Source organism: Pistacia vera, unplaced genomic scaffold (genome assembly GCF_008641045.1).
Source record: "Pistacia vera cultivar Batoury unplaced genomic scaffold, PisVer_v2 Contig227, whole genome shotgun sequence".
NCBI classification, from domain to species: domain Eukaryota; kingdom Viridiplantae; phylum Streptophyta; class Magnoliopsida; order Sapindales; family Anacardiaceae; genus Pistacia; species Pistacia vera.
The window spans coordinates 867288-939376 of record NW_022196032.1 but is presented as its reverse complement, the minus strand read 5'-3'; the positions used below and the strand labels follow the sequence as shown (position 1 = coordinate 939376).

Here is a 72089-nt window from a genome sequence, read left to right as displayed (position 1 = left end):
CGAGGAAAAGATCATTTTCAATATATAAGAGATAGTTTTAAAATTTTAAATATAAATAATTATTTTTAGAATAATTTTAAATAAAGTTATATATAAAGTCAATTATATATCACCTTAAGTTTGACCTAAAAAGAGGGAAATTATGCAAAGTAATGCTGAGACAAAAGAAAAAGACAAACAATTTATTAATTCTTATTCCTAAATCAATGTAGTGGTTTATTTGTGCCGATTAAATGACATATTTCCACTCAAGGTTTAATGAAATCTAAAGTTGATACTCCTAGTTTCATTTATTCCAAATATCCACCCTTAAAATAATACCATTAGTGACTGTTGGGTTCTGACACTGATGCAGATGGTGCTATTACCAAATAGTCCTTCACCCCATTCCAAACGACCATCAAAACTGGCCAAACCACCACCACCGCACATTCCAAACCACTCCATCCCAAACCAAATCCAAGAGCCACCACTAAATCGCACCATTTCAATTAAAAATAAAAAATAAAAAATAAAAAAATAAAAACCCTAGGGAAAGGGCTTCAATTGGCATTGAAAGGTGAGAAATCCGGGATAGAAAGCATGGGGTTATTGGAGAGAGCTCTTTGATGAGTCAAATAGTGGGCTCAATGAAGATTTTTAGTGATGTGGTTGGTTTGAAAGAAGCTGGTCGAGTGTGACACTTAAGTTAAAAGGTGACGGCAAAAAAAGGGGTCAAGGTGGTCGGTGGGTGTAGTGGGTCGGGATGGTGATGCATTGGGGAGTCCAAAAATAGGGTAGGGGGTAATTTCCATCGCCGAAAAGTGCTCGAAAACAGCTAGGGATGACTTGCAAATTGTGAATTGATGCGGCCAGGGGGTGATGGGGTTTTATTTGGGAGCGGGGGGGTCGTGGGGATGGATGAAGCTAGCAGTAGTAGAGGGAAAAAGATGAAGATAGGAGGAGGAGGTTTAGAGGGAAGGAGAAGAACATGGGAGGAAGAGGTAGAGATGAGGAAGAAATGGGAAGGGAAGAGAGAAAAAATGACTAGGAGGAGGTGTAGAGGGAAGGAGAAGAACATGGGAGGAAGAGATAGAGACGAGGAAGAAATGGGAAGGGAAGAGAGAAAAAAATTACTATTTTAACCCTTAACTGTTAGAATAAAAGAAATGACATTACGTTAAGGGTGGATATTTAGAATAAATAAAACCAAGGGTATCAACTTGAGGTTTCGCTAAGCCTCGGATGGGGATATGTCGTTTACTCATTTGTGCTTGAATGAAAAGACAAAACCCAAAACAATAAAACAAGAATATTCCTTTATTGCTTTGTGAACTCATTTCCCCTTTTCTATTTTTTTATCTCCCGCAAAATGTGCAATTAGCGTTGTTGTTTATGTGAATTTTTTTGTTTTTATTTTCACAAAAAGAGAATCTAAGAAAAATTCAATTTTCCTTCTTTTTTTCTTTATCTTCTCTCCCCTCTTTCATAAAACAAAAATAATTTGAAAATCAAGATTTTTATGACAAAATTTCAAGCAAAAATTGATCATTGATATATTTGAGGCAATCTCTATGAAACAAACAAAATAGATGGTGATCTGAAAGAGTTTTATGGTTGTATAGGCAATAAATTATTAAATTTTAAATTTTATATTTCTTTCTTTATATTTTTAAACAACTATATCCCACTTATTTTCTTTTTTGCAATTATAAACTATCATTTTTTAATAAAATGCCAAATGTATATACGTTTATAACGTTTTTCAATTATTTTCAGTATTAAAAATAAAAAAATCTATAAAAAAATACAACCTAAATTTCTTTCACAATTTCTATGCCGCCCTTCTTTCTCTCCCTCCCACCTTCTTCATCAATATTAATAAATGATATATCCATTCATGTGCCATCGTGAGATCTTCAAAAATTGTGAAAGATGAGAATTCCAACCTTCTCATTATTTTTATTTAGTTTTGTTGGTTCACATGCGGGGGGAGCACTCACCAAATAAAATAATTAGAACAAAAAGAAAGAGAAAGTATAGCACAAATGGAGGAAAAGAGGTTATTGCCTCAGTCAGTGGAGATGCGAAGACAAAAAGTGTTAGATTGCGGTTCTCTAATTCAAATAATTAAAAAAACTAATTATTTGAACCATTGCACGTATCAGCAAGATATAATTGGGTTAATTATGAAACGACAAACAAGAAGCATATTTACATATGTGGAATTCTCCTAGACCAGTGGCTACATAATTCCATATACAAAGTAAAATATTATCAAAATGAATGTATACAATTTTGTCTGTCATGTTTGTCTGAAAATATCGTGACTTCTATGCTGACATATTTGTCCCATCTTATCCATGTATTTACTCTGCTCTAAAGATCAAATAACACAGCGAAAAAAACCTATTAAATGGACAATGACGGTGCAGACAGCAGAACAACACCGAAGCAAGGCCATCCTAAAAATCTAAGTCTCCAAGAAAAAAAAAAAAAATTCAACTAGTTTAAGGGATTAGAAAAAGAGGAGACAAAAGAAGAATGAATCCAAATTAAAATCGGGAACCATATTAAGGGTCAAGTACTATAATGTATGAGAAAGCATTACCCAAAACCAAAAACCTCCTTCAACACAGCTTTCAACCTTTCCTCAAAATCTCCACGAAACTTGGCACCTGCAACCAATGAGCCCATATCCAAGGAGATCAACGCATTTGGACACTAGAGCATTAACCCAAAAGAAGCGAAGAAAATAAAAATGCAGTTAAGAAAGATAAAGGCAAACCTTGGCAGCACTGAGAACTGGTTCTGTATCAAGATTTCACATTAACAGTTGAAGGGTTTGACGGTTTGTATTAGTGAGAATGTGAAGAGATTTTACGTTAACAGTTGAAAGGTTTGACAGTTTGTATTAGCGAGAATGTGAAGAGATTTCATCCACCAGCCAATCACATGCTGCCATATATTCATTAGTAATTTATCAAATTAAAAGAGGAATGTGAAAAATCTCAAATTAAAAGAGGAATGTGAAAGATATATATTGAATACTGTAACGATTTGAGACTAAATTAAACACCAATCTACCAATCAATCACACAAGGAATCAAGAAACAACCAAACACACACTTAAGATTTTATTGTGATTCATTTGCTCTAGATTTGAGCAAACTACGTCCACGTTGAGCTCCGAAACACCGAGGCTCGCTGCACTAAGAAGATTAATGTCATTTACAGAGTACACTTTCAGAATCTCAAACACAACCCAACTCACTTTGCTAATCTAACACAACTTTTTTACCATAACCTTCAAACCCAAGAGAAAGACTTCCTAAGCTTCCCTACCCATGAAGGAAACACCACCTTCACTAATCAATCTAAATGATTGCACAAAGATTATAAGAATTGGAATAAACTGAAAAAGCCCTAGCAAAGTAAAATACAGAGTCGAAGAAGAAGAGAGCTTGTTGTGTTGTTATGTACTGTAGTGTTAAAATGAAGAGCTGCTCCTTTTATACCTTGACTTTTAAGTGAAATAATAGCCCTTAGATGTGTCTCCAATCAGCGGTCAAGATTGCAAGATGACTTGAATCTGCAGCAGTTCACTTACGCTGATACGCTACGTTTTTGGCTTCAAATGTTAATATTAAAACTGCAGCATTTCGCTTAACCTGATACACTGCGTTTTAGCTTCACAGTTTAACAAATATATTAATTGAATGTATGTGAATAATTTCTATTATAGCAATCTCTTAATATTCATAGAAATCAATAACACACAAGTGAATCATTAATAATTTATCAAATTAAAAGAGGAATGTGAAAGATCTTAAATTAAAAGAGGAATGTGAAAGATTTGTATTGAATACATTAATTGAATACATGTGAATAATCCCTATTATAGCAAGCTCAGTAAACAGTAAACACGTGGATCAATTAACGACATCCTACATGATGATCATATATTAATCTTACGTGGCGTCAGAAGAAGTAGTCTGCTTTAACATTATATAGATATATAGATAGATTTTTAGGCTTCATTGTGTAGTATTTCTAGACTCTTAATTGCATCCAATTGAAAATATTATGAACCATCTAAAATGATGAATTAAGATAACACGTTAAAAAATATTTAATAGGAAAAAGACGAAGGACTTCATACCAAACTCTTAACTACATCCAATTGAAAATATTATGAACCATCTCAGGATGTTGTTGAAAGAGATCCTCCTCCAATATTAACTTAATCTGAAACTATGCATTATAGAAGATTAGGCTCGTATTATATTAGTACATTTTAGAAACAAACAGAATTGCTTCCAAAAGTTTTGACAATTACACAGAGTTTAATAATACTTAAAACACATTTGATTATAGTAACTTAAAAAGATTAAGAAGTTCGTTATTGGATGACTCTATGAATGAGTTTTAGCCTGGAACGTTGATGAAGAAACATCTTAATTAATGCCCCAATACTACAAAGTGGTCTTCTGGATTTGAAAAGTCAGGATCTTTGGTTGGTGGAGGAGCTTGGCCTTGTGAAGGTTCCGGCGCCGGAGATTCCGAATCTTTCTTGCACTGGCTGCCATCTCCTTGATCACACTTATCACCTGTGTGATCTGCACTGGTATCTTTGATCAACAATGAGCTAACAATGATTGTCACAAGGAAAAAATGATTATTCTTCTAGTTAAAGCCATTGTTCTTTCTATATAATGCTGGACAGAGGTTTTGTGTTGAAGAAAGATTTGATATATAGGCTCAATGGGATTTGTTGACTGAGTTAAAAGACACAACTATTTACTATTTTAAGAAGTTAATTTGTTCCAGTTGAGCTGGTCTTCAGGCTGTTAAAACTGAGGGAAGATTACAGGCACATAGCGTTCAAATTGAATCATGGCCTTTCAAGATGTAAGATCAAAACAAGGTAAGCCGACTAGGTTGTGCTGGAGCCAATTGAAATTTATATGATTTTTATCAAATTTAGTGCTTTCATATACATTTCTTAGTAATAGAAAATCTCAAAATAGTAGGAATAGATGAGTTGATAAAAACTGCCCCATTAAATAAAACAAAGTTTGACCGGTTTAGCATTTATGTTGATTGATTCATTAAAATCTTTAAGTTGGGTTAGAGCACTTAAGCATTCTCTAAGAAATATTAATAATTCAATGATGAAAATAAGGTCACGAATCTAGTTGACTAAATTTGCAGCTGTTTGATATCAATATATTGACATGGCATATTTGGACTCAAATCCACTAAAAAATTAAAAAAAAAAAAAACTCCAGGATATGGACCTGAACTGTGAAAAATGCAAATCTACATAATTTCCAACTAGGGAACAAATGTCAGCTGAGTGCAATGATTAGTTGCCATAATGTGTTTGACACATTAGTCTTCATTATTTTACATAGCTAGAATGGCCAATGCTGCTAACATACTTGGCGTGTAATTGGGAAACGTCAAACCAAGATCCTGCCGTTCCAGTTGGTTATGGTTCTTCTGGAGGATACAGAAGTCTGATAACTTTATCAGCAGCTACAATCTGTTCTCCTGAAGGGCCTCATCGGTGTATCAACTCCCTGCAATGATTCATAACTTTCAAGTCAGGTGTGCCAATTCAGAAACTATTCTGTTATACTCCATTGACAAGTACTGCAAATATCAAATTGAAGACATCACAAAAACTTAAACATATGCTAAAATATCACTTCTGTCTTTAGTAATTCACACATACCCTAAGCCTTGCATCTTTAGGTACCAGCTATTCAATCAAATTCTTGGAAATTAAAATGATAAATCATGGTTGTCTTGTAAAAAGATCATAATGAGCAATGAAGCCAGCTTACAGGGGTGCAAGCTTAAGGGGAGCTTCTGGAATTATAGGTGAATCCAAGAGAATATTGGGAAGCGAGATGTAGGGTATCTTTGCTTTATCTGATAACCACTCACAGTCAGAAAGTGAGCTCGATAAGCAACAACACAAGGTAATCGCGCAAGCTGCAGACTCCACAGCACAGTTCCTGAAGTACATAAAGCAACCCTGCTTGCCTGCACAACATCAATTCGCAAGTTAACAATAATATGTTATACCATTAAATATGCATTGCACATTATTTGGTGTTTGAACTTTGTTCATGTTGATTTCTGTGAATCCAGATCACACAAAACCTATGGTTGAATAACATCGACTGGATTAGAACAACAAGGTCTTTCCCTGGCAAACCACGGAATCAGAACTTAACCCATACTCCGCCTCAGTTTTCTATTTCTGAAAAGTGACATTATCAATAATTGGAACAAAGATAATGGGGAGACCTTACACTAAATGCGTCATATTTCAGTTGTGAGGATCCTCCTGGAATCAATATAGCAGGCACAGGCCACTTATGTACAACTTTTTGATGTAGTCCTCCATGCTGATGAGGTGCCACATGGATGACTGTCACCAACTCAGGAAATGAGTGCTTTAATTGTTCCATAGTGTTTGCAAAGATCGGAAGCATTCGGGTGACCTCTTGTAATCTGCTTCCAGGTAGCAAGGTCATGACTGTGGCACTTTCAAAGATAAAATTTATTAGGTACAAGACAAGAGAGTACAACACCAATTCATATTCACAATATGAAGTGTTTTTTAGAATATTACACTATTCACATAAAATCAAAGCTATTGGGCCTCCAATTCGATTACTCTGAAGGTACTGCATATTTATTTCGGAAGTCTTTCCAATTTCCTTCTATCTTCATTCACAAGGCATTTTTTCCTTTCCCTAAACATAAAATGCTTCCTGTGTAGTGCTAAACTAACAACACCAGATGTCAATTGAAAAGCATGAATATCAAAATCAAATTAAAGGTTGTCAACCATTTTCAAAGCAATGTGAATAGAAAAAATGGAACACAGATTTTCTTTCGGTATGAACACGAAAATAGCAGTTTCTAAACCAATTCCAGACTCCAAAACCATTTGAACGCATATTGTTTAGCCACACACCGACAACGTCAATGACATGATAGTTTCAAATAAACACATTCAGTAAAGATTAAAACTGAAATAGGAACTTCTAAGATCTCACTAATGAATTATATGAACACTATTAAGAAATTACTAAAAACAAGAAAAAGAGAAAAAAAGAAAATACTCCAAATCAGATCGTAGATACACACGAATTCAATTCTAAACAATCTTCCACAATAGGGTGGCCCAAAGGTTGCAGCCAGTCCATTTGATCTACAAACTACTTCCTCGTTGGGAAGTAACACAAGACATGATCGACAAAGGTAGCTAGGTTTTTAAGTCTTGCTTCACCCCCTTTCCATGCCCAGAATGACGGTGCTACATAATGGATGTGTACCACATCATTCGATTTTAGCTGACTGTATCTAGCTGCAAAAAGCATTTCCCGTTTGTCCTACAGCATACTTAACATAACAGTAAGAAAATATTTATCCCAGTTCCAAGATGGCAGCTCATATTACCGCGTAATTCCTTTAGCAGAGGAAAGAGAACCCCTTGGAATCCACAGTCACGACAACATGAGGCCTAAACGAAACAGCAGCCTGTATAGTTTCCTTCAACTTCACCTGATATTTCAAAGTTCTAAACAAATTGAGATATGCATTGGAGTTTCTTCTCATGAACTGAATACAATACAAAACTTCACATTAACAACAAGTCATTCAAGTCAATAAGGTACTCACTCTGAACCTATAAAGAGGAGGCAATACTCCAAGATTCCCATTACTGCAATATCCTCCATAGGGAACAAGGATTTCAATCCTTGCTTGGACATCATGGACCTTACACAAAAAAGAAACATTATATTGAAGAAAAAATACAACTTTTTTTATTGAATTAAAGTTATCTATCAAGAACAAATTAATACGCAAAAGTCCTATGAATCATAGTATCTTGCATCATCCATTATACCTTAATAATTCTTTCTTTTCATTCCCAAAAAGAAAAATTTTCCATAGAACTTCCAAGAGAGATTAAATTATAAACCGCATTCATAGCTACCCCCAACACCGGAGAAACAGACAGGAACAGGAGCCAGATTCTCAGAGCAGACATGAGACAGAGCAAGGGTGTCCCCAGAGACCTCTCCTGCTACTATGAAACTCTTAGTTCCCCATCTTTAATGGCCATGTCAGCTACACTTTTGCTTGAAGTTGACATCCATTTTCCTCTGTAATTTCCACAAAGCCGTGGTAGTTTTTACTGCTCCTACTAATTCCTGTTCAATATCATCTCCAATATTCCCCGATCCAGAGGAACACGTACCTTTTACTTGCTTTAACACAGTGCAGGTTCCCATTTCTTCTCGTCGAAATTGTGCAGTTCAAGTCTCCGAATTTCTCTAATTGAGTTTGGGCTGGGCTGATTGTTCATTATTATTGGGGTGAATACGGCCCATGTTCTATACAGACGTTTGGCCGGGTATCCATGGGCATTATTGAGTGTCGTTTTTTAAGCCATTTTCGAATCGAAAGCCTTTACGTAAATATATTATATCTATTATTAAAAGTATTTTTAACAATATCTTCTTCTATTATATAAATCTGAAAAGGCACCCCAGAAGCATATAGTGTTTTTATTTTTTATTTTTGTTAGGATGAAAGAGGGTGCCCGGGCCAACTTACGGGCACCTTAACTAATCTCCCAACCCCTTGAAACTATCGGCTGGGTAACAGCTCTAATAGTTACCCTTATTAACAATCGTAAGAGACTCAAACTCAGGATCTCTTGAGTAATACATCCAAAGGTTTAATCTTAAAAACAATATTGTATCTATCTCATCCAACTCTACAAAGTATGTAGCCTTAAGTTTATCCTACAGTCAAGATTAATCATAGCTTATGAAATTCCTACTTCACTAGAAGACATTCATTAAGTTTACAATATGCTACGGACACTGGATTTTGCAACCGAAATATTGTACGCCTATGTGTAAGACATCTCTAATTTTTTAATAATTTTTTTTCTAGTGAACGGTCGTCCATCAATTTGGACGGCCGTTCACTCACACAGGGACGCCCGTCCATATAATATGGACGGCGTCCCTCATAAATAAAATACATAAAAATTTTTTTATAATTTTTTTTTTAAAAGTATGGACGGCGTCCATTACAAATGGACAATGGACGCCCGTCCAAAAGTAATGGACGACCATCCATAAACATATGGACGGTCGTCCATTACTTTTGGACGGGCGTCCATTGTCCATTTGTAATGGACGCCGTCCATACTTAACAAAAAAAAAAAAAAAAAAAAAAAAAAAAAAAAATTCTAAACATGGATACTGCGTCTTCTTCTTCCTTTCGGAAATGTTTACCTTCTTCGCTCTTCTTCTTCTTCAGCCAAGCCAAACTGATCGCCTCTCTAGCCACTATTATTTACTTTTTCCAGATAACCATGATCCCTCTTTACACGCTACAAACTAAACCATAAACCAATGCCAATAACTCAACTAAAGCAAACATGACACTGAGAAGTCTACAGATTCACAAAAAACAATTAAAAAGATATCCAGATAAACATGGATTTCAACAAAAACTAACTATCAAAACAATTTACTTTTCCATAAGGGACTTCTGTGGCGAGGAGCTTTTGACCTGGGCACTGGAACCCAAATCTAGCATTAACCTCCCATCCTCTACCTGGACGATGAAGGCTATGAGAGAGGTTCAGGCTTTTGCTCTGTCGCTGAAGAGTTAAAATTTGCAGCCACTCAATTAAGGCGCCTTCACAGTAGACAGGTTCAGCACACCTTCAGGTTCTACTCATAACAGTGGAGGACATGGGCTGCATGCTTCATCCAAGCTGCATGCTTCATCCAAGCTGCATGGCACCGTTATTCCAAGAGAAAGAAAATGGAACATTTCCGAAAGGAAGAAGAAGAAGCAGTATCCATGTTCCGAATTTTTTTTTTAAATATGGACGTAATGGACGCCCGTCCAAAAGTAATGGACGGCCGTCCATAAAAGATGGATGGTCGTCCCAAATATTTATAAAAACTTTTTATTGTATTTTATTTATGGACGGGCATCCTTTAAATGGGGACACCCGTCCATATAATATGGACGGGCGTCCACGTGAGTGAACGGTCGTCCAAATTTGATGGACGGCCGTTCACTAGAAAAAAATTGTTAAAAAAATTAGAGATGTCTTACACGTAGGCTGGTACAATATTTCGGTGTAAAAATCCCGGTGTCCGTAGCATTATTGTTAAGTTTAACCTACGGAAAAAGATTAACTTCATTATTGTATGGGCCAAAAATCGTATTGGACCTGACGAGATCCAATAACATCATAAGTTTATAACGACCCAGGGTCCTACCCAATTCGATTGAGCCCACACTTAGAATACCTTGTGAACTGTCTGCTCTATGTGTTGGGTCATCCCACGAGTTAAGCTGAATTGGGTTCACAGCAATCAATAACAAAGGATCATAATCCTAGTCAAATTCCTCTTTTGACAAGATCCCCGATCTCACCCAAAGAGGAAAAGCTTGAACCGATAAAGGCAAGAAATCTAATCTCCTTCCAAAAAGAGAACTCTCACATCAAGTAGGATTCACAGTCCTACTAGGATTCAGACCCCTTGGATTCACTATAAAAACAGAGGGAAATCCTCTCATTTTCATTCAGAAATCACCCCAAAGTTCTAGTACCTATATTCTCAAGCTCACCACAGACTCCAATGTCCCAACGTTGCTAAAGCTCCCCCTTGGTCGTAAGGGCACCCTCCGCAGGTCCATCAAGATTGTTAGTGACTCGCCCCATAAGATTCTATCTTCTCAAATTCAATTGTAAATTTTATTTATTACAATTTGGCGCCCATCGTGGGGCCTTGTCAATCATTCGATCCAAAACGACATGTTGTTCAGCTCTCTCCCTTCCATTTAGCCGCCATGGCTAATCATACGGAAAGTTCAACACTAGATGTTGCGGCTCAAATCGAAGCCCTCACCGCATTGGTGCATGAAAGCAACAATAAGTACCAAGCCTTAAAATGCTACCATTTGCGCCAAAAATAGAGTTCTCCAGGATAAGGTAAGCCAATTCTACTCTTTAGATTGGTCATTCAACCAGCATCATGCATCCACCTCTCTACCCCCCATCCAACCTAGGCAACTGTTCCTCATCCCAGATAGTGACACCTTTACTGGCACCTACACCCATATAGATCCAACCACTACCTCGACCATGCTCGAGCCAACCCGAGAAGAGGATGTACACCTTTCCATTCATCCAACCACCGAGACACATACCCAAATCGCCCATTCCCAACACTTAAACGCTCTTTTTACACTTTAACTAACACACCTTATGCAGTTGCTAACCAACACCACTCCCCAAACCATACCGCTCGACATGGCCATTCACATCAACCCAAAGAGTACTCTTCCAATTCCTCCAGAAACTCAATGCCCCTACACCAACCACCCTTGAACAAACACTAACCAAACGACTAGCCGAAATGGAAGTCATGATCCAACGAATCCCAGGAGTGTCAGCAACCCAAAAAAAGAGTCAACCCTAAAGTTATGCCGAGTCACCATTCGTAGATGCCATTGCCTTTTCAGATATGCCCAGCAAATCCATCTTCCCCAATATGAAGCTGTATGACGGAACCACTGACCTAGATGACCATATAGCCTCCTACAAGCAAAGAATGTTCACTACCGCCATACCAAGAGATCTCCATGAGGTGTGCATGTGCAAAAGCTTTGGTTCCAACCTAATAGGACTGAAACTCCAGTGGTACACCAACCTCCCCAATCACTCCATTGTTTCATTCGCTCAACTCACGGACACCTTTGTGAAGTAATTTGCTAGTAGTGAAAAACTAGAGAAATTATCTAGCGACCTTTACTGGATCCAACAACACCATAATGAGCCCCTTCAAGATTATATGGGATGCTTCAACCTTGAGAAAGTCTCGATCCCGTACTACAATCAAGAGACTGCAGTTGACGCCTTCAGGAAAGGCCTACTCCCAGACAGAGGGCTATACAAGGAACTTACCAAGTTTAACTGTAACACCATGGAGGATGTATTGGCCCATGCTTGGATTGAGATAAGGTGGGAGGAAGATGAAGTTCATAGAGCCAAGCAAAACGCATACGATAACTGCTGCTCTCGGCGTCCTAACAAACATCATGACATAAGACCAGTAGAGCCTTATGCAGTAAGAAGAGTTTTTGTACTAAACAACAGACGCCAACTAGATCGCCCTTTTGCTTGGCACAATGAGCCAATGCCCAACACACCACCCAAGTACAAGTTGTCCGATTACAACCTTAACATAGAACCGGTGGAAGTAGTAGTCGTGATGAAAGAAATGGAAAACGTGGTTAAATGGCCGGCCAAATTAAAACACCCTAGAGCAAAGCAGAATACCACCAAATGGTGTGAATTTCATGGAGACCACAACCATAATACCGCTGATTATATTGCACTTCACCTCGAGGTAGTCAAGCTACTGAAAAGGAGACATCTTCGTGAATTTTTGTCAGACAAGAGAGCACAATGACGAACAAAGATCGCCAAATCACTTTTCCACCAAAAGTCCCTTCAATGGATGAAATGTATGGTGTTATCTTAGGCGGATCAGAAGTCAGCGGGGTAAGCTACTCATCAGTAAAGCACCATGCACAGGCCGCAACTAACCAGGTTCCAACATTCAAGACCAATACTATAAAAAGCCACCAACCTGACTATAAAGTTTATGAATAATGAGGCAACAACACTTCTTAATCTCCACCATGATGCACTTCATGATTACCCTCAAGATTGCCAACATCATTGTCAAAAGAATCTTAATAAACCCTGGCTCCTTAGCAAACATTATGTTCCTTAAAGAATTCAAGGTGATGGGATTGGATAAGGTTAACATCAACCGTCGCCCGACTCTCCTTGTAGGATTCAGCTCGAAGCAAAAGTACACTATCGGAGAAATTACCCTAGCGGTCTATGTCGAAAGGGATCAAGCATCAAACCACCTTCATGATATTAGATGCCCCCTCCCCCTACAATGCGATCCTTGGTTAGTTGTGAATTCATGGCATGCGGGCTATTCTCTCAACTTTCTACTAGACTGTCAAGTTCCCAACTGAGTGGGGCATCAAAAAGATAAAAGGAGATCAGAAGGCTTCTAGAGATTATTATCAAAATACTTTCAAGACAAATCGTGGCACCATGTAACAACTACAAACTGCTATAGTTAGAAGAGTAGAGTCGGACCGACCAGCTATGAAGAAGTTGGATGAGGTCCAAATTCACCCAGATTTTTTGAACCAAAAGACACAAGTAGGAGCCCAACTTTCACCTGATGTCCGAAGAAAGCTCATCGATTTTTTGAAGGAGAACCAAGATTGTTTCGCTTGATCTCACTCTGACATAACAGGGATCAACTTTGAAGCTATTATACACTGATTGAATGCTGACTTGGACTACCCTTCTATGAGATAAAAAAGAAGAAGATTCGCCCCAAAGAGAAACAAGGTGATTAATGAGGAGGTAGAGAAACTACTTAGCAACGGCTTAATTCGGGAAGTCTATTATCTAGACTAGTTGGCGAATGTAATGGTAATGAAGAAGAAGAACGAGAAAAGAAAAGTCTGCATTGACTTTACTGACATGATCAAGGCTTGTCCCAAGGACTTTTTCCCACTCCCCCACATAGACATGCTAGTGAATGCCACCGCCAGAAATGAACTACTAAGCTTCATAGATGCCTTCTCTGATTACAACCAGATATTGATGCATCCGAACGATCAAGAGAAGACTGTCTTCATCACTGAACAAGACATCTACTACTACAAAGTAATGTTGTTCGGCCTAAAGAATGTTGGAACATAATTTTGACCTCTTACCTATTGAAAAAGATACTCCACAAGCCAGATCTCTCGGGTCAGCTCATCTAATGGGCGGTGGAACTGAGTGAATTTGATGTCTCATTCCAACCCTGCACTGCAATCAAATCTTAAATGCTAGCTGAATTCCATTGCCGACTTCGCACTTAGCACTTCTGTTCAAGAGAAGAGGAAACTCTTATGTTTGACTGATCATGCACCCTTCAAGTGGATCTTATAGTGGATGGCTTAAGCAATGTCAATGACAGTGGATTGGGACTAGTGCTCATCTCCAGAGAATGAGATACTCTGCAACAAGCTATTTAGTGTGGCTTTAAGACAACTAACAATGAGGCTGAATATGAAGAACTGATCGTTGGGCTCTCACACACCAAAGGAATGGGGATAAAAAAGATAGAGGTGAAATTCGACTCACAGCAGGTTGTGAATCAACTCCAAGGGTCTTATCAGGCACGAGACACCAAGATGACTTCGTATCTAAACTTAGCCAAAGAGTTGTAATCATCATTTGAAGGATTCACAATCACCCAGGTCCCAAGGACCGAAAACTCACATGCAGACACCTTTGCAAATCTTGACTCGGCCTTGAAGACTCAACATCCAACAACGATTCTCTTAGTACACCTACAAGCATTAGCAATTGCTTCTGGTTCAACAGAAGTGGCTCCAATTAGCCTAAACAAGTCATGGATGACACCAATCCTCCATTATTTAAAAAACGATAAACTCCCCACAAAAAAAAATAATAATAAGGCACGATGACTCAAAGCTAAAGCAGCACGGTTCATCATATATGAAGGCTGACTTCTTAGGAGATCGTTCTTAGGACCTTGTATCACCCCTGAAGAAGTAAAGTGCGTACTCGTAGAACTCCACGAAGACGAGTGCGATAATCACATTGAGGGACAGAGCCTCGCCAATAGAGCATTGACAGTTGGCAACTATTGGCCCACCATGCACTTGAACTCGGCTAAGTATGCTAAGAAGTGTGACAACTGCCAATGTTTTGTCGAAGTATCACACCTACCTCTAGAACGACTCAACTTTATCCTCATACCTTGGCCATTCATAAAGTGAGGGATGAACACTGTAGGAAAGCTACCAACCGCACTAGGCCAAAGGGTGTACATGCTCGCGGTCACCGATTACTTCACCAAATAGATAGAAGCAGAAACCTTCGCTCAAGTCAGAGATTGTGAAGTAAAAAGCTTTGTGTGGAAGAATGTGATCTATCAGTTTGGCTTGTTAAAGGAAATAGTAATCGACAATGGCTCCTAATTTATCATTCAGGCTTCCAAGACTTCTGCAAAATATGGGGGATTAAGTTAAGCTTCTCCATGCCGCGCTACCCCAAGAGAATGGACAAACCGAGTCCTCAAACAAAACCATTTTCCAAACATTGAAAAAGAGATTGCAAAAGGCAAAGGGTGCTTAGGTAGATGAGCTTTTTGGGGTGCTATGATCCTATTGCACCATGATACGGTCATCTACAAAAGAAACCCTCTTTTCCTTGGCCTATGGTTCGGAAGCTGTCATTCTAGCAGAAATGACAATTTCATTTGTTCGACTCCAATGGATGAATGGAGACACCAACAAGCAACAACTTTGCCACAATCTTGACACTACTTATGAATTAAGGGATTAAGCGTTATCTGCAACATCATATACCAGCAAAAAATGGCTCGGCACTACAACATAAATGTCTGAGCCAGAGTCTTCAAAGTCTGCGATTGAGTCTAACGTAAAGTGTTCCTGGACACAAGAGTACTAGGAGCTGGCAAGCTCAACCCTACATGGGAAGGCCCTTACAAAATCATCAAGGTCATCAAGAAAGGAGCGTATCAATTGCAAACATCAGAGGGCAAGAACATCACCAACAATGGAACGCAACCCATTTAAAAGCCGATAATTTCTTAAACCAATAAGCTCGACTCTATGTAACGCCCACATCGCGGTACGTAGTTTTACGTATTCCCTAATACCCTTAGTTGAATTTTGTTAAAGGTATTTTGAACAAGTGTGAAGAAAATACCTTAAATTTTCATTAGGGGTAAAATAGAAATATTACGAAAATATACATGTAGATGAGATAAAATAATGGGCCCAATTTTTCTTTATATATACAAAACTATACATAGTGTAAATAAATTTCTCAAGAAGCTCGACAGTGTTGCCCGACCCTTCCGCATCTTGACATCCCAAGCGATCGAATCTCATCTACTACCTGCAAAAACATTGAAAACAACAGGGTGAGTACTAATTGCTTAGTAAGTAAACCCTACCCTTCTATCTCCGTTGCTCATATTCTGAATTCTTTCCTTACATCACACTTCTCTCTTCTTCTCTGTTCTTTCTCTATTCCTTTTCTGTTCTATCTCTCTATTCTTGTTTCTCACTTACTAACACGTAAGCACAATTGGAGAAACTAATTCTAAATAATATGAATGCCATGATGTATGTGCATAAGTGAGTTTTACTATTTATTTTACGAGTATACTAGCTAGAGAGAGAGTCATTACACTTTACCACTAGTTGCACCTAGTAATTATTTACAATGGGGGACAAGGTGGGCCTATCTATTTCCCTTAGCTTTGTGAGACTATTTTACTCCAGTTGAGTTTTCTCATTCATCCTTCAATTAATAAAAGTATTATTCAGTCATGAAAGATATTAAGTGTATTTGATATAAACGCCCTAAAGGCTGTAAGGGACATTCTCTTCACACAATCATTTAAACAGTATTTGGGTTGGAGCCCAAGCCTATTCCATATGGGAATAGGGCAATTAAAATATCACTATAAAAGAAAAGTTTTAATTGAAAAAGTGAGTAGATATTATTCATTCATTCTTTTCATTGAAAAGAAAAACCCACGGCCCTAAAACACTCTCTCCCACACCAATTTTAGTTTTGATTGAAAAATCAAATACTCTTCATTTTCTTCTTTGTTTCTTAAGACTAAAGAGGATCTAGCAAATCCCTCTTTAGTTCCTTGCGGTTATCTTTGTGTGGACTACATCGGTTCGATCTTACACTTAGGTCGGTAGCAAAATACGTTTAAAGACAAAGTTGGAGGAGCCTCTAAACGTGCGTATGATTTCTTAAACTCTAAACTAATTTTCTGCAGATTCTTGTTTTGATATAAACTGTAAAATTTGTGCCCTAATCTTGGTTCTATGGAACGATCTGTGTTGTTATTATTATTTTTTTCCGCTGCCTCAATGGGTCGTTTTCTAACATAAAGTGGTACCTACCTCTCTCCTTATCGTGCTCCTTCAAATAACATGAGTAGAGTAGAGTAGATCCACAGCCCTGAATTCTATACGGAGCTGTGCACATACACATTCGATGGACATGAGCAGTCGCCACACGTTCGGCATCAATTGGCTCGGGGCAATACCGTAGTGGCTCAACAACTCACGCACCAACCGAGGAATGGGAAAACGCATCCCCTCTGGTAAGGTCTGCTCATAGATACTGATCCAACCCAGCACGAATCAATCCACCCTCTCATGCCTAGTCAACACCTTCATTTCAATGGAAGCAGGTATCTTGTATAAATACCTAACCTTCGTAAGCTCCACTGGCTCAATCCAAGACTACAGGTTGTCCACCAGCATCCCAACTCCAGGATGGCTCTTCTCGTCCCCGTTACCACCACTGGTTAAGGGAACTTCACCACCACCAACCCGATCCGCATCAACAACATCTTCCCAATCAGATTCACTTCTAGAATCTTCATTATGAGTCATCATTGCTCGGCTCTGTAGCACTGTCGCTCAGCTCTGCAGCACGGCTGCTCAACATATTCCTCACATGAAAGGCAATGTTCACCCCCTGGATGGAGCCGTCTTATCACCTTCTAAGATCACCACCATAGTTGGCACATCCTCATACTCGTTCCCTCCAAACATCACAATTGACTCTGATATCTTCAACCCCCAATTGACTCGATGCTANCTGAATCCGAATCTATCGGGTGGCCATGATGCCTTGCTCGGGGCCAATCTTGGTCTATGTGTAGTGAGACAATTAATTGGTGTTAATCGCTATACTACACATTACCGGTATGATGAGGAACCTATGGGTCACACACATAGAAGATAATTTAAGAGCCAGGAAGTAAGAAGGGCGCTTTCGTCTTTTTAGGCGAAAAGGTATTTTAGTAATTTCATAGTGCAATTAAATTTGCTGAGGTCGTAGCCTTTATTTAATTTGTTAGAAAAATTAAATAAGTGAAATTACGTTTAAATATGTGTTCGCATATATTTAAATATATTATCATTATTGTTAAATGTTAATATATATATTAATTGATTTTAATGGAGATAATGATGAACTAAAATAAATATCTAATTGGGAGTGTTTGGAAACAAGGGGTGTTTGGGTTGGAGCCCAAGCCTATTCCATATGGGAATAGGGCAATTAAAATATCACTATAAAAGAAAAGTTTTAATTGAAAAAGTGAGTAGATATTATTCATTCATTCTTTTCATTGAAAAGAAAAACCCAAAGCCCCAAAACACTCTCTCCCACACTAGTTTTAGTTTTGATTGAAAAATCAAATACTCTTCATTTTCTTCTTTGTTTCTTAAGACTAAAGAAGATCTAGCAAATCCCTCTTTAGTTCCTTGCGAATATCTTCGTGTGGACTACATCAGTTCGATCCTACACTTGGGTCGGTAGCAAAATATGTTTAGAGACAAAGTTGGAGGAGCCTCCAAATGTGCGTATGATTTCTTAAACTCTAAACTAATTTTCTACAGATTCTTGTTTTGATATAAATTGTAAAATTTGTGCCCTGATCTTGGTTCTATGGAACGATCCGTGTTGTTATTATTTTTGTTTTCCCCTGCCTCAATGGGTCGTTTTCTAACATAAAGTGGTACCTACCTCTCTCCTTATCGTGCTTCTTCAAATAATATGAGTAGAGTAGATCCATAGCCCTGAATTCTATACGGAGCCGTGCACATACACATTCGATGGACATGAGCAATCACCACACATTTGGCATCAATTGGCTCGGGGCAATACCGTAGTGGCTCAACACCTCACGCACCAACCGAGGAATGGGAAAACGCATCCCTTCTGCTAAGGTCTGCTCGTAGATATCACTATAAAAGAAAAGTTTTAATTGAAAAAGTGAGTAGATATTATTCATTCATTCTTTTCATTGAAAAGAAAAACCCATAGCCCCAAAACACTTTCTCCCACACTAGTTTTAGTTTTGATTGAAAAATCAAATACTCTTCATTTTCTTCTTTGTTTCTTAAGACTAAAGAGGATCTAGCAAATCCCTCTTTAATTTCTTGTGAATATCTTCGTGTGGACTACATCAGTTCGATCCTACACTTGGGTCGGTAGCAAAATATGTTTAGAGACAAAGTTGGAGGAGCCTCCAAACGTGCGTATGATTTCTTAAACTCTAAACTAATTTTCTGCAGATTCTTGTTTTGATATAAATTGTAAAATTTGTGCCCTGATCTTGGTTCTATGGAACGATCCGTGTTGTTATTATTTTTGTTTTCCCCTGCCTCAATGGGTCATTTTCTAACATAAAGTGGTACCTACCTCTCTCCTTATCGTGCTTCTTCAAATAATATGAGTAGAGTAGATCCATAGCCCTGAATTCTATATGGAGCTGTGTATATACACATTCGATGGACATGAGCAATCACCACACGTTTGGCATCAATTGGCTCGGGCCAATACCGTAGTGGCTCAACACCTCACGCACCAACCGAGGAATGGGAAAACGCATCCCTTCTGCTAAGGTCTGCTCGTAGATATTGATCCAACTCGGCACGAACCAGTCCACCCTCTCATGCCTAGTCGGCACCTTCATTTCAATGGAAGCAGGTATTTTGTATAAATACCTAACCTTCGTAAGCTCCATTGGCTCAATCCAAGACTACAAGTTGTCCACCAGCATCCCAACTCCAGGACAGCTCTGCTCGTCCCCGATACCACCACTGGTTAAGGGAACTTCACCACCACCAACCCAATCCGCATCAACAACATCTTCCCAATCAGATTCAGTGCTAGAATCTTCATTGTGAGTCATCATCACTCGGCTCTACAGCACGACTGCTCAACATATTCCTCACATGAAAGGTAATGTTCACCCCCTGGATGGAGCCGTCTTATCACCTTCTAAGATCACCACCATAGTTGGCACATCCTCATACTCGTTCCCTCCAGACATCACAACCTGACTCTGATATCTTCAACCCGTAGTTGACTCGGTGCTACCCAGTTACGCAGAGCTAAGCCTCGCTAGTTGTTCAGCTCGGACCAATCTAACTCAGCTTCGTCTTCCCCAAAACAAAAAAACAAAAAAAAAAAAAAAAAAATCCTTTGCCTTCGTCCTTTCCTCCATTGTGAACCCAGAAATCGCTTCACCTCCAGAAACCAGCCTAAAAACTCCACAAAATCACTTTTCTTCAAAAACACAAAACCCAAACTCCAAACAAACCAAAATTCCCCCAAATGAGCCTTCAAACACTTCACTTCTCACTCTTTTGATGCAAAAACAACAAAGAACCAAGAAAAGAAACAAAAAAGCAAGGATTTATCTTGATGAATGGCCGAAAACGAAAAATTCCAAAGTAAAAAATGATGTTGTGCTTTCTCACTCCTAAAACGAATCCTAATGCAAAAATGGGTTTGAAAAAACGAAGTGACACTGGCTTTAAGGGACTCCATCCTACCAAGGAACGGGTGGCAAAATTCTATTGGTAGCCAGAAGGCGGAAACTTTTCGTTTCTCACCTCTCCAATCTCGCACATTATCCACACGAAGTAAGACACGTGAGCATCCTTACCGCGCCATCCTAGGATCCTTCAATCTTACCAAATCAACACGGCTTGAATGTTCCCAACAAGATGCCCCAATAGAAGGTCAAAGACCCATACCTTCACACCCTCACCTCTTCAAGAACTCAGCAATCACTTCGATCGGCTTTGCTCAAACTGGAAACCTTTATCTAGCTAGCCAACAACATCCAAAACAGAACGGGCTTGTTAGAGTTGGTGCCCTAGAGCCAATCAATTATTGTAAAATTGACTCTTTGTAATAATGTTTATTAATCAATAAAAGGCAATTTTCTTCTATATCATGTAAATCATAATTGCATGCATTGATATATATCTTTAGGGTGGTAGAACTGTGACGAGGGTATCAAGTGTTTCAAATCTTGATAGTGAGAACCCTATGATCACATATGGTGGCCATTCTGGAAATATTCATAGCCCCAGTATTATTTTGACCAAGGACACATATAATACAGTAAGGCTATCATACTGTTGAACGACCCTGTTGAAAGACAGTGACTGATATCACTTGTCAAGGTTGTTTGCCGACAACCTGGTGCAACACATGGGTGCTTGTTGTAGGCAAGTTCACTGGACATACCCACCAGAGGATTCTATATAGATGGTAACCCCAATGTCTATGGAATAAATCCTCTAACGAATGGTGGTGCATATGATTCTTAGACTTGAGATCACCGGAGCACCTTGTGCACCGATTGGTGTAGTTTGACACTAGCCTAACGTAATTCTATTCAGAGCTATCAATACGGTAGTGATTAGCTGCATTGAGGAGTGTATCAAGACTATGGTGGATCAACAAAGGATTCATCACTCCCGGGTACAGGAGAAGTTATCTTATGGCGCAATTCGGTGAATGGCAATGACACTAAAGTTGTGGCCACAGTAGGATTGAGTTGTTGCTCAACCCAATTTATTATTCCGGTCATTGGTCCATAACTGAATACAAAGATATCGAGCATTATTGGGGTTGGCACTATTTCAGTACCTCAGCCTCGATGAGATAACGGATGATGAAAGGATTTGATTGTAGAGTAACCAGATCGTTGATAGGTAGCTATTTCGTTGAATCTGAATCTATCATTGATAGTGAGATGATTAATTGGTGTTAATCGCGACGCTACTCACTGCTGATATGATAAGGAGCCTACGGGTCACACACTTAGAAGATAATTTAAGAATAGTTTTTATGAAAGCGGTATTTTCGTCTTTTAGGACGAACGGGTATTTTGGTAATCTCATAGTGTAATTAAATTTGTTAAGGTTGTTGTCTGTATTTAATTTTAATATTAAAACTAAAATTAGTGAGATTATATTTAAATATATGTGCTCATGTATTTAAATGGATTATTATTAATAATTAAATGTTAATATATTATTATATATTAATTGATTTTAATTACATTAATAATTAATTAAAATTAAAAATACCATAAAGGGTGTGTTTGGTTGCAAGGATGGATTAACTTGAGAGTTCATGGCTATTCCTATTGGTATTAGGGTTTTAATTGAGTGACACTATATAAGTGAAACTTAATTAAAACATAATAGAACAATTTTTCATTCATTGAATAAAAGAAAAACCCTAGCCACCCTTCTCCCTCTCTCACGTTTTTTCAAAGTGTAAGTGAATCAAATAATTTTTTTTTTATTAACTTGATTCTTGAAGCCTTCTATTTGTTCTAGCAAAACAATAGTAGGTTTTACGGATTATCTTCTGTGGACGACGTTCGTGTGATTCTCTTCTTAATCGACAAGCGAAACTAAAGTATTGAAGGAGCCTCCAAACGTTGATAAGTTATTCTGAATCCTTGTATGGATTTATTATTGTTTTTAATGCAGAATTTATAAACATGTAAACATTATAATCTATACCCAGATTTGGGATTAAACATTTGATCAGATTTTTATTTGTTTTTGAATTTGTGTTTTTCGCTGCGTGTACCTGATCACTTGCTAACAAGGCTAAGCCAGTATCAGATGATCGCGCTTAAAGGATCTAGACTAGATGCATCTTGCTCGGTTCGGATGAAGTACTCCTCGCCAAACACCGCGAAACCCTGCCAAACCGGGCAAGTACTAATATGCCTTTATTAGAAACTTCACACGAAATGCCTGCGATATCTTTTTCATTCGGCTTAACCATTGATATCGAGCCGATCTAGATGTGTCCCTAAGACACCTACAACGGTCAAACTCTCCGCCCAGCAGCAATGGCCTATTCATATCCAAAATGCGAGTAATTGAATCTACTCTCTAAGCTAAATACCTTTTAACTTAAAGAGTGAGGGAATGCCTGCGATTTTTTTTTTTTCATTCAGCTCAGCCATTGATATCAAGCTGATCTAGACGTGTCCTTAGGACACCTACAACGGTTAAACTCTCCACCCAGGAGCAATGACCTATTCGTATCCAGAATGCGAGTAATTGAATCTACTGTCTAAGCTAAATACCCTTTAACTTAAAGAGTGATGGACAAACTGTATGGGCCAAAAATCATATTAGACCTCGCGAGGTCCAATAGCATCATAAATATATAACAACCCAGGGTCTTAGCCCAATCCGATTGAGCCCACACTTAAAATACCTTGTGAACTGTCTACTCTATCCCACAAGTTAAGCTAAATTAGGTTCAGCCCATTCGCCCATAGCAGTCCATAACACGGATCAGAATCCTAGTCAAATTCCTCTTTTAACAAGATCCCAGATCTCACCCAAAAAGGAAAGCCTGAACTAATAAAGGTAGAAAATCTAATCTCTTTCCGAAAAGAGAACTCACCTACTAAGTAGGACTTAAAGTCCTATTAGGATTCAGACCCCTTGGGTTCACTATATAAACAAGAGCTGACCCTCTTATTAGGCATTTAGAAATCACCCCTAATATCCAGTATTCGTATTCTCCAGTTCTTCACAAACTCTGACTTCCTTACATTACTAAAGCTCTCCCACAGGTATATCAAGATTGTTAGTGGCTCGCTCCACAAGATTCTATCTTCTTAAATTCAATTGTAAATTTTATCTTTTACAATATGTTATATAGATTACTAAGTTGCCCTCCTTTTTAAATATTAATATAATAATATTTTTATTATTATTTTTTGAATCATTTTTTTTGACCCCCTATATTTGAAATTTTACTAAAAAACCCCAACCATATAAAAATTTCATTTGTAGCAAAATCACCCCCACCCACCCCAAGCTGCTGTCGGCAACCAGCCACCACCGCTGACCGTTGCCGATAATCGATGGAATGGCTTACGATTGGCCGTATATATCCGGCCGTGCGCCAGCAAATCTATTTTCGGCCATGGATCACAAATCCATGGCAGTTTCACGACTAGATCTATGATCGTTTCACGGCCACACATCTAGCGGTGAAACGGCTAGATCTTTGGCTATGAAAAGCCATAAAAATGTTCAAATCTGGTCGTTTCTAGCCAGATCTCTCCGGTCGTGCACCATTACAGCAACTATGCTGACAGTGGTAACGACCAGTAGTGGTCTTGGGTGGCTGGGGGTATTTTGTTAACTTTTAAACTTTTTTGTAGTTGGGGTGTTTTAGCTAATTTCTCAAATGTAGGGGGGTTGGGTAATTGTTATTTGGTAGACATTTTAGGGCAATTGTGTCTGAAATAGTTTTTAATTAAGGGCAAAATGGGTATAAAAATTAGATTACCCCAGCAATGTTTTAATCCTAGGGTTGGGGGAGGGTATCGGATTACCCCCCACATTACCAACAGTAAACACTATTTGCAATAAAAGTTTTCCGTAATATTTTATTACTTGCAAACCAAACATCAGAATCTTGCAAAATAAATGAAGATTACCCCTGTTATCTTATATGCCCCTGATCCAAACGCACCCTTTAAGTTAATGAATATTACTAAATTGCCTCCTGTCGTTTATCTTAACATCCAAAACTTAATAATAGAGGAATTTCCATTGTTTTTGAAACCTCAGAAGAAAATTTTGTTATTTTATCTTACCTTAAAGGGAATTAATGTTTTAGGATCCCACATCAGGATCTCACACTCATCAAGTGTGGTACTTAAGCCTAAGGCTATCCCACCTATCAGGCTGGTCTTTTGGGTTGGGTAGTTGGCATTTGATAGGAATTGAGCTGGACATTGGTCCTTTTGTGGGCTTAGGTAGAACTCTCTTTGGAAAACCGGCATGCCAAGGGAGGGTGCCCAACTCCTTATAAACCACTTGCCCACCCTTTTTCCTTCCCAAGTCAGTTTTCTAAGGAGTTTTCTAAGGAGAATTCTACCCTAAGCCCACAAAGGGACCAATGTCCAACTCAATTCCGATCAAAGGCCCACTACCCAACCCAAAAAACCAGTCTGACAGGTGTGAGAACCTCTAGGCTTAAGTACCACACTTGGTATGTGTAAGATCCCATTGTGGGATCCTAAAATAATGTCATTAACTATTTATTGAAATTGGGAATCTGTCAAATAAAATTATGCAGCATGGAATAAAAATTACAGTTAAAACTAGTACAAGTAAAGGTGTATTAATTTATTAAGTATGCCATATTACAAAAAGCATATACGTAAACGATTTCTCTTGAAGCATATTATATGGAGTACTTTTTATTTTCTTTCATAAAAGTTACAGAGAAAAACTTATAGACAACAGAAACCATAATATATCTTCATCATGGATCCAACTCAGATATGTATGAATATCCTTCCTGCAATCTCGAATTCCATTAATATCATAGTCCCGTCCTGTGAATCGATCTCTGTAGATTTTGTATCAGTGACTTTGAAGAGACAATTGTTCCGAAAACCCCAAGAAAAGAACAAAATGCAATGAGGGTAACGTTAAGTATTATAAAGGGTTTAGAAATTTGAGCCCAACAGATCTTGGTGTAAAAGGCACAAGGTAAAATGACACAAATACAAAAACTAACAAGAGAGCCAGTAAGGCTAAGGACGTGTTCAAAATATGGCAGTGAAAGAGCGAGGGTTAATATGACTAGAAGTAAAAAAGAACCAACAGTTCCTCTTATGATCATTTTGGTTTTGGAAGAGAATGAAACAGGGAGATGCTGTTCAAGTTGAATAGCAAATGGTGCAAATTCAAGAGCATATTTGGTCATTGGTGTCAACACAGTTGCCCATAAAGCTATTTTAGTGACGATGAGATGGGGTGGCATGCTGAGAGTGATTTGCGAACTCACTCCAGGGCCAAACAATTTCGCACCCATGAAGGCTAGAGCTGTATAAAGACATGTGACTAATGCAAAACTCACGATAGAAACCTGAAAAATTGAAAAAAAAAGAAAAAAGAGTTAATTATTAGTAATTAAATGAACATTATTTGTGCACAAATTTATAGCTATACTAATTAATATTTATTTACTATTTATAGAAGTCAGGATTATATTAGATAGTGATTATGTAAATATTGTTATCTATACTAAACCATATAATATATAACTATCTTTTAACTTTACTCCTACAATCGTTGCATCAATAAAAATGAACAGTTTATAAGGAATATCAAATATTAAAAAAAAAATTGGATATATATATCAAATGTTAGGATGGTAAAACAGAAAATAAATTGGATAGAGGAAAAGCCAGCTGGAGTCAACATACGTCTCATGTTTGGGATGTTAAAAAAATTGGACTCAACTATTGCATCAAGTTTTAGAGTATCTAATACGTGTGGGATACTAGTTTACTATGTTTGAGGACAAAACCTATGTAACCAAATAATGAAATTTGGTTAAATGTTTAGGTCACATATATATAAATAAATAAATAGAAGAACATTTATGAATCAAAATATCCTGACACATATTTCGTGAGACACGTAAATTCCAATTCTTGTGTGAAGTCATGTGAAAGAAAAATATGAATGAAAAATAAAGTATGATTGCCGAACCTTGGTAAATTTCGACGGATCCTTCATGGCTTTGTATAAGTCGGGGAAAACAATATGGCCAGCATAACTAAAAATGTAAAGGCCAGAAATGGAAGGAATTTTATCAAGTTGTAGCACTGGAATTTTATGGTTTGCTTTAACACCTCCAAAAATGGCGGTGCATGCCACGGATATAAAAATAAGAAGTGACATGAGAATACCACCGGATGATAGGAAAGATATAGAAGACAAATCTCTGAGCCACAAACTAGGCAGTGCTACCAAAACTGCCATCACGGTAAGTATCTGAGATGTCGATAATTTAGCCCATGACAAGTTTAAGTTTCTCCCAAAAAAGACTTTGATGAAGTTGTCATGAAGAGAAATGGTGTATGACACAAGGGCCATGAAAATTTCTAGGTAGATGAAAGTTGCTGCAATAACTCTTCCTTTTTTTCCGAATGCATTTTGTCCAATATCAACATAGCTTCTTGACTTTGGATTTTTGTCAAGACATTTGCCGAGAAGATGAGAACTATAAGCACATATAACACCAAGTCCAATCAACAAGAATACAGACGCCCACCCACCATTTTCTAAAGCATATGGAGTAGATAACTGCCCAAGACCTGAAATATTAATGCGTGGGACATATATGTAACTAATTTTGAGCTTTATATATGAAGCAAAATGATGAAATAAAAAGAAGGGGTTTATTTAATTCTTTCTACTATAAGATCATTTAGTATTCAACTCATCCACTTTGTTTAGAAAGTATTAAAAATTAAGGGGTTTTTCAAACACCCTCTTACAAAATTATGAACAACCCCTTGATAGAGGTGCTTTTATTACTTTATGAATGAAGTGGTTGAGTTATTACTAAATGATCTCACAAGAGAAAACGATAAACCCTAAAAAGAAGTAGAAATCTTTACCAATGAGCATTCCAATCATATTGAGGACAGCATGAAGAAACGAACTATTAGGCTCGGCATTCTTATTTTCCTCAGCAATACGGATTCCTTTACAAACATCAATATCGCAAACTTGTTGCACAGCCAAGTTCGCACCATGCATCGTCTCACTCGCAACTTGATTGCCATTAGAGAGACAATCTGCTTTAGAGCATCTCAAATTTCCAATGAATTTCCATATGTTTTCGCACATGCTTTTTGGCAAGTTCCAGCAAGCCTGGGGCAATAGAATTATAAGAAGAAAAGGAAACTTGTTGGTATAGCTTGGTAATAAACAAGTGAAAGAGTATGTGTATTTATAGGAAGCATAAGAAAATGGATTGATTGAATTAAAAATTCTCCAATTTCTAAGGAGAGATTCTCCAATTTAATTATTTATGGCAGAAGCAAAACGAAATACGTAATACTAACTACCATTTGTAAGTATCTTGGTATATGGGCATATGAAAGATGGATAGAACTATTTTATGCACCAAGTAATAAATAGAAACTAATGTCAATTTTATGCACCAACTAAGAGACATATCAAATATTGTCAGGAGAGAGTTGGCAAATGGAACTAGTTGCTTTCATTCCCCGCAAACATTTATTCATATATCAAAACAATATTGCAAGTTTGGAACGAAAGTTGGTATTATTTTCAATAAATCACTGCCTAATTATAATTTTTATTTTTACAGATAAACATACAATTCATGTCCCACTTGAAAATTAATAATCAATTTGGCTAGCTAATTGCATTATTACATGTACTAATTAAAAATAATAATGTTCTTATCTTTCTCTTGTATTATTGTTGTTGGAGTTTTAATGTTGTAAGAGGTTTCGCTCACGAGCCTTCTAAGATTCAACATTATAATAAAATCTTCCTGAGATTTTGGAATAAAACAAAATCCTCCAACCATCAGTGAGTTATTAGTATATTGTTAAAATTTATAAATGATGGGTTAATAAAAATTTACTTAATTGTCTTTCTACCGTTTATTTTAATACCAAAAAATTAATGGTAAGTGAATTTCTATTATTTCTATAATTATTGGGGGATTTTTGTTATTTAATTATATCTAATGGGGATTATCATTGTTAACCTATGTTGAATTGATAAGTAATGTCCATTTAGGTTAGCCAGAGAAATAGTAGAAGATAATAGTGAAGTTAGGTTGCATCTGGAATATAAGGTTGTGGAGGAAAACAGGAAAGCTTCAGCTATACGTATTTCCTTTACTCTTATTCCCATGATATGTTATATCTTTCTGGCATCTTTGAGAGAATTTCCATAACTAGTGTTTGGGAGGAAAATGATTCCAAATGAATCATATCTTAACATGAACCAACCCACCTCTGTCCCAATAAAAAAAATACTATAGCTAGTGTGTGGAAATTCCATAAGAAAATGATACCAAACGAATCACATGAAATTTGAAGATATATATAGGAAGATATAGCTAGTGTGCTCAAATATTGGCTAATAGATTTTTTGACTTTATTTATTTTCCCACACATGTAAACATCTAGCGTATAGCTTTAGGCGGCTCACTTATTCTTCTTTAATACATGTGGCTAGCTACGTCGGCATGCTATATTCATTTGAAAAATATATTAGTTAGAAATTCATTTTAAATATTAGTTAAAAATTCATTTTAAATAATAGTTATAATAAAAGTTCAATGGCCAAGACATATGGAAGGAATAAGCATCTTCTTCAAAAATCCCATGCATTGATACTGTCCCATTTTTGAACTTGATTATATTAAGAGGAAAAAGTCAAATGAAATTGATGATGACTGTCATGTTGGAAAATTCCTAAATATGGGCTGACATTAATTATGTTTTAAATTTGATAAAACGAGGTAAATATATATAGTCCAATGAGATTTCCTGAGGGACTTTGCAGTTGTTTCTTGAAAGTTTGATACACTTCATATTTAATTGATATAGGTTATTATGATGTAAGTGTGGGCTACAAATTTTGTTGAGCAGTAATGAGAGGGCCCAATAAATTATTATTAAAAAAGCTAGGTCCCCAATCCAAACGTACGAATGATTAACGATCCATTCAAAATATCGTCATATTTGCACATTATTGGAAAGAAAGACAAGCCTCTACGATCGACAATCAATCAATTCTAGTATTTAGAATACATTTGTGTATCAAGCTATGGCTCAAACAGGTTTGTCTAACCTCTAATTTATTTTATTCTCTGGGATGTGATTGTAAAGAAACTATATTGAATTTTGTGATTCAATCTTTGAGATTGTATGGATTAATTTGTGATTATATTCATGTTATTAATCTCACCTGGTATTAGAGCCACACATATTAGATTACAGAATCTGAAATTTGAAATTACAATCAAGGTTTGACAATTTTGTGAAATTAGGGTTCCTTTGCTTTAAGATAATTCCAATTTGGATTTTTTGAATTGAAACCCATTATTGCAAAACTGAGAGTTATAATATTCAATTTTATTGTTTTTCAACCCTAGCTGGCCTCTTTCATTGCTGGTAGTGGTGATTCTCTTCTTGCCACTTCGGTCGCCGTGGTGTGAGCACATGGCTCACACAACTGAACCCATAATAGGCTTTAGAGAGATTTTTTCCGACCATCAGAGAAGAGGAATGGCTGATTTTTGGCTACTAGAGTCGCAGAATTGCGATCTAGATTTTCCAGATCGTAGGAATGAAATTGTCATATTTCAATCCTTGAGTGCTAAAGTGTAATTTTATAAATGTTGAAGGAGCTACTATATTATTATCAAAACAAATCAAAATTGGGTTTTCCTAACCCGGAAACCCGAAATACATAAAAATGGAGCCCTAGACCTGGCCAAAGTAGGTCAAATCAACCCAGCCAACAAAGCCAACCTAACCTAATCAACATGGTCAAACCCATGAAAAATCTAATCTCTTTCGAAAAGAGAACTCACCTATAAGTAGGACTTAGAGTCCTATTAGGATTCAGACCCTTGGGTTCACTATATAAACAAGAGCTGACCCTCTATGAGCATTCAGAAATCAACCTAATATCCAGTATTCGTATTCTCCAGTTCTTCACAAACTCCGACTTCCTTACATTACTAAAGCTCCCCCAAGGTTATCAAGATTGTTAATGGCTCGCTCCACAAGATTTATCTTCTTAAATTAATTGTAAATTTTATCTTTTAATATGTTATATAGATACTAAGTTGCCCTCCTTTTTAAATATTAATAAATAATATTTTTATTATTATTTTTTGAAATTTTTTTTGACCCCCTATATTTGAAATTTTACAAAAAACCCCAACCATATAAAACTTTAATTTGTAGCAAATCACCCACCCACCCCAAGCTCTGTCGGCAACCAGCCACCACCGCTGACCGTGCCGATAATCGATGGAATGGCTTACGATTGGCCTATATATCCGGCCGTGCCCAGCAAAGCTATTTTCGGCCATGGATCACAAATCCATGGCAGTTTCACGACTAGATCTATGATCGTTACGGCACACAATCTAGCGGTGAAACGGCTAGATCTTTGGCTGTGAAACGCCATAAAATGTTCAAATCTGTCGTTTTCTAGCCAGATCTCTCGGTCGTGCACCATACAGCAACTATGCTGACAGTGGTAACGCCAAGTGGTCTTGGTGGGCTGGGGGTATTTTGTTAACTTTTAAACTTTTTTGTAGTTGGGTGTTTTAGCTAATTTCTCAAATGTAGGGGGTTGGGTAATTGTTATTTGGTAGACATTTTAGGGCATTGTGTCTGAAATAGTTTTTAATTAGGGCAAAATGGGTATAAAAAATAGATTACCCGCAATGTTTTAATCCTAGGGGTGGGGGAGGGTATCGGATTACCCCCCACATTACCAACAGTAAACACTATTTGCAATAAAAGTTTTCCGTATATATTTATTACTTGCAAACCAAACATCGGAATCTTGCAAAATAAATGAAGATTACCCTGTTATCTTATGCCCTGATCCAAACGCACCTTTAAGTTAAGAATATTACTAAATTGCCTCCTGTCGTTTATCTTAACATCCAAAACTTAATAATAGAGGAATTTCCATTGTTTTTGAAACCTTAGAAGAAAATTTTGTTATTTTATCTTACCTTAAAGGGATTAATGTTTTAGGATCCCACATCAGGATCTCACACTCATCAAGTGTGTATAAGCCTAAGGCTATCCCACCTATCAGGCTGGTCTTTTGGGTTGGGTAGTGGCATTTGATAGGAATTGAGCTGGACATTGGTCCTTTTGTGGGCTTGGGTAGAACTCTCTTTAGAAACCGCATGCCAAGGGAGGGTGCCCAATCCTTATAAACATCGCCCACCTTTTTCCTTCCCAAGTCAGTTTTCTAAGGAGTTTTCTAGGAGAATTCTACCCCACCCACAAGGACCAATGTCCAACTCAATTCCGATCAAAGGCCCACTACCCAACCCAAAAAACCAGTCTGACAGGTGTGAGAACCTCTAGGCTTAAGTACCACACTTGGTTGTGTAAGATCCATTGTGGGATCCTAACATAATGTCATTAACTATTTATTGAAATTGGGAATTGTCAAATAAAATTATGCAGCATGGAATAAATTACAGTTAAAACTAGTACAAGTAAAGGTGTATTAATTATTAAGTATGCCATATTACAACAGCATATACGTAAACGATTTCTCTTGAAGCATATTATTGGAGTACTTTTATTTTCTTTCATAAAAGTCAGAGAAAAACTTATAGACACAGAAACCATAATATATCTTATCATGGATCCAACTCAGATAGTAGAATATCTTCCTGCAATCTCGAATTCCATTATATCATGTCCCGTCCTGTGAATCGATCTCTGTAGATTTTGTACAGTGACTTTGAAGAGACATTGTTCCGAAAACCCAAGAAAAGAACAAAATGCAATGAGGGTAACGTTAAGTATTATAAAGGGTTTAGAAATTTGAGCCCAACAGATCTTGGTGTAAAAGGCACAAGGTAAAATGACACAATACAAAACTAACAAGAGAGCCAGTAAGGCTAAGGACGTGTTAAAATATGGCAGTGAAAGAGCGAGGGTTAATATGACTAGAAGTAAAAAAGAACCAACAGTTCCTCTTATGATCATTTTGGTTTTGGAAGAGAATGAAACAGGGAGATGCTGTTCAAGTTGAATAGCAAATGGTGCAAATTCAAGAGCATATTTGGTCTTGGTGTCAACACAGTTGCCCATAAAGCTATTTTAGTGACGATGAGAGGGGTGGCATGCTGAGAGTGATTTGCGAACTCACTCCAGGGCCAAACATTTCGCACCCATGAAGGCTAGAGCCGTATAAAGACATGTGACTAATGCAAAACTCACGATAGAAACCTGAAAAATTGAAAGAAAAAAAAAAAAAAAAAAAAAAAAAAAAGAGTTAATTATTAGTAATTAAAGAACATTATTTGTGCACAAATTTATAGCTATCTAATTAATATTATTTACTATTATAGAAAGTTTTGAGTATCTAATACGTGTGGGATACTAGTTTACTATGTTTGAGGACAAACATATGTAACCAAATAATGAAATTTGGTTAATGTTAGGTCATATATATAAATAAATAAATAGAAGAAACATTATGAATCAAAATATCCTGACACATATTCGTAAGAAACGTAAATTCCAATTCTTGTGGAAGTCATGTGAAAGAAAATAGAATGAAAACTAAGTATGATTGCCGAACCTTGGTAAATTTCGACGGATCTTCATGGCTTTGTATAAGCGGGGAAAAACAGAGGCCAGCATAACTAAAAATGTAAAGGCCAGAAATGGAAGGAATTTATCAAGTTGTAGCACTGGAATTTTATGGTTTGCTTTAACACCTCCAAAAATGGCGGTGCATGCCACGGATATAAAAATAAGAAGTGACTGATAATACCACCGGATGATGGAAAGATATAGAAGACAAATTCTGAGCCACAAACTAGGCAGTGCTACCAAAACTGCCATCACGGTAAGTATCTGAGATGTCGATAATTTAGCCCATGACAAGTTTAAGTTTCTCCAAAAAAGACTTTGATGAAGTTGTCATGAAGAGAAAGTGTGTATGACACAAGGGCCATGAAAATTTCTAGGTAGATGAAAGTTGCTGCAATAACTCTTCCTTTTTTTCCGAATGCATTTTGTCCAAATCAACATAGCTTCTTGACTTTGGATTTTTGTCAAGACATTTGCCGAGAAGATGAGAACTATAAGCACATATAACACCAAGTCCAATCAACAAGAATACAGACGCCCACCCACCATTTTCTAAGCATATGGAGTAGATAACTGCCCAAGACCTGAAATATTAATGCGTGGGACATATATGTAACTAATTTGAGCTTTAATATGAAGCAAAATGATGAAATAAAAAGAAGGGGTATTTAATTCTTTCTACTATAGATCATTTAGTATTCAACTCATCCACTTTGTTTAGAAAGTATTAAAAATTAAGGGGTTTTTCAAACCCCTCTTAAAAATTATGAACAACCCCTTGATAGAGGTGCTTTTATTATTATGAATGAAGTGTTGAGTTATTACTAAATGATCTCACAAGAGAAAACAAAAACCTAAAAAGAAGTAGAAATCTTTACCAATGAGCATTCCAATCATATTGAGGCAGCATGAAGAAACGAACTATTAGGCTCGGCATTCTTATTTTCCTCAGCAATACGGATTCCTACAAACTCAATATCGCAAACTTGTTGCACAGCCAGTTCGCACCATGCATCGTCTCACTCGCAACTTGATTGCCATTAGAGAGACAATCTGCTTTAGAGCATCTCAAATTTCCAATGAATTTCCATATGTTTTCGCACATGCTTTTTGGCAAGTTCCAGCAAGCTTGGGCAATGAATTATAAGAAGAAAGAAACTTGTTGGTATAGCTTGGTAATAAACAAGTGAAAGAGTATGTGTATTTATAGGGAGCATAGAAAATGGATTGATTAATAAAAATTCTCCAATTTCTAAGGAGAGATTCTCCAATTTAATTATTTATGGCAGAAGCAAAACCTTAGAATGGTAGAACCGTGACGAGGGTATCAAGTGTTTCAAATCTTGATAGTGAGAACCCTATGAGCACATATGGTGGCCATTCTAGAAACGTCCGTAGCCCTAGTATTATTCTGAAGTAAGGGCACATATAATACGATAAGGCTATCATAGTGTTGAACAACCCTGTCGAAAGGCAGTGACTGATCTCACTTGTCAAGGTTGTTTGGTGACAACCTGGTGCAACACATGGTTGCTTATTGTAGGCAAGTTCACTGGACTGACCCACCAGAGGATTCCATATGGATGGTAACTCCAATGTCTATGGAACAAATCCTCTAACGAATGGTGGTGCATGTGATCCTTAGACTTGAGATCACCAGAGCGCCTTGTGCATCGATTCGTGTAGTTTGACACTAGCCTAACACAGTTCTATTCATAATTGTCAATACGGTGGTGATTGGCTGCATCAAGAAGTGTATCAAGACTATGGTGGATAGACAGAGGATTCATCACTCCTAGGTATGAGAGAAGTTATCTCACGGCGCAATTCAGTAAATGGCAATTCAGTAAACATTATAATCTATACCCAGATTTGGGATTAAGCATTTGATTAGATTTTTATTTGTTTTTGAATTTGTGTTTTTCGCTGCGTATACCTGATCACTTGCTAACAAGGCTAAGCTAGTATCAGATGATCGCGCTTAAAGGATCTAGACTAGATGCATCTTGCTCGGTTCGGATGAAGTACTCCTCGCCAAACACCGCGAAAGCCCGCCAAACCGGGCAAGTACTAATATGCCTTTATTAGAAACTTCACATGAAATGCCTGCGATTTCTTTTTCATTCGGCTCAACCATTGATATCGAGCCGATCTAGATGTGTCCCTAGGACACCTACAACGGTCAAACTCTCCGGCCAGCAGCATTAGCCTATTCGTATCCAAAATGCGAGTAATTGAATCTACTCTCTAAGCTAAATACCTTTTAACTTAAAGAGTGAGGGAATGCCTGCGATTTTTTTTTTCATTCAGCTCAGCCATTGATATCGAGCTGATCTAGACGTGTCCTTAGGACACCTACAACGGTCAAACTCTCCACCCAGAAGCAATGACCTATTCGTATCCAAAATGCGAGTAATTGAATCTACTGTCTAAGCTAAATACCCTTTAACTTAAAGAGTGATGGACAAACTATATGGGCCAAAAATCATATTGGACCTCGCGAGGTCCAATAGCATCATAAATATATAACAACCCAGGGTCTTAGCCCAATCTGATTGAGCCCACACTTAAAATACCTTGTGAACTATTTGCTCTATCCCACAAGTTAAGCTGAATTAGGTTCAACCCATTCGCCCATAGCAGTCCATAACACGGATCAGAATCCTAGTCAAATTCCTCTTTTAACAAGATCCCAGATTTCACCCAAAAAGGAAAGCCCGAACCAATAAAGTGAGAAAATCTAATCTCTTTCGAAAAGAGAACTCACCTATTAGTAGATTAGGTCCTATTAGATTCAGACCCCTTGGTTCACTATATAAACAAGAGCTGACCCCTTATTGGCATTCAGAAATCACCCCTAATATCCAGTATTCGTATTCCAGTTCTTCACAAACTCGACTTCCTTACATTACTAAAGCTCCCCCACAGGTATATCAAGATTGTTATGGCTCGCTCCACAATTCTATCTTCTTAAATTAATTGTAATTTTATCTTTTACATATGTTATATAATACTAAGTTGCCCTCCTTTTTAAATATTATAAAAATAATTTTTATTATTATTTTTTGAATATTTTTTTTACCCCCTATATTTGAATTTTACTAAAAAACCCCAACCATATAAAACTTTAATTGTAGCAAAATCACCCCCACCCCCCCAAGCTACTGTTCGGCAACCAGCCCACCACCGCTGACGCTTGCCGATAATCGATGGAATGGCTTACATTGGCCATATATATCCGGCCGTGCACCAGCAAAGCTATTTTCGGCCATGGATCACAAATCATGGCATTTCACGACTAATCTATGATCGTTTCACGGCTACACATCTAGCGTGAAAGGACTAATCTTTCTGAAACGCCATAAAAATGTTCAAATCTGGTCGTTTCTAGCCAGATCTCTCCTTTCACCATTACAGCAACTATCTGACAGTGGTAACGCCAGTAGTGGTCTTCGGGTGGCTGGTTATTTGTTAACTTTTAAACTTTTTTGTATTGGGGTGTTTTAGCTAATTTCTCAAATGTAGGGGGGTTGGGTAATTGTTATTTGGTAGACATTTAGGGCAATTGTGTCTGAAATATTTTTAATTAAGGGCAAAATGGGTATAAAAATTAATCCCCCGCAATGTTTTAATCCTAGGGTGGGGAGGGTATGATTACCCCCCACATACCAACAGTAAACACTATTTGCAATAAAAGTTTTCCGTATATTTTATTACTTGCAAACCAAACATCGGAATCTTGCAAAATAAATAAGATTACCCCTGTTATCTTATATGCCCCTGATCCAAACACACCCTTTAAGTTAAGAATATACTAAATTGCCTCCTGTCTTTATCTTAACTCCAAACTTAATAATAGAGGAATTTCCATTGTTTTGAAACCTAGAAGAAATTTTGTTATTTTATCTTACCTTAAAGGGAATTAATGTTTTAGGATCCCACATCAGGATCTCACACTCATCAGTGTGGTACTTAAGCCTAAGGCTATCCCACCTATCAGGTGGTCTTTTGGGTTGGGTAGTTGGCATTTGATAGAATTAGCTGGACATTGGTCCTTTTGTGGGCTTGGTAGAACCTTCTTTGAAAACCGCATGCCAAGGAGGTGCCCAACTCCTTATAACCACTGCCCACTCTTTTTCCTTCCCAATCAGTTTTCTAAGGAGTTTTCTAAGGAGAATTCTACCCCAACCCACAAGGGACCAATGTCCAACTCAATTCCGATCAAAGGCCCACTACCCAACCCAAAAAACCAGTCGCAGTGTGAGAACCTCTAGCTTAAGTACACACTTGGTTGTGTAAGATCCCATGTGGATCCTAACATAATGTCATTAACTATTTATTGAAATTGGGAATCTGTCAAATAAAATATGCAGCATGGAATAAAATTACAGTTAAAACTAGTACAAGTAAAGGTGTATTAATTTATTAGTATGCCATATTACAGCAGCATATACGTAAACGATTTCTCTGAAGCATATTATTGGAGTACTTTTTATTTTTCTTCATAAAAGTTACAGAGAAAAACTTATAGACCAACAGAAACCATAATATATCTCATCATGGATCCAACTCAGATATGTATGAATATCTTCCTGCAATCTCAATTCCATTAATACATGTCCCGTCCTGTATCGATCTCTGTAGATTTTGTATCAGTGACTTTGAGAGACAATTGTTCGAAAACCCCAAGAAAAGAACAAAATGCAATGAGGGTAACGTTAAGTTATATAAGGGTTTAGAATTGAGCCCAACAGATCTTGGTGTAAAAGGCACAGTAAAATGACACAAATACAAACTAACAAAGAGCCAGTAAGGCTAGGACGTGTTCAAAATATGGCAGTGAGAGCGAGGGTTAATAGACTAGAAGTAAAAAAGAACCAACTTCCTCTTATGATCATTTTGGTTTTGGAAGAGAATGAAACAGGAGATGCTGTTCAGTTGAATAGCAAATGGTGCAAATTCAAGAGCATATTTGGTCATTGGTGTCAACACAGTTGCCCATAAAGCTATTTTAGTGACGATGAGATGGGTGGCTGCTAGAGTGATTTGCGAACTCACTCCAGGGCCAAACAATTTCGCACCCATGAAGGCTAGACCTATAAAGACATGTGACTAATGCAAACTCACGATAGAACCTGAAAATTGAAAAAAAAAAAAAAAAAAAAAAAAAAAAAAAAAAAAAGAGTTAATTATTAGTAATTAAATGAACATTATTTGTGCACAATATTATAGCTATATCTAATTAATATTTATTTACTATTTATAGAAGTTTTGGATATCTATACGTGTGGGATACTAGTTACTATGTGAGGACAAAACCTATGTAACAAATAATGATTTGGTTAAATGTTTAGGTCACTATTATAAAAAAAATAAATAAGAAGAAACATTTATGAATCAAAATATCCTACCATATTTCGTAAGACACGTAAATTCCAATTCTTGTGTGAAGTCATGTGAAGAAAATATGAATGAAAACTAAAGTATGATTGCCAACCTTGGTAAATTTCGACGAGCTTTCATGGCTTTGTATAATCGGGGAAAACAAGATGGCCAGCATAACTAAAAATGTAAAGGCCAAAATGGAAGGAATTTTATCAAGTTGTAGCACTGGAATTTTATGGTTTGCTTTAACACCTCCAAAAATGGCGTGCATGCCACGGATATAAATAGAATGACATGATAATACCACCGGATGATAGGAAAGATATGAAGACAAATCTCTGAGCCACAAACTAGGCAGTGCTACCAAACTGCCATCACGGTAAGTATCTGAGATGTCGATATTTAGCCCATGACAGTTTAAGTTTCTCCCAAAAAGACTTTGATGAATTTGTCATGAAGAGAAATGTTGTATGACCACAGGGCCATGAAAATTTCTAGGTAGATGAAAGTTGCTGCAATAACTCTCCTTTTTTTCAATGCATTTTGTCCAATATCAACATAGCTTCTTGACTTTGGATTTTTGTCAAGACATTTGCCGAGAAGATGAGAACTATAACACATATAACACCAAGTCCAATCACAAGAATACAGACGCCCACCCACCATTTTCTAAGCATATGGATAGATAACTGCCACGACCTGAAATATAATGCTGGACATATATGTAACTAATTTTGAGCTTTATATATGAACAAAATGATGAAATAAAAAGAAGGGTTTATTTAATCTTCTACTACAAGTCATTTAGTATTCACTCATCCACTTTGTTTAGAAAGTATAAAAAATTGGGTTTTTTCAAACACCCTCTTACAAAATATGAACAACCCCTTGATAGAGTGCTTTTATTACTTTATGAATGAAGTGTTGAGTTATTACTAAATGATCTCACAAGAGAAATAACCCTAAAAAGAAGTAGAAATCTTTACCAATGAGCATTCCAATCAATTGAACAGCATGAAGAAACGAACTATTAGCTCGGCATTCTTATTTTCCTCAGCAATACGGATTCCTTTACAAACTTCAATATCGCAAACTTGTTCACAGCCAAGTTCGCACCATGCATCGTCTCACTCGCAACTTGATTGCCATTAAGAGACAATGCTTTTTAGAGCATCTCAAATTTCCAATGAATTTCCATATGTTTTCGCACATGCTTTTTGGCAATTTCCAGCAAGCTTGGGCAATAGAATTATAAGAAGAAAGAAACTTGTGGTATAGCTTGGTAATAACAAGTGAAAGAGTATGTTTTATAGGGAGCATAAGAAATGGATTGATTAAATAAAAATTCCTCAATTTCTAAGGAGATTCCCATTAATTATTTATGGCAGAAGCAAAACGAAATACGTAATACTAACTACCATTTGCAAGTATCTTGGTATATGGGCATATGAAGATGGATAGACTATTTTATGCACCAAGTAATAAATAGAAACTAATGTCAATTTAGGCACCAACTAAGAGACATATCAAATATTGTCAGGAGAGTTGGCAAATGGAACTAGTTGCTTTCATTCCCCGCAAACATTTATTCATATATCAAAACAATATTGGCAGTTTGGAACGAAAGTTGTTTTATTTTCAATAAATCACTGCCTAATTAAATTTTTATTTTTACAGATAAACATACAATTCATGTCCCACTTAAAATTAATAATCAATTTGGCTAGCTAATTGCATTATACATGTACTAATTAAAATAATATGTTTTTACTTTCTCTTGTATTTTGTTGTTGGTTTTAATGTTGTAAGAGGTTTCGCTCACGAGCCTCCTAAGATTCAACATTATAATAAATCTTCCTGAGATTTTGGAATAAACAAAATCCTCCAACCATCAGTGATTATTAGTATATTGTAAAATTTATAATGATGGTTAATAAAAATTTACTTAATTGTCTTTCTACCGTTTATTTTAATACCAAAAAATTAATGGTAAGTGAATTTCTATTATTTCTATAATTTATGGGTTTTTGTTATTTAATTATATCTAATGGGGATTATCATTGTTAACCTATGTTAATTGATAAGTAGTCCATTTAGGTTAGCCAGAGAAATAGTAGAATAATATAGTGAAGTTAGGTTGCATCTGGAATATAAGGTTGTGGGAAAACAGGAAAGCTTCAGCTATACGTATTTCCTTTACTCTTATTCCCATGATATGTTATATCTTTCTGGCATCTTTGAGAGAATTTCCATACCTAGTGTTTGGGAGAAATGATTCCAAATAATCATATCTTAACATGAAAACACCCCCTCTGTCCCAATAAAAAAATACTATAGCTATGTGTGGAAATTCCATAAGAAAATGATACCAAACGATCACATGAAATTTGAAGATATATATAGGAAGATATAGCTAGTGTGCTCAAATATTGGCTATAGATTTTTTGACTTTATTATTTTCCCACACATGTAAACATCTAGCGTAGCTTTAGGCGGCTCACTTATTCTTCTTTAATACATGTGGCTCACTTACGTCGGCATGCTATATTCTTTGAAAAATATTTAGTTAGAAATTCATTTTAAATATTAGTTAAAAATTCATTTTAAATAATATTGTATAATAAAGTTCAATGGCCAAGACATATGGAAGGAATAAGCACCTTCTTCAAAAATCCCATGCATTGATACTGTCCCTTTTTGAACTTGATTATTAAGAGAAAAAGTCAAATGAAATTGATGAGATGTCATTTTGGAAAATTCCTAAATAGGGCTGACATTAATTATGTTTTAAATTTGATAAAACGAGGTAAATATATATAGTCCAATGAGATATCCTGAGGGACTTGCGTTGTTTCTTGAAAGTTTGATACACTTCATATTTAATTGATATAGGTTATTATGATGTAAGTGTGGGCTACAAATTTTGTTGAGCCAGTAATGAGAGGGCCCAATAAATTATTATTAAAAAGCTAGGTCCCCATCCAAACTACGAATGATTAACGATCCATTCAAAATATCGTCATATTTGCACTTATTGGAAAGAAGACAAGCCTCTACGATCGACAATCAATCAATTCTATGTATTTGAATACATTTGTGTATCAAGCTATGGCTCAAACAGGTTTGTCTAACCTCTAATTTATTTTATCTCTGGGATGTGATTGTAAAGAAACTATATTGAATTTTGTGATTCAATCTTTGAGATTGTATGATTATTTGTGATTATATTCATGTTATTAATCTCACCTGGTATTAGAGCCACACATATTAGATTAAAATCTGAAATTTGAATTACAATCAAGGTTTGACAATTTTGTGAAATTAGGGTTCCTTTGCTTTAAGATAATTCCAATTTGGATTTTTTGAATTGAACCCCATTATTGCAAAACTGAGAGTTATAATATCAATTTTATTGTTTTTCAACCCTAGCTGGCCTTTTCATTGCTGGTATGGTGATTCTCTTCTTGCCACTTCGGTCGCCGTGGTGTGAGCACATGGCTCACACACTGAACCCATAATAGGCTTTAGAAGATTTTTTTCCGACCATCAGAGAAGAGGAATGGCTATTTTTTGGCTACTAGAGTCGCAGAATTGCGATCTGATTTTCCAGATCGTAATGAAATTGTCATATTTCAATCCTTGAGTGCTAAAGTGTAATTTTATAAATGTTGAAGGAGCTACTATTATTATCAAACAAACAAATACAAATTGTTTTCTAACACGAAACCGAACATAAAAAGGAGCCCTAGACCTGGCCAAAGAGGTCAAATCAACCCAGCCAACAAAGCCAACCTAACCTAATCAACATGGTCAAACCAAAGTCAAACATGGTCAAACTAGGTCAAACAAGTCAATCTGGTCAAGCAACCGGGTTAACAGACCTAGACCTAGACCTGGTCTACTGACCCGTAGACCCAACTAGATGCTCCAACCAAAGTACACGTGCGCATGAGGAGCCTGTAGAGCTGCTTTTTTTTTAGCCATAAATTTTTCATAATTTTTCTAATATTAATTTAGAATTATTGGAGCGATTTCCTAATTTTTGGATTGTGGAAAAATATTAATAAATTATTATATGTAATGGTTGGTTTATTTTTTTTTTTTTTTTGATGAATATTGCTTGGAAAATTCTGGGAAAAATTGTGAAAATTATTTCACTATTACTTGAATATTGTGGCATTTGTACTCTCCCATACTATTTTTTATATCTTATACATTGTCATATGTGGTTAATTATGTACATAGTTGAAGTATAAACCTTGGGGAAAAATTATTGTTCACTAAATTAAAATGCAACAGGATTAACTTAAGACTGTCCGAGATAATTGGGTATTATATCTTATGAGATCTTAATTATGGCAATTAAAATGCAATAAGATTAAATTAGTTGTCCAAAATAATTGGGTATTATATCTCATGAAATCTTATTTATGAAAATTGAAATGCAACATTTATAAATTAAGATTGTCAGAGATAATTAAGCGTGTATCTCATGAAATCTTAATTATAGTGATATTTTTTAGTATCATTAGAACAATTTTGTAGTTGTCGAAATGTTTAGTCACTAAAGCACTGCATTCATTGAAGCTTGCAAAATTTTTCATTTGATAAATGATACATTCTTTTAGTTTATGGCAATATTACTTAGTATGATGAAAATATTTTTGTAAGTTGTCAGAATTTTAATCGCCAAGCGGTGCATTCATTGAAGCTTGCAAAATTATTCATTTAGTAAATGATATATTCTTCATTTGTATGCATATAATTTCCTGCCCAAAGATGGTTATTATTTGTGTCAAAGTTGTGGTGGCATAAGTAAATTTTTGGAAATACATTGGTCCTAAAAAATTCAATACACTCAAAAGTTTTTGATTTTTTGTTTGACATGTGTTTTCTTATTATGTGGAGGATGCATGAACAATGGCCTAGAAAGTCTATTTGTCCATAGGGGATAGTCTTTTGAATGTCATATGTTCTCATTATAATTTTCATAACCTTATGTATGGACACTAATAGCATGTCATTTCACAGCCCAAAGGGGGTTAATGGTGATGCACCATGAATCCCTATAAGCATACACATGACCTTTTAAACTGTTTTTACTATTGCCTAAATATTACTTTCTTAATCCATTGATCATACTATCAAGATGACAATGATTAAGTCGACTGGATGGATTGGGGTGGTCATGCTAACCGCCTCAAAGTGAATTTGATTATTCAATCCCTTCCTTTAAGTTATAAACCATTTATAACTAACTACAATCTCAATAGGATTGAGCGAAACCTCCTGAATTGCTAAATGAGCTTAAAGAATTTCACGAGCAAATGGGAAAGGGAAAGGACATGAGGATGTCTTTGTCCCCTCCCTAGCAAGGCCAATAAAAGGCCCAAAAAACAACAAAAGAAAGGTCCAAAAGTTGACCCAAATAAAGCTTCAAGAGCCGCGTGAAGGCGAGAAGGCCAATGCAAAGGGAAAATGTTTCCACTGTGGGAAAGATGCCACTAGAAGAGGAACTGTCCTCAATACCTAAACAGTCTGAGGAAAGGCAAAGGAAAAGAAGGTACGAACCAATGTCTTATAATTGAATATGAATTAAGTGTAATTTAGATAGTCATTTCTGGATATTAGATTCCACACCATCTCATGTTTGTATGTCTTTACAGGTACTTTAGAATAGTTTTGAGTGACAAAGGGCGAGATCATTTTAGGATGGAAAATGGGGGCACGAGTTGCACGAGGCCATGGGGGCATGCCCACTAAGACTAACTTCAAGGCATGTTTTGATTTATTTAAAGTATTGTACTTTGAAAAAGCCACTAGAAACATCATTTTATTTCTGCTTTGTGTAAAGCAAGTTACTATGTACTGGTTAATGGAAATGAATGTTCAATACATTTTGGAAATGTTTTAGTTGGTAAAGCTGTGAATGCAAATGGTTTGTATGTCTTAGAACTAAATGACTATGCTTCAATCAATACCATTTCTAATAAAAGAACTCGACCTGAATCAAATCCTAAAATTCTATGGCATCATAGATTGGGTCATATAGGAGAAAGAAGATTAGTATAGCTTGGAGAAAGTGGGATCTTAAACTCATTGGGTTCTAAACCCTATCCAACCTGTGAATTATGTCTCTAAGGAAAGATGACCAAGTCTCCCTTTAAGAGTAAAAGAGAGCAAGCTAAAGAATTATTAGAACTCATACATACAGATGTGTGTGGACCATTTAGTACTTTAGCTAGGGGAGGATTTGAATACTTCATTACCTTTACAGATGATATGTCAAGATATGGGTAATTGTATTTAATGAAATACAAATCTGAATCCTTTGAAAAATTCAGAGAATTCAAGAATGAAGTAGAAAATCAAATTGGAAAGAGTATTAAAATACTACGATCAGATCTTGGAGGTGAATACTTGAGTATAGAGTTTCAGGAGTTCTTAAAAGAAAATGGGATCATCTCATAATTGACTCCTCGCTATACACCCCAGCTTAATGGAGTGTTTGAAATGAGAAATCCTACCTTATTGGATATCGTACAATCGATGGTGAGTTTTACATACTTGCCAATGTCTCTGTGGTGGTATGCTCTCCAGATTGTTGTGGACGTCCTTAATAAGGTCCCGTCTAAAACTATCCAGAAAACACCGTATGAGATATGGTATGGAAAACGTCCAAGTATGAATTATATGAAGATTTGGGGTTGTCCAGCTTATGTTAAATTAGTTGGGTCCAATAAGCTGGATGTTAAATCTGAGAAGGGTCGGTTCATTAGATCTCCTAAAGATAGTTTAGGATATTACTTTTACTTCCCAAGTGATCAAAGAGTTTGGATAAGTAGAAATGCGCGCCTCCTCGAGAACGAGTTCTTGGAAGAAGGTAGTGTTGGAAGAAATATTAAACTCAAGGAAGAGTTTGAAGAGCCAAGAACCGAGATTGCTGAAGTTGGAACGTCCACTCAGCGAACCTCAGTATTAGATACTATGGTACCAGTGCGAAAGTCTTCTAGAATATCAAAACCTCCAGAAAGATATGGGTTCCTACATGAGCAAGATTTTGAATCTTACTTATGTTAGAGTAGGTGCCCTAGAGCCGATCAATTATTGTAGAATTGACTCTTTGTAATAATGTTCATTGATCAATAAAAGGCATTGTATTCTATATCGCGTAAATCATCATTGTATGTATTGATATATGTCCTTAGAATGGTAGAACCATGACGAGGGTATCAAATGTTTCAAATCTTGATAGTGAGAACCCTATGAGCATATATGTGGCCATTCTAGAAACGTTCGTAGCCCTAATATTATTCTGAAGTAAAGGGCACAAATAATACAGTAAGGCTATCATAGTGTTGAACGACCCTGTCGAAAGGCAGTGATTGATCTCATGTGCTCGGATGGATGTCTCATGTGCTCTGAGCACTTGTAGTAGATATCAATCAGATCCAGGTGAGCGTCACTGGATGGCTGTCAAGAATATTCTTAAGTACTGAAAGTAGATATGTTCTTGGTTTATGGAGGGGAAGATGAGTTCACTATAAGAGGATACAGTGTTGCTAGTTTCCAAACGAACAAAGATGATTATCAATCGCAATCAGGGATTGAATATTTTGTCTCAATATAGCTGCAGTGAGCTGTAAGAGCTCAAATTAGTGTAATGCAGCGAATTCTACAATTGATACTAAGTATGTCGCATTGTTTAATGCAGCCGTATAGGTGGTTTGGATTAAGAAGTTCATTATTGAACTTAATGTGGTTCCAAGCATTGCTGATCCAGTATAGTTCTACTGTGATAACAATGAAGCCACAGTTGTGGCTGAGGAATCACAATCTCACCAGTAATTCAAACAAATACTTAGTTAATTCAATCTGATCTAAGAGATTGATTAGAAAGGGAATGTGTAGATTTGTAGAATACCTACTAACCCACTATTGGAGTTTCTGTTGTAGTAGAAGCATGATGGGCGCTTGGGTCATTCAATGTTGAGTGCATGAATGATTGGCTATAGTGTAAGTGGGAGATTGTTAGAGTAGGTACCCTAGAGCCGATCAATTATTATAGAATTAACTCTTTGTAATAATGTTCATTGATCAATAAAAGGCATTTTATTCTATATCGTGTAAATCATCATTGTATGTATTGATATGTCCTTAGAATGGTAGAACCGTGACAAGGGTATCAAGTGTTTCAAATCTTGATAGTGAGAACCCTATGAGCACATATGGTGGCCAGTCCAGAAACGTCCGTAGCCCTAGTATTATTCTGACGTAAAGGGCACAGATAATACGGTAAGGGTATCATAGTGTTGAACGACCCTATCGAAAGGCAGTGACTGATCTCACTTATTAAGTTTGTTTGGTGACAACCTAGTGCAAACATGGGTGCTTGCTGTAGGCAAGTTCACTGGACTGACCTACCAGAGGATTCCATATGGATGGTAACCCCAGTGTCTATGGAACAAATCTTCTAACGAATGATGGTGCATGTGATCCTTAGACTTGAGATCACCAGAGCGCCTTGTGCACCGATTAGTGTATTTTGACACTAGCCTAACACAGTTCTATTCAGAGCTGTCAATACGGTGGTGATTGGCTACATTAAGGACTGTATCAAGACTATCGTGGATAGACAGAGGATTCATCACTCCCGGATACGGGAGAAGTTATCTCACAGCGCAATTCAGTAAATGGAAATGACACTAAAACTGTGGCCACAGTGGGATTGAGTTGTTGCTCTATCCAGTTTATTATATAGGTCATTGGTCCAGTAAGTAAATACATAATATCGAGAGTAACCGAAGGTTGACACTATTTCTATGCCTCGGTCTCGTCGAGATAACGGATGATGAAAGGATCGAATTGTACGGTAACCATATCTTTGACAGGTAGCTGCTTCGCTGAATCCGAATCTATCGGATGCCCATGATGCCTTGCTAGCGGCCAATCTTGGTCTGTGTGTAGTGAGACGATTAATTGGTGTTAATCACGATACTACACACTACCGGTATGATGAGGACCTTATGGGTCACACACATAGAAGATAATTTAAGAACTAGTTTAGAAGAATGGCATTTTTTGTCTTTTTAGGCGAAAGGGTATTTTGGTAATTTCACAATGCAATTAAATTTGCTGAGGTCGTAGCCTTTATTTAATTTGACATTAAAATTAAATAAGTGAGATTATGTTTAAATATGTGTTCGCATATATTTAAATAAATTATCATTATGGTTAAATGTTAATATATATATATTATAAATATATATTAATTGAATTTAATTGAGATAATGATAAATTAACATTAAAATATCTTAAAGGGGATGTTTGGATACAAGGGGTGTTTGGGTTGGAGCCCAAGCCCATTCCATGATGGAATAGGGTATAGTGTGCACTATATAAGTGCACACTTTGTGAAATATTAAAATACACTTATTCATTTCATTCAAAGAGAAAAGTTCCAGCCCCTTTACATTCTCTCACGCCAGATTGCAATTTTTAATAAAATCAAATACACTTTGATTTCTTTTTGGTTCTTAAAGGCTAAAGAGGATCTAGCAAATCCCTCTTTAGTTCCTTAAGGTTATTTTCGCGTGGACTACACTGGTTCGATCCTACACTTGGGTTGTTGCGAAATACGTTCAGAGACAAGTTGGAGGAGCCTCCAAACATGTGTATGATTTCTTAAACTCTAAACTGATTTTCTGCAGATTCTTATTTTAATGTATAAACTGTAAATTTGTACCTTGATCTTGGTTCTAAGGAACGATCCGTTGTTGAAAATTAATTTTTTTTTTCCGCTGCGAAACTTGATCGTTTCCTAACAACTTAGTGGGAGTAGATAATCATGGTGATGATCTTAGAAGCTACGAAGAAGCAATACTGGATAGAGATTCAGGAAAATGGCTGGAAGTGATGGATTCTGAGATAGAATCAATGCATGCCAATCAAGTATCACTTATGGATCCACCAGAGGGAATAGTTCCTATAGGTTGCAAATGGGTTTACAAAAGAAAAAAAAAAAAATTGGCAAGGATGGGGAGTTAGAGACCTTCAAAGCTCGACTGGTGGCGAAAGGTTATACTCATAAACAAGGATTGGATTATGAGGAAACCTTCTCGCCTGTAGCTATGATTAAAGCCATCCGTATAATGTTAGCCATCGTAGCATACCATGATTATGAAGTTTGGCAAATGGATGTCAAAACAGCTTTCCTTGATGGGTTTATTGAGGAAAACATCTATATGGAACAACTGATAGGTTTTGTATCCTCTGCTGAAAAGCATAAGGTACGCAAATTGCATCGATCCATTTATGGATTGAAGCAAGCTTCAAGAAGTTAGAACATTCGATTTGACGACATAATCAAATCATTTGGTTTTGTTAAGAATCCAGATACAAATGGGTTAAAGATCATGCCATCACTTTTCTCATATTATATGTAGATGACATACTTTTGATGGGAAATGATATAGGCATGATGACAGAGGTTAAAGTTTGGTTGTCCAAAACCTTCTCGATGAAAGACTTAGGAGAAGCGACCTATGTCCTTGGCATTCGTGTTTATAAAGATAGAACGGAAAGGGTAATTGGATTATCCCATAAATTGTACATAGAAAAAATGCTAAAAAGATTTAGCATGGAGAACTCTAAGAGACGTCTCTTACCCTTCACTCACGGTCTTCATCTTTCAAAGGAGATGGGTCCAAAGACCGATGAAGAGCGACAGTGGATGCGTAATGTGCCTTATACGTCTGCCGTAGGCAGCTTAATGTATGCAATGCTATGTACAAGACCTGATATAACTTATGCTGTAAGTGTTACAAGCAAATATCAGTCAAATCCAGGGGAGAAACATTGGTCGGTTGTAAAATCGAACCTTAAGTACTTAAGAAGAACTAAGGATCTAGTTCTGAGTTATGGATGTTCAAAGTTAAACATTCAAGGATACTTAGATTCTGATTTCCAATCAGATGTTGATGATGGAAAGTCTATGTTAGGGTACATTTTTATATGTAATGGAGGTACTGTTAGTTGGAAAAGTTCCAAACAGACAATCACATCAGACTCTACTACAGAAGCTGAATACATTGCTACTTCAGAAGCAGCAAATGAGGTTGTTTGGATGCGAAAGTTCGTTATTGAACTTGGAGTGGTTCCGAACATGGCTTACCCGATAAGCATGTTCTATAACAATACTGGAGCTGTTGCACAGGCAAAGGAACCAAGGGCACACTAAAAATCCAAACACATTTAGCGCAAGTATCACATTTTGAGAGAATTCGTTGAGAGATTATAATTCTGAAGACACCTTCAGTAGAAAATGTAGCTGATCCACTGACTAAGGCGACGACACTGAAGCAATTGGACCATCATCTTGAGAAGATGGGTATTAGATACAACATCGAATGGCTTTAGTGCAAGTGGGAGTTTGTTAGAATATATTAGTGTATGCCCTAGAAACCATTCGCGTTGTCGGTTTCAGAGCATTTTGTCTTGTATCAATGTATCATAAATAATTGAAGAAATAGTTCTTCAATTCATATATATATATAAATTGCTTCATTTATTCAATCATGCATTTAAAATAAAGTATGTATATGAATTTTCCAGATAATTCATTTAATTGGTAAATGAATTATCAAAAAGAGTTTCCTACAGAAGCAATATAATTTGGGCAATTATATTGCATAGTAGGCATACTAGATGCTTCCGAAAGATATCATGAGTTGATATAAGTACGGATGACGATGATAGTCATGTCATTGGGGCATTAGTATGGATTAGCAGTTGGTGAACTGTTTTCAAACGTGACCAAATCACTTGGAAAAGCATGTAGTCAACGATTTGTCGTTTGGTTATGTCAGTGCACGATGTAGTCCTTTGACCTGAGACATTGTAGTCGGATCCGATACGGATGCTTATGGTTCATACGGTGTATAAGTACGAGACTAGTCATGTTTTGTATGATAAAGCATATTTGGTCATGCGTTGTTCATATGCGGAAACGAACGATGGTCAAGAAGGGATCCATTGACTTAGAAATATAGAATCAAGAGTACCGCTGACTCCATCCGGATTCGAGTTCCTGGACGAACGTCGATAAATGTCAGAAATCGGAATCTCTTGCTAGAGTCTATTATTAGTCATACGAAAGCAAGTTCGTGATGACGAGTTCCAGAAATATTGATCGACGATTCGGTAGAAAATCGAGTTTAGGTTTTTGACGTTCCATGAATTCGTACTCGATCAGGACATATCAATGGAAGGACTTTACCTGCATGGTACATATGATCTTCGCCAAAGCGAAGGTTGATAAACACGTCATAGGCAAAGTAGAGAAGTACCATATTATGTGTACGTGAAGACAGTAGTGTCCACTCTACTGATACTGAGAATCACACTTAAGGTAATGGTTGGAGCCATTGGATTGTGTGATTGGCTTATTGGCTTTTTCACATTGAGGTTGATAGTAAGAGCTATGAACTGGTGTGGATTAAGTTTGTTAGCCTACCTAATCAACTCATTTTGGCTTATTTGCCAAAGCGAATGTGTGAAATGGGCAGGTAGGATGGATCTCGGTCCACTAGGAAAGTCAACGGGCTTTCCCGAGTTAAAAGTGAGGGCTATTGACTTGAGTAAAATAATGGGAGCTTCGTTTATAAAAGACCATATTAAATATAATGAACATGGTAATAACAGTTACTTATTCTGCACTTGTAGATTCACTTAAAATTGAGCAAAATGATCTCAACATCACTGCGACAAATCATCGAACTAGGAGAGAAATGGAATGGTGAAAATTTCGTTGACTGGTATAGAATATGAACAATATACTTCAGTCAAGCGATAGATTATACACCATTGAGCAAGCTTATCACCAGAGCCTGCTGATAGTCTATCCATGAGACTCGGTATGATATATGAGCATACATGATGCAAAAGCGAAATGAATAGATACATTGTGCTTGCATCAATGGCACCATTACTGGACAGTAATGCTAGAAAATGGATTTAGCTTCTATTCTTCATTTTCTTCAAAGAAATGAGAAGCATATGGTGTCTCAGTCGTTATTCAGATGTAGGATGAAAGAGGGTACCAAAATTGGCAATCATATACTCAAGTTGACCGAGTATTAAGAAGCTTGAGATTTTGGGATGTGGACTTAATGAAGGTTTAACGATAAACCTAATAATACAATCTTTGCCAGCTTCTTATTCTCAATTTGTCTATGACTCATTGAGGAAGATAAGAAGAACACCCTTTCGAGCTTCTGGATTTGTTGAAGGCTACTGAGTCAGGCATGAAAATGTCAGAAACATTAACGTTGGTTGAAGCCAGCTCAAGTGAAAAGGAAAGGGCTCAAAGTCATGGAAAGAACTGTTGCAGAAAGGAAAGGCGTTTGTCCATTGTGGGAATCCCGCCACTAGAGGAACATTGCAAGGCCTTCCTAGCAAGAGGGAAAAAGAATTTTACTTCTTTCGTCAAGTAAGTTTTTGAGATCAACTTATCCTTGAGTTATTAACACAAGATGTAGTTCTCACATTTGATTGATGTGTAGGGATACGGCAGAGTAGATTGCTAGCCGAGGAGAGGTGGACCTACCAGTTGAAAATTAATGAGCAAGTCGTGTTGCTTTGCTGTAGGATCTTATTGTCTGATTTTTCGATGGGCTTGTTTCTTAGAACTTGTGGATATTAGATTTTTCTTCAGTTTGTAGAAATTATTTTCTATGTCCACTTAGGACAAATGAGAGTATTAATTTACTAATGGTTATTGTCCTTGTATAATAATATTCTTTATGGAATTATTTCATAATAATATGTTCTTAAGAAAGACAATAAGGATAATCTCAAAATGACAACAATGCCAACTTTGGCAAGTTGAGCTAAACATACCTAAAGGATGTGGATAGTATCATAACTCACCCCTCCGTAAACACCCCACACAATGGAGTGTCAAAAAGGAGAATAGGACCTTACTTGACATGGTTAGGTCCATGATGAGTTTTAGTGATCTACCTGCATCATTCTGGGGTTATGCCCTAGAGACTGCGATTCACTTATGACCGTGTGCCGTCAAAGTCTATAGATAAGACTTCATATGAACTATGGAGTGGGAGAAAACCCAACTTGTCTTATCTAGGATTGGGGTTGCGAAGCTTATGTTAAGAAATTGACTTCGAACAAGCTGGGCCCAAATCCTGTAAATATATATTTGTGGGGTATCCAAAGGAACTAAAGGATATTATTTCTACCACCCAGAAGAGCGCAGAATTTTTGTTGCTCATTCTAGTGTCTTCCTAAAAAATAATTTTTTCTAAGAAGTACTAGTGGGAGAAAAGTAGAACTCGATGAAGTTCTAGAACCACAAGATATACTAAACGAAGGACGGGATGTGTGCCACAAAAGGCGGTTGAACATCAAGAGGAGGTTTACTCCACAACTAGTGGATCAAAGTGAACCATCTCAGGTAGCACATGAGCTACGTAGACTCGGGAGAGTACGCCATAGCCTGAGAGATACTTATCTTGTGACTTAACATGGTGACGTACTAGTCTACCAAGACAATGAACCCAAAACCTACGAAGACGCCATATTGGATCCAGATTTCGTTAAATGGCTTGAAGCCATGAAATCTGAGATAGACTCCATGTACCAAACCAAGTATGGTCTTTGGTGGAACCACCTGAAGGGGTAAAACCCATAGGTGTGTAATGGATCTTCAAGGAGCAGACTGACATGGATGGCAAGGTGCATACTTATAAGGCACGACTGGTTGCCAAAGGTTTCAAACAAATTCATGGTATTGACTATGAAGAAACCTTTTCGCTGGTTGCTATGATTAAATCCATCCGGATTATGCTTGCAATTGCTGCATATCATGACTATGAGATTTGGTAAATGTGATGTCAAAACAGCTTTCTTGAACAAAAACCTTGAAGAGGCTGGTGTATATGACACAACCCGTGGTTTCGTTCTGATGGCAAGCTGACAGGGTATGCAAGTTGAGAGATCCATATATGGACTCAAGCAAGCTTCAAGGAGATGGAACATTCATTTTGATAAAGCCGTAAAAGAATTCAGTTTTATCAAGAACGAAGATGAGCCCTGTGTTACAAGAAAGTGAGTGGGAGCGTATGGCATTCCTAGTGTTGTATGTCGATGACATACTTCTGATCAAGAATGACATACCGAACTTCGGACGGTAAAGACTGGTTATCCAAGTGCTTCTCCATGAAGGACTTAAGGAGAACAACCTACATCCTGGAATAAAGATATATCGCGATAGATCCTTGGCCTAAGTTAGAGTGCATAATTGACAAAGTACTGAAAAATTTAGTATGAAAACCAGAAAGGATTTTTCCGATGTCACACGTGTTTATCTCTCAAGGAATTGTGTCCTAACACAAGATGAGAAGATTGATGAAGAGGATCCCATATGCATCAGCAATTGGATCCTCATGTATGCCATGCTATGTACTCGGATGGATGCTCATGTGCTCGGACACTTGTAGTAGATATCAATCAGATCCAGGTGAGCTCACTGGATGGCTGTCAAGAATTCTTAAGTACTGAAAAGGACTAGGATATGTTCTTGGTTTATGGAGGGGAAGATGAGTTCACTATAAGAGTACAGTGTGCTAGTTTCCAAACGAACAAAGATGATTATCAATCGCAATCAGGGATTGAATATTTTATCTCATATAGCTCTGCATGAGCTGTAAGAGCTCAAATCTTGAATACAGCGAATTCACAATTGATACTATATGTCGCATTGTTTATGCAGCCGTATAGTGGTTTGGATTAAGAAGTTCATTATGAACTTGATGTGGTTCCACATTGTGATCCAGATAGTTCTCTACTGTGATAACAATGGAGCCACAGTTGTGGCTGAGGAATCAAATCTCACCAGTATTCAAACAAATACTTAGTTAATTCAATCTGATCTAAGAGATTGATTAGAAAGGGAATGTGCAGATTTGCAAGACTACTACAACCCACTATTGGAGTTTCTGTTGTAGTAGAAGCATGATGGCGTTGGTCATTCAATGTTGAGTGCATGAATGATTGGCTATAGTGCAAGTGGGAGATTGTTAGAGTAGGTCCCTAGAGCCGATCAATTATTATAGAATTAACTCTTGTAATAATGTTCATTGATCAATAAAAGGCATTTTATTCATACCGCTAAATCATCATTGTATGTATTGATATGTCCTTAGAATGGTAGAACCGTGACAGGGTATCAATGTTTTCAAATCTTGATATGAGAACCCTATGAGCACATATGGTGGCCATCCAGAAACTCGCCGTAGCCCTTATTATTCTGACGTAAAGGGCACATATAATACGGTAAGGCATCATAGTGTTGAACGACCCTATCGAAAGGCAGTGACTGATCTCACTTTAAGGTTGTTTGGTGACAACCTGGTGCAAACATGGGTGCTTGCTGTAGGCAAGTTCACTGGACTGACCTACCAGAGGATTCCATATGGATGGTACCCCCAGTGTCTATGGAACAAATCTTCTAACGATGATGTGCATGTGATCCTTAGACTTGAGATCACCAGAGCGCTTGTGCACCGATTGTGTAGTTTGACACTAGCCTAACGCAGTTCTATTCAGAGCTGTCAATACGTGGTGATTGGCTACATTAAGGAGTGTATCAGACTATGTGGTAGACAGAGGATTCATCACTCCTGGTCGGAGAATTTTCTCACAGCGCAATTCAGTAATGGAAATGACACTAAAACTGTGCCACATGGGATTGAGTTGTTGCTATCCAGTTTATTATATAGGTCATTGGTCCAGTAACTAAATACATAATATCGAGAGTAACCGAAGGTTGACACTATTTCTATGCCTCGGTCTCGTCGAGATAACGGATGATGAAAGATCGATTGATGTAACCATATCTTTGACAGGTACTGCTTCGCTGAATCCGAATCTATCGTTGCCCTGATGCCTTGCTAGCGGCCAATCTTGGTCTGTGTGTAGTGAGACGATTAATTGGTGTTAATCGCGATACTACACACTACCGGTATGATGAGGACCTGGGTCACACACATAGAAGATAATTTAAGAACTAGTTTAGAAGAATGGCGTTTTTTGTCTTTTTAGGCGAAAGGTATTTTGGTAATTTCACAATGCAATTAATTTTTTGAGGTCGTAGCCTTTATTTAATTTGATATTAATTAAATAAGTGAGATTATGTTTAAATATGTGTTGCATATATTAATAAATTATCATTATTGTTAAATGTTAATATATATATTATATAAATATTATTAATGAATTTAATTGAGATATGATAAATTAAAATTAAAATATCTTAAAGGGATGTTTGGATACAAGGGGTGTTTGGGTTGGAGCCCAAGCCCATTCCATGATGGAATAGGGTATAGTGTGCACTATATAATTCACACTTTGTGAAATATTAAATACATTCTCCTCACGCCAGATTGCAATTTTTAATAAAATCAAATACACTTTGATTTCTTTTGGTTCTTAAAGGCTAAAGAGGATCTAGCAAATCCCTCTTTAGTTCCTTAAGGTTATTTTCGTGTGGACTACACGGTTCGATCCTACACTTGGGTTGGTGCGAAATATCTTAGAGACAAGTTGGAGGATCCTCAACATCGTATGATTTCTTAAACTCTAAACTGATTTTCTGCAGATTCTTATTTTAATGTATAAACTGTAAATTTGTACCTGATCTTGGTTCTAAGGAAGGATCCGTTGTGTAAATTAATTTTTTTTTCGCGGTATGGGAGAAGTTATCTCACAATGCAATTCAGTAAATGGCAATGACATTAAAACTGTGGCCATAATGAGATTGAGTTGTTGCTCTATCCAGTTTATTATATAGGTCATTGGTCCAGTAACTAAATACATAATATCGAGAGTAACCGAAGGTTGACACTATTTCTATGTCTCGGCCTCGTCGAGATAACGGATGATGAAAGGATCAAATTATACGGTAACCATATCTTTGATAGGTAGCTGCTTCGCTGATACCGAATCTATCGGGTGCCCATGATGCCTCTAGGGCCAATCTTGGTCTGTGTGTAGTGAGACGATTAATTGGTGTTAATTGTGATACTACACACTACCGGTATGATGAGGACCCTATGGGTCACACACATAGAAGATAATTTAAGAACTAGTTTAGAAGAAGGGCGTTTTTCGTCTTTTTATGCGAAAGGGTATTTTGGTAATTTTACAGTATAATTAAATTTGTTGACGTCATAGCCTTTATTTAATTTGATATTAAAATTAAATAAGTGAGATTATGTTTAAATATGTGTTCGCATATATTTAAATAAATTATCATTATTGTTAAATGTTAATATATATATTATAAATATATATTAATTTAATTTAATTGAGATAATGATAAATTAAAATTAAAATATCTTAAAGGGGATGTTTGGATACAAGCAGTGTTTGGGTTGGAGTCCAAGCCTATTCCATGATGGAATAGGGTATAGTGTGCACTATATAAGTGCACACTTTGTTAAATATTAAAATACACTTATTCATTTCATTCAAAGAGAAAAGTTACAGCCCCTTTACATTCTCTCACGCCAGATTGTAATTTTTGCTAAAATCAAATACACTTTGATTTCTTCTTGGTTCTTAAAGGCTAAAGAGGATCTAGCAAATCCCTCTTTAGTTCCTTGAGGTTATTTTCGTCTGGACTACACTTGTTCGATCCTACACTTTGGTTGGTAGTGAAATACACTCATAGACAAGTTGGAGGAGCCTCCAAACATGCATATGATTTCTTAAACTCTAAACTAATTTTCTACAGATTCTTATTTTAATGTATAAACTGTAAATTTGTACCCTGATCTTGGTTCTAAGGAACGATCCGTTGTTGTAATTTTTTTTTGTTTTTCCACTGCGAAACTTGATTGTTTCCTAACAATGGTATCAGAGCCTAGGGTACCAGATTTTACAGTTTTGTGAATGGTTGATTACATGTATTTGATTGATAACATGTTGCCTTGATGAATCTGCACAAAAATCTGCCATGGAAGCATGTTTTAAGAAATCAATCAATTGATTAATTTATTTGTTGATGATCTGCAAGTTTGGAACATTGGGTTATGGATTTTTGTTGAAATCAGTAGCTTAGATTGATTGCAAAATCCGATTGGCGTATTTTGGTGGCTGGTTGAACTGATCTATTGCTACAGATCAGTGTACGCTCGCCGTGGCGATATAACCAATCACCACGATGTGCGTTATTGGCATACACGCTGATTGTAAAAATCAGCGCTTGCCGCGATGATATAACCCATCACGACTGCGATCGTCCTTAGGACGAGCGCTGTTCGCAATCAACGCTCGCCGCAGCGATATAACCCATCGTCGCGGCGAGAGCACGTGAAGTGTGGGCGCCATGTTGATCAGCGCACGCTACAGCAATCTAACCCATCACTGTAGTGAGCACACTTCCTAGTGCGTAGGAGCCAGATCGTAAAGTTTCAAAACTTTTGGACCAAACTATAGATCTATAAATTGTCAGGGGGTAATTAATAATTAACCCACCCAATTCAAAAATTGATTGTTTTTGAAATGTATGCCGTTTACTTGTTTGTATATTGCATGGTGCCTGGTACATAAGCCTTAGACCTATGGTGAATGTTTTAAAATTTTTGGGTATGTATGATTGTAATTTATTAAATAGGGCCTGCATGTCCTGCCTTTCTCCTCTTCTCGATGTACATTCTCTTCTCATCTCATTCCCCTCGAATGTAAATCGAGGTTTCTAAATTTTTTGATGTAAAATTAGTTTGAGATTAATTTTATTGTAAATTTAGTATGATATTTTTGTAATGTACTTGAAGACGAATCAAGGAAGAGACGATCATACTTGAAGACTCAAGATTTTATTACAGGACCCCTAAGTGACCTACCGATTCCTCTAGGCTCAAGGAAATCCATTTTTAGTTTGGCCATGTACCGGCACGTTTTAATATTTTGTTTAGAATGCATGCTTAGGTTGAATGTTCAATAACATGCCAAACAATGTCATTCTAACAAAGATAATAATCTGGTGAGACTTTAAATAACAAACCCTCAATTAAAGTATATTAAGTCACGTATGTCTTCCATCACCATGGTTTTAATCAAACCACTGTTCGTCAAAACCGTGTTCACCAAAGCGAAGGGTACATTTCTACCAGTGGGAGGTTAAAATGCATTGAAGTTTTCCTTAATGGTGATGGGTCGACTTAAAATGACGGTTTTGCTTGTTCGCCAAAGCGAAGGTTGATAAACACGTCATAGGCAAAGTAGAGAAGTACACATATTATGTGTACGTGAAGACATGTAGTGTCCACTCTACTGATACTGAGAATCACACTTAAGGATAATGGTTGGAGCCATTGGATTGTGTGATTGGCTTATTGGCTTTTTCACATTTGAGGTTGATAGTAAGAGCTATGAACTGGTGTGGATTAAGTTTGTTAGCCTACCTAATCAACTCATTTTGGCTTATTTGCCAAAGCGAATGTGTGAAATGGGCAGGTAGGATGGGATCTCGGTCCACTAGGAAAGTCAACGGGCTTTCCCGAGTTAAAAGTGAGGGCTATTGACTTGAGTAAAATAATGGGAGCTTCGTTTAATAAAAGACCATATTAAATAATAATGAACATGGTAATAACAGTTACTTATTCTGCACTTGTAGATTCACTTAAAATTGAGCAAAAATGATCTCAACATCACTGCGACAAATCATCGAACTAGGAGAGAAATGGAATGGTGAAAATTTCGTTGACTGGTATAGAAGTATGAACAATATACTTCAGTCAAGCGATAGATTATACACCATTGAGCAAGCTCTATCACCAGAGCCTGCTGATAGTTCTATCCATGAGACTGGGTATGTATATGTGAAGCATACACATGATGCAAAAGCAGAAATGAATAGATACATTGTGCTTGCATCAATGGCACCATTACTGTGACAGTAATGCTAGAAAATGGATTTAGCTTCTATTCTTCATTTTCTTCAAAGAAATGAGAAGCATATGGTGTCTCAGTCGTTATTCAGATGTAGGATGAAAGAGGGTACCAAAATTGGCAATCATATACTCAAGTTGACCGAGTATATTAAGAAGCTTGAGATTTTGGGATGTGGACTTAATGAAGGTTTAACGATAAACCTAATAATACAATCTTTGCCAGCTTCTTATTCTCAATTTGTCTATGACTTCATTGAGGAAGATAAGAAGAACACCCTTTTCGAGCTTCTGGATTTGTTGAAGGCTACTGAGTCAGGCATGAAAATGTCAGAAACATTAACGTTGGTTGAAGCCAGCTCAAGTGAAAAGGAAAGGGCTCAGAAGTCATTGGAAAGAACTGTTGCAGAAAGGAAAGGCGTTTGTCCTCATTGTGGGAATCCCAGCCACTAGAGGAAACATTGCAAGGCCTTCCTAGCAAGAGGGAAAAAGAATGTTACTTCTTCGTCAAGTAAGTTTTTGAGATCAACTTATCCTTGAGTTATTAACACAAGATGTAGTTCTCACATTTGATTGATGTGTAGGGATTACGGCAGAGTAGATTGCTAGCCGAGGGAGAGGTGGACCTACCAGTTGAAAATTAATGAAGCAAGTCGTGTTGCATTTGCTGTAGGATCTTATTGTCTGATTTTTCCGATGGGCTTGTTTCTTAGAACTTGTGGATTATTATGATTTTTCTTCAGTTTGTAGAAATTATATTTCTATGTCCACTTAGGACAAATGAGAGTATTAATTTACTAATGGATTATTGTCCTTGAGTATAAATAATATTCTTTATGGAATTATTTCATAATAATATGTTCTTAAGAAAGACAATAAGGATAATCTCAAAATGACAACAATGCCAACTTTGGCAAGTTGAGCTAAACATACCTAAAGGAATGTGGGATAGTATCATAACTCACCCCTCCGTAAACACCCCAACACAATGGAGTGTCAAAAAGGAGGAATAGGACCTTACTTGACATGGTTAGGTCCATGATGAGTTTTAGTGATCTACCTGCATCATTCTGGGGTTATGCCCTAGAGACTGCGATTCACGTTATGAACCGTGTGCCGTCAAAGTCTATAGATAAGACTTCATATGAACTATGGAGTGGGAGAAACCCCAACTTGTCTTATCTAAGGATTTGGGGTTGCGAAGCTTATGTTAAGAAATTGACTTCGAACAAGCTGGGCCCAAAATCCTGTAAATATATATTTGTGGGGTATCCAAAGGAGACTAAAGGATATTATTTCTACCACCCAGAAGAGCGCAGAATTTTTGTTGCTCATTCTAGTGTCTTCCTAAAAAAGTAATTTTTTCTAAGAAGTACTAGTGGGAGAAAAGTAGAACTCGATGAAGTTCTAGAACCACAAGATATACTAAACGAAGGACGGGATGATGTGCCACAAAAGGCGGTTGAACATCAAGAGGAGGTTACTCCACAACTAGTGGATCAAAGTGAACCATCTCAGGTAGCACATGAGCTACGTAGATCTGGGAGAGTACGCCATAAGCCTGAGAGATACGGTTATCTTGTGACTTAACATGGTGACGTACTAGTCTACCAAGACAATGAACCCAAAACCTACGAAGACGCCATATTGGATCCAGATTTCGTTAAATGGCTTGAAGCCATGAAATCTGAGATAGACTCCATGTACCAAAACCAAGTATGGTCTTTGGTGGAACCACCTGAAGGGGGTAAAACCCATAGGGTGTAAATGGATCTTCAAGGAGCAGACTGACATGGATGGCAAGGTGCATACTTATAAGGCACGACTGGTTGCCAAAGGTTTCAAACAAATTCATGGTATTGACTATGAAGAAACCTTTTCGCTGGTTGCTATGATTAAATCCATCCGGATTATGCTTGCAATTGCTGCATATCATGACTATGAGATTTGGTAAATGGATGTCAAAATAGCTTCAATTAAACTATATATGTTGTTATTTTTGTTTGGTTGGCCCTTGGTTGACTGGATGTATTGGTTGGTTGATGATTGTCCTGAAATTTGTAAAGACTTGGCGAATTTCTGTTTTTTAGACTTCGTTGGGGCGAAGAAAAGCTTCACCGCGGCAATGAACCTGCAACCTACGATGTAAGTTCTGGAATTTTCGCCGGGCGAAGAATGATTGTTCGCCGTGGCGAAGGGCTAACAAAAGGTTTATTAAGTTTCTAGAGAATTCTTCCTTTGGAGCACAATGACCTATCTACCCTAATTAACAGAAAAGTGGGGAGTGAAATGCAAGGAAATTGCATGAAGAATAGTTTCAATAGGGGTGCATTTGCAAAGAATTCAAAGGGCAAAAGTGGAATTCCTAAGAAAGAGTAAGGGTAAAATGGGAATGAATGAATATATTTTGAGCTAAAAAGGGTGGAAGCTTAGTAAACCCTTCATTCATTCTTCTTCTCACCGCCATTCTCTCCTACCATTTCCTCTCAATTCTTCCTTCAATCTTTCAAGGAGTTTTGAGAGTTTTTAGTTGGATCTTGTAGATGGCATGCTTTCGTAGGCACCTAGAATTAAAACCTTCCGAACCTACTACTAAACTGTAAGTAGGGTCAGCAAGGGTCGATCCCACGAAGAGTGTCTAGCCGAATTTTCTTTGATGTGAAAAAGGCTGGGGGTTTGTGTAAAAACAGAAAAAACATCTCAGCAGAAACAAAAACAATTTAATTCAAATTCAATCAAAATGACGAACTTGGTCTCTGTCAACATCCACCATCGGAACTTACAACTGATCATTGATGCAAAGATAATCATTTCACACATTGAATATTCCCCTTGGAAACTAATTTCCTATCTCTCTTTAATTGTAATTAATCAGGAAACAACAATCCTAATTAATCTTACCCCTAAACAACCCTAGACAAGCGCTCAAGATTTAATCTAGTGGCAGCCTTAAGAATTAGAGAGATCGATGAAGCTAAACAACACAAAACACAAGCGGTTGTATTTAATTTAGTTGAAGTGTTCTCGTAAGGTTACTAATTCCTGACGCAGCAAATTACTAACCCTAATTGCTTCACAAGTTGGAGGGATCAAACAATTACGGATTTGATATCAACTTAGCAGTATTTCAACAAATAATACACTAGTAGGCCTCCTAGTAATTAAATGCATCAATCATGAAAATATGCAAAGAATAACATTCAATACTCAAGCATGAATTTACACTAAAACAAGAAAGATCTCACAGTTTATTTGATTCCTAGGTTTCTGTTTCCTTCGACACAAGTTACAAAAGTTCTAGCTGCTCATGGCCATAAAAAAACTCAAGTGAAAGAAAATTCCAGAGAAAAAAAAAGAGAGAGAGGCGTCATCCTTAAAACCTAATCTGATCTCCCTTTTAAAATCCAATTTTAGAATTCGAATCCCACTCAATCTCCTAAAAAATATTCTCCTATCCTAAAATACATTAATCCTAATTAATTCTAATTGGAAATAAAATAAAATAGAGTCCTAATAAATAGGCAAGTGGTGTTTCCAGCTGTAATTTTCGTGCAGCATGTATGTCTTCAAAACGTGCAATAATAGACTGACTTGCTAACAAGTCAACGCTCCAGGAGGTCGGCAATGCAGGTGCGTCAACTTCAAGCTCGATTACAACCTTTATTCAGCAAGTATCTCTAAAACCTCAAAACATGAAAGTTGTCGTCTTTCTTAGAGTTCCACATCATTTTGAATCATCTCAATCGGAGCTCGGATGAGAGAATTATGCCCAGAATACGAAGCCGTGGTGAAACTGTCCGAATTCCCCTAATTAATTCCGTTTTTCAATTAACACCTCCATTTGCTTCCTAAACCAAAATAAAGTATAATGAGTACAATTAGGAAACAAATACATATAAAAACTAAACATTAAGGGGGTTAAATATGACATTTTGCATGCCCATCAAATTCCCCCACACTTAGCTTTTGCACGTCCTCGGGCAAACTAATTCAAACAAACCCTACACTCAAGTCATATCAGGAACACATCATCTCAAGTCATCTCAAGAACATCAGCATGATGCATAAGCAACAATATTTAATCCATGCATATTCATACCTAACTTAGGAAGCAGCAAAATAAAATAAACAGAGTTAATGACATTCATCTCTCTTTATCATCTTCCACAATTACTCTTAATCATCAATGCAAACAAGGGAACTAATCACAACCAATTCATGTACAACTCCCTCTCAACTTTTCTTTTACTGTTTCTGTTTACTAGTACAAACGGGTAGCAAACAAGGATACAATTTTTTTTTTTTTTTTTTTCTGTTTTGAAAAAGAATGAGTGCATTTTATGCTCCATCTCATTTCAGTTGTGTTTATGAGTGAGTGCGTTTTACGCTCCATCTCGACCCACCACATACCTTTCTTTTCTTTTTCCTATTTGCTTAAACCCACATTTAGGACTAGCTTAAGAGAAACAATTTTTTTTTTTCTTTTAAGGTTGTTATACATTCCTCAATCATGCTTCGTCACCAATCTACACAACTTCTCAATACATATTGTTTCAAACTACAAGGATTCAAATATGATTAACTCTGTTTATGAAATATGCTAACATCCTAAGTCAAGGATATGCTCAACAACAAAGTCAAGTTACTATTCATGCATCACTAGACGTTCAAAGACATGACTTAAAGCATAAACCTTCCTAAAAACAAATGCGGGGGTATTTCGTTTAAGATGTACGTGGCGTTGTTATACCCGAGGTGCCAAGTACTGCTAGGCAGTTTTTAAGGCGGGTTCTGGTTTCCAGCCAATATACCCTTAAGCTAGGCAGATTTTTTTTTTTTTTTTTTTTAACACTAAAAACAGAACCTAAACAAACCTAAATCCCCTCCCCCACACTTAAAACTGACATTGTCCCCAATGGAAGATGAAATGCAAAGAAAAGAGCAAAAATAACCAAAATTAAAATGCAAGAAAAGAAACAAACTCCCTTGGGTTGCCCCCAGGCAGCGCCTTGTTTATTGTCATTGGCTCGACTCAAGGCTGTCGTCTTCAATCTAAATAAGTTGGATCCTCAAGGTCCAATCCTGCCACATTTTCTTCTTGGAGCCCTTCATAGAAAGTCTTAAGTCTATGGCCATTCACCTTGAACACTTTGGAAGCTGCTAAACTTTGAATTTCAACTGCACCATGAGGAAAAACATTAGTAACAACAAAAGGCCCAATCCAACGAGAACGTAACTTACCCGGAAACAAACGAAGTCGTGATTTGTATAAAAGGACTTTTGACCAACTTTAAATTCCTTCCTAGAGAGCATCCTATCATGAAAAGCTTTCGTTTTTTCCTTGTAAACCCTTGCATTCTCTAGGCATCTTGCGAATTTCCTCTAACTCTTGCACTTGCAACTTCCTATGTTCTCCACTTTCATCCATCTTCATGTTAAAACTCTTGATCGCCCAATAAGCCTTGTTCTAACTCAACTGGAAGATGGCATGCTTTCCCAAACACTAAATGAAAAGGTGACATACCATGGGCGTCTTATATGCAGTCCTATATGCCCACAGGCATCATCCAAATGCAAACTCCAGTCTTTTCTACTTGGATTGACCGTCTTCTCAATGATAGACTGATCTCCGATTTGACACTTCCGCTTGTCCACAGTTTGCGGATGATAGGCAGTAGACACTTGTGGGTTACATGATACTTTCGCAGCAAAGCCTCCACAGTTCGATTGCAAAAGTGAGTGCCTCGATCACTTATTAGAGCTCTTGGAATTCCAAAACCTACAGAAAATGTTAGACTTGATAAATTCTGCAACAACTTTAGAATCATCAGTTCTAGTGGCTTTAGCTTCCACCCATTTCGAGACATATCAACAGCAAGCAAAATATAAACATAACCAAAAATACAGGAAACGGTCCCATGAGTCGATGCCCCAAACATCAAAAATTTCGTAAAATAGAATGGGGGTTTGTGTTATCTCATTTTTTTGGGGATATATTACCTGTCCGTTACAATTATCGCATGACTTACAAAAGAGTATGAATCTCGAAATAAGACGGCCAAAAGAAACCACATTCTAGCACTTTTCTCGCTGTCCTTTTAGCTCCAAAGTGACCTCCACATGCATAAGAATGACAAAAGGAGAGAATGGAAAAAAAATTCAGTTTCTTGAACGCACCTTCTTATTACTTGATCTGCACAATGCTTCCATAAGTAGGGGTCATCCCACACATAAAATTTGGCATCACTTTTCATCTTATCTCTTTGAGCCCTAGACAAACTAGGAGGAAAGAGTTAGTAACCAAATAATTACAAGATTTGCATACCAAGGTAATGTCCCACTCGGGAAAACAGTGCTTCTCGGGGAACGTTTCTTGCAAATGAAGTTCATCCTCCACGTGAACTAGACGACTCAAATGATCCGCGACACGGTTTTCTGTCCCTTTTTTGTCTTTGATTTCCAAATCGAATTCACTCAAGAGAAGTATCCATCTTATTAATCTCGGTTTTGCCTCTTTCTTCGTCATCAAATAACGCAAAGCTGCATGATCAGAAAAAACAATAATTTAGTACCAAGCAAATAAGATCGAAACTTTTCTAAAGCAAAAACAACAGCTAAAAGTTCTTTCTCGTGGTGGAATAATTCTCTCTGGGCATCATTCAAAATCCTGGAAGCATAATAAATGGCATGAGATGCTTTTCCAATTCTTGACCCAAAACGCGCCTACTGCATAATCACTTGCGTCGCACATTTCTCAAAGGATGTTCCAGTCAGGGGGCTGGATAATTGGGGTGGAAGTCAACAGTTCCTTCAGCTTATCAAACGCCTCTTACATGCCTTATTGAGCTCAAAAACCACATCCTTTTGCAGCAACTTACATAGGGGTAATGCTATTTTGGAGAAGTCCTTGATGAATCTTTGATAAAAACCTGCATGTCCAAGAAAAGAATGAACTTCCCGCACACTAGTGGGGTAAGGTAAAGATTGAATAATGTCAACTTTGGCCTTATCTACCTCATTCCTCTAGATGAAACAACATGACCCAAAACCAGACCTTGATCAACCATAAAATGACATTTTTCAGAATTCAACACAAGGTTAGTTTTATGCATCTTTGAAGAACAAGTGTAAGGTTATGCAAACAATTATCAAAAGAGTTTCCATAAACTGTGAAATCATCCATAAAACTCTACGATATGCTCAACATAATCTGAAAATATCTAACCATACACCTTGGAAAGTGGCTGGAGCGTTGCAAAGACCAAAGGGCATGCGACAATACGCAAAAGTTCCAATGGGCATGTAAACGTCGTCTTCTCTTGATCCTCCAAAGTAATCGCAATCTGAAAGTAACCTGAAAACCATCAAGGAAACAATAGCAAGAATGACCAGCTAACCTGTCAAGCATTTGATCAATAAGGTAAAGGAAAGTGGTCCTTGCGAGTTACAGCATTTAATTTTCTGTATCTTACAAACCCGCCACCCATTCTGAACACGGGTGGGAACTAACTCATCATTCTGATTTTTTACAACAGTTATTCCGGTCTTTTAGGAACCACTTGAACAGGCCTAACCCAATTGCTATCTGAAATAGGATAAATTACTCCAACTTCAAGAAGTTTCAGAATCTCCTGCTTCACAACTCCATGGGCGGGTTCAATCTTCTTTGCGGTTGACGGAAAGGTTTTGCTCCTTCTTCAAGAAAGATGCGATGCATGCATGTAGACGGACTAATTCCTTTAATATCTGCAATTTTCCAACCAATAGCCGTCTTATGCTCTTTAAGGACCTGCACAACTTCTCTTCTTCTGAGATGCACTAAGTTTGCTAGAGATGATCACTGGCAACGTTTCTTTTTTCCCAAGAAACACGTACTTGAGGTAACTAGGGGAGAGCTTCAAATCTGAACGGGAGCCACAAAACAGAAGGTAAAAGCCTCTCGTTAGAAATTGGTAAGCCATATAGGAAACGTTACCTGATTGCTGTAGTTTGGAAAATTATTCAATGCTGCCACAGTCTCCTGCAATTCGTACTCAGGCAAACTCCTCAATCTCTTTCTCAAGATGATTACTAATGGCAACTTCCAATTCATCTTTCCATCAAGTTCAAAAACCTCCTGTGCTAAAGTATCAATCACATCTATAGAATAAACATGATTATCATCATCATCATCGGATATTTCATGGCATCATAGATATTAAACTTGACAAGTTGACCATCAAATTCCATGGTAAGTATGCCGCTATGAACATCTATTTTAGTCTTAGATGTTTTTAGAAAGGTTTTCCTAACAAAATAGGACCAGTTTGATCACCATTTTCCATATCAAGCACATAAAAATCAGTGGGGAAAACTAAGTCATTAACTTGTACCAGAATGTCCTCAACTACACCCTTAGGATAGGCATTAGATCTATCAGCTAATTGAATCACAACACCAGTTTTATTCAAAGGTCCAATTTTCAAAGAAGCATATATAGAATATGGCATGACATTTATGAAGCTCCTAAGTCTATCATGGCCTTCTCAAACCTAGTGTACCTATCGTACACGGGATAGTAAACATACCTGGATCCTTGCACTTCGCCGGAAGTTTTCTCTGAATCACCGCAGAAACATTTTCTCCCACTCTCACCTTTTCACACCCCTTAAGTTTCTGCTTCCTCTTAAGTGTGCACAATTCTTTCAAGAATTTAGCATACGAAGTACTTGTTTAATAGCATCTAAGAGTGGAATATTTACCTCGCATCTATGAAAAGTCTCATATATCTTGTTCTGCTCATCTTTTCTAGATTCTGCTAAAGCTTGCGGAAAAGGTGGTACCGGTTTATAGTCGGACAGAGGCGGAAACTTAAGCTTGGAACACCATCGTCGTTGGGAACGTTGCTGTCTACACTGCATCTTTCTCTTTTCTTCCTTTGACGATGCTGGGGCTGCCTTTGTTGGAATCTCAACCTCTTTACCACTTCTCAAGACGATCGTAATTGCATTTTCTCTTGGATTGACCACCGTTTGAGAAGGTAATTTTCCCAAACTTTGTGCCTCCAGCTTACTAATTCGGTTGCCATCTGCCCCATTTGATTCTCTAAACTTTGAACACTAGCTCTCGTCTCCTGTTGAAATTGCAAAGTATTATGTGCAAAAGACTTAACAATATCTTCTAAAGACATACCAGAATTAGAAGTTTGGCTCGGTTGTTGTCTAGGGGGGTATGGGTCTTGTATGCTGGAATTTGGGCAGTTTTAGGGTAGGGCTGACTCATTTGTTGATTCCCATAGCCAAGATTAGGTGTATCCCTCCATCCAGGGTTATATGTGCTCGATAAGGATCATACTTCCTTTGCAGTTGTCCAGGGAAACCACCTCTGCATTCACTTGCTCAACAGGCTCCTCTTGAAGAGTTGGGCACATATCAGTTGGATGCCCTACTACCGAACAAATTCCACAAGCCTTCAACATTTGCATATTACCTACAGCCATTTGACGAAAAAGAGAAGTTAGACTAGAGATTGTTTGTTCTAGGGAGAAATATTTACCTCATTATCACGCCTAGATGGAAGGTCAAGTCTATGCCAAACTGTTGAGAATTGGCCGCCATATTTGCAATCAAGTTCCTCGCCCTCAAGGGTCTTATCCACCAAGCTCCACCACTTGCAGCATCAATCATGCTCCTATCAGGTATGTAAGGCCCTCGTAGAAGTACTGGATCAGTAATTGCTCACTAATCTGATGATGGGGCAGCTTGCACACAATTTCTTAAAGCGTTCCCTATTCATGTGGAGGACTCTCCGTTGTCTGCCTTCACCACAAATTCTTTCCAAATGTTGGCTGCCCTCGAAGCTGGGAAATATTTCTCCAAAAATAATCTCTTCATCTCGTTCCATGTGGTTATAGTTCCGGAGGGTAGATAATAAAGCCAATCCTTAGCCGAATCCTTCAAAGAAAACGGGAAAGCTCTTAATTTAATTTGCTCCTCGGTCACCCCCGTAGGTTTCATACTCGTGCAACCACATGAAGCTCCTTTAAATGCTTATGAGGGTCTTAACCTGCAAGGCCATGAAAAGTGGGCAAGAGATGTATAGTCCAGATTTTAACGCAAAAGTAGTAGCAGCAGCATCTAAAACAGGAAACGTTATCATAAAGGTGCTTGATTCAAATCAGGGGCAGCAAGCTTTTTCAAAGTCTGATTTCCAGCCATGACTCCTCCTCCTTCTATATCAGAGTTGCTAGCAAATTGGGAATCAAAAGCCAAATTGCTTTCCTCAGAATCCTGAACTTCCTTCCTTAACCTACGCAAAGTGCTTTCAATTTCTGGATCGAATGTTAATTCACCAAGGCTAGAGGACCTGGTCATACAACAAAAACCTAATAAAAGAATTAGAATGAATGACAAAAATTGAAAACTAACTAGAAATTTAAAAAAATTAAATTAAATTGGCTAGAAACACTAAAACGGAAAAAACTATATCAAAACATTCGAATTTGGCCTCAAGAGGGTGGGGCTAGAAACATTTCTAGTTTTGCTCAGAACGTCGTTTTCTTCGAACAGGTAATCGTAGCACTCCTAACTCAACCAAAATTTTCCTTATGAATAGTACTACTGTTCATAAGGAACAGTACTACTGTTCACAGTTTTTTCTTTTTGTTTTTCTGCAAAATAAAAAATTAACAAAAAACGCAATAAAAAAAATTACAAAAAAGAAAATAATCAACTAGAATCACTCCCCGGCAACGGCGCCAAAATCTAGCGTGCTGTCATAGGCACCCAGAATTAAAACCTTCCAAACCTAACTACTGAACTGTAAGTAGGGTGAGCAAGGGTCGATCCCACGAAGAGTGTCTAGCCATTTTCTTTGATGTGAAAAAGGCTGGGGGGTTTGTGTAAAAACAGAAAATAATCTCAGCAAAAACAAAAACAATTTAATTCAAATTCAATCAAAATGACAAACTTGGTCTCTATCAACATCCACGATCGGAATCTTACAACTGATCATTGATGCAAAGATAATCAATTCACACATTGATATTCACCGTTGGAACTAATTTCCATCTCTCCTTAATTGTATTAATCAGGAAACAAGCGATCCTAATTAATCTTACCCCTAAACAACCCTAGACAAGTGCTCAAGATTTAATCTAGTGCAGCCTTAAGATTAGAGAGATCGATGAAGCTAAACAACACAACAAGCGGTTGTATTTAATTTAGTTGAATGTTCTTCGTAAGGTTACTAATTCCGACGCAGCAAATACTAACCCTAATTGCTCACAAGTTGGAGGGATCAAACAATTACGGATTTATATCAAACTTAACAGTAGATTTCAACAAATAATACACTAGTAGGCCTCCTAGTAATTAAATGCATCATCATGAAAATATGCACAGAATAACATTCAATACTCAAGCATGAATTTAACACTAAAAACAGAAAGATCTCACAGTTTTTTGATTCCGAGGTTTCCGTTTCCTTCGACCAAGTTACAAAGTTCTAGCCGTCATGGCCATAAAAAAAAACTCAAGTGAAAGAAATTCCAGAGAAAAAAAAAGAGACAGAGGCGTCGTCCTTAAAACCTTATCTGATCTCCCTTTTAAAATCCAATTTTAGAATTCGAATCCCCTCAATCTCCTAAAAGAAATATTCTCCTATCCTAAAATAACATTAATCCTAATTTAATTCTAATTGGAATAAATAAAATAGAGTCCTAATAAAATAGGAAAGTGGTGTTTCCAGCTGTAATTTTCGTGCAGCATGTATGTCTTCAAAACGTGCAATATAGACTGACTTCATAACAAGTCAACGCTCCAGGACGTCGGCAATGCAGGTGCGTCAACTTCAAGCTCGATTACAACCTTTATTCAGCCAGTATCTCTAAAAACTCAAAACATGAACGTTGTAGATCTCTTTCTTAGCATCCACAGCATTTCGAATAATCTCAATCGGATCAGATGAGAGAATTTTGCCAGAATACGAAGCAGTGGTGAAACTATCCGAATTCCCCTAATTACTTCCGTTTTTCAATTAACACCCTCCATTTGCTTCCTAAACCAAAATAAAGTAATAATGAGTACAATTAGGAAACAAATACATATAAAAGACTAAACATTAAGGGGTTAAATATGACATTTTGCATTCCCATCAGTAGAGAATTAATCTAAGGCATCCTAAGGTAAGGATTCTTGCTTTAGATGAGAGTTCATTACGTTTTGGTTAAAGTCTTATGTTGTGGTTGTTATTTAAGTTGTAGAGTGAAATCAAGCTACCAAAGGAAAGGAGAAGTATTAGAGAAACTATTTCCTCACAGGTAAGTAAATCCCAACCCAAGTTGAGATTGAGAATTCTCTTGAGTAGAGATTTAGTACAAATGATGTATGCATGTTATTGTATGTTATTGAGAAATTGAGTAGAGATTATGTCTACTTGTTGAGAAAATAGTTGAGAATGAGTATCATGTTGTGTTGGGGTATATTTTTTTATAAAGTGTTGATGTGTATGA

General features: G+C 37.1%; 1 protein-coding gene and 3 pseudogenes across 1 annotated transcript; all 4 read right to left on the bottom strand.

Moving 5' to 3' along the window:
* Positions 1 to 4440: 4440 nt before the first annotated feature.
* Positions 4441 to 11269, bottom strand: LOC116130952 (annotated as a pseudogene).
* A 13938-nt stretch (positions 11270 to 25207) lies between these two features.
* On the bottom strand, positions 25208 to 27951 carry LOC116130993 (amino acid transporter AVT1H-like). The gene is made up of 3 exons (XM_031416659.1): positions 27504 to 27951; positions 26590 to 27197; positions 25208 to 25960 (listed from the first exon to the last, which is right to left on the bottom strand). Exons 1-3 carry the CDS (start codon positions 27733 to 27735, stop codon positions 25412 to 25414), a joined length of 1389 nt encoding a protein of 462 aa, XP_031272519.1. The 5' UTR covers positions 27736 to 27951; the 3' UTR covers positions 25208 to 25411.
* A 4340-nt stretch (positions 27952 to 32291) lies between these two features.
* On the bottom strand, positions 32292 to 34358 carry LOC116130951 (annotated as a pseudogene).
* A 3679-nt stretch (positions 34359 to 38037) lies between these two features.
* Positions 38038 to 69077, bottom strand: LOC116130950 (annotated as a pseudogene).
* Between the last annotated feature and the right edge of the window lie 3012 nt (positions 69078 to 72089).

What these genes read in the sequence shown, in the direction of transcription:
- LOC116130993 (XM_031416659.1), bottom strand. Translation starts at nt 27,735, where the DNA reads ATGTGCGAAAACATATGGAAATTCATTGGAAATTTGAGATGCTCTAAA. An exon ending in TATGATTGGAATGCTCATTG is followed by an intron (nt 27,198 to 27,503) that starts GTAAAGATTTCT and finishes TTAATATTTCAG; the next exon opens with GTCTTGGGCAGTTATCTACT. An exon ending in ATCCGTCGAAATTTACCAAG is followed by an intron (nt 25,961 to 26,589) that starts GTTCGGCAATCA and finishes TCAATTTTTCAG; the next exon opens with GTTTCTATCGTGAGTTTTGC.